Source organism: Oncorhynchus mykiss, chromosome 28, assembly GCF_013265735.2.
Source record: "Oncorhynchus mykiss isolate Arlee chromosome 28, USDA_OmykA_1.1, whole genome shotgun sequence".
In the NCBI taxonomy this organism is placed as follows: domain Eukaryota; kingdom Metazoa; phylum Chordata; class Actinopteri; order Salmoniformes; family Salmonidae; genus Oncorhynchus; species Oncorhynchus mykiss.
This window is the reverse complement of record NC_048592.1, coordinates 12,702,633-12,774,721: the sequence shown is the minus strand read 5'-3', so window position 1 is coordinate 12,774,721 and position 72,089 is coordinate 12,702,633. Positions and strand designations below refer to the sequence as shown.

The following is a 72,089-nucleotide window of genomic DNA, read 5'->3' as shown; positions in this document are numbered from 1 at the left end:
AGTCCATCATTACTTTAAGACATGAAGGTCAGTCAATACGGAACATTTCAAGAACGTTGAAGGTTTCTTCAAGGGCAGTCTCAAAAACCATCAAGTGCTATGATGAAACTGGCTCTCATGAGGACTGCCACAGGAAATGAAGACCCCTAGTTACCTCTGCTACAGAGGATAAATTCATAAGAGTTACCAGCCTCAGAAATTGCTGCGCAAATAAATGCTTCACAGAGTTCAAGTAACAGACACATCTCAGCATCAACTGTTCAGAGGAGACTGCGAGAACCAGGCCTTCCTGGTCCAATTGCTGCAAAGAAACCACTGCTAAAGGACACCCATAAGAAAAATAAACTTTCCTGGACCAAGAAACATGAGCAATGGACGTTGGACTGGTGGAAATCTGTCCTTTTGGTCTGAATTTGAGATTTTTGATTCAAACAGCTGTGTCTTTGTGAGATGCGGAGTAGGTGAACGGATGATCTCCGCATTTGTAGTTCCCACCGTGAAGCATGGAGGAGGAGGTGTGATGGCGTGGGAGTGCTTCGCTGGTGACACTGTCAGTGATTTATTTAGAATTCACACATAACCAGCATGGCTAACACAGCATTCTGCAGCGACACGCCATCCCGTCTGGTTTGCTCTTATCATTTGTTTTTCAACAGTCATCAGATTAATGAAAGTAAAGTCACAACACTATAAAAGAACACAAAATACATTTTGATTTGTTTAACACTTTTTTGGTTACTACATGATTCCATATGTGTTATTTCATTGTTTTGATGTCTTCACTATAATTCTACAATGTAGAAAATAGTCAAAATAAAAAAAAACCCTTGAATGAGTAGAGGTGATGAAACGTTTGACTGGTTCTGTATATCAATGGGTCGTTTTCTTCCCCCTCATGCTTTAAACTGTGAAATACCTCAGGGGAGGTGCCCTGGTCCACTTCTTTACTTCATATATACCAACAACCTTCCTTATGCCTAATCTGAAACTCAAGCAACTATATTTGCAGATGATACGTCAATTTATACAATCGGTTCAACAGGTACAGCAAGCTCTGCAAGTAGATCTTGAAAATTTCAGGGAGTGGGTTTGCTGGAACAATCTTGTTTTGAACACCAAGAAAACCAAGGTTATGTTGGTCTGTTCCACCAGGAAAAGGCCAACACAGCATGGGATGCAATGAAGTATGGGGGAGTACAAATTGAGGAAGTGGCAGAAAACCAAACTACCAGGGGTGCGTCTAGATAACTGCTTATAATTGTAGTCTAAAATAACTCATCTATGCAACAACAAAAAAATATTACAACTGCATGCATGATCAGATGGGGAAATGCATCAGCAAAATGAAATTAAGAGGCTGCAGATTGTACAGAACAAAGCAGCAAGGATTGTTTTAAGGTAGAAATAGGATTCTTATGTTTTAGTCATGCACAATGGCCTTGGTTGGTCCCCAATCAACAAGATAATTGAGAAGAACATGCTTATTTTATTTTACAATGTACACTATTTAAAACAGCTAAACTCCACTCACGAAAGTATTCAGATGTTAAGAGACAGGCATTCGGTAAATACGAGGAATAGATTGTCCACCATCTATGTGTCATCCAGACAGAAAAGAGAAATAGGAAATACAACATTTCGATTCAGAGCAATAAATAAATTGAATAATTTATCTGAGCAAACCAGAAACCTTTCAATTTATAAATTCAAACCATACTTTAGAAACATTTAAGTATACAAAAATTGGAAGGTTGTGCAGGACCATGGTAGATAAAGGAATCAATCTTTTCAGACTGTTAAGAGTATTTATCTGGTCAATATGCAGTTTTTTATGTCTGTTTGAAACAGTGTGTTATGTGTAAAAATGTGATTGCAATTATACATTTTGTTTGAATTTTTAATAATTCTTGGAAGATTAGTCCAAATGAGGACTAAAAGAGATTCTAATAAAATGAATCCTATAAAAGGAGAGAAGGACAGAAAGACCTGCGTGGTATATTCAATCTCGGAAATCTTCTGATTTAAACGGAATCCATCTGTGTACCATGTGTTCTGCTATCTCCTTATTGAGCAACTTGGTCAATGGTCACCTTACTGTGTCCTCTGTCACAATGTGTGTTAAAACTTGAAAGTTCTTCACAAAATAAATGGCAAGTTACAGTAATGGGAATATTTTCATCATCTGAGCTTCTAAGAAAACTCTGAAAACCATGGCAAGAAACACTCAGGGAGGGAGGAATAAGGTCAAAAGATTACAACAAGCTCATTTGTAAAAATCTGACGAAGGAAAATGAGTGCCAATAGATTCTGAGCCAAGGCCCAAGTGCAACTAAACAAATCACTCCCACAACTATCTTAGCAGGAGTGTCACTACATTTCCTCAATTAAACCTGTTGTTGGTATAACAGTGATTGGTGTTTATCCGTAGCTTCTTAATGAAGGCTGGCTCTATGCAACCGTTGACACCTCACAGACCTGGGATCAAATAGTATTTGTTTACTTTCAAATACTTTAGCTGCGCTTCATTGGGTTTGCCTGGCACAATGGAGTCAATGGATAAGTCTCCAAAGTGCAAAATCCTCCCCATCTTGCGCTCCAGAAAGGCTCGATCAAATGCTGGCAGTATTTGAATGAAATCAAATACAATTTGAACCCAGGCCTGCACCTCGGAGCCAACAGTGTGAGGCCCAGGCCGGCAGCTTCCTTCTGGAAGTTCTTAAAGGGCCACGTCACAGTCTCTCTGACCTGACCTTGTCGGTCCACACCCTCATTTAATTTGAAACCCCTTTGTCTGGCATGGCTTTACTTTGTCAAACACGCTCCTGTAGTCCCTGCATTCATTATGTTGTGCACAACCTGTAAATTATTCTGTCTCTTTATGTATTATTTGCATTTTGACATTTTGAAGTGCATCTGGACAATGACTTCACAGGTCAGTCGTACTGTCAGGTCTCTGCTTACCATGCTGGCCGGTGGCCAGACATAGCACAGCGGATGGTCGAGCTCCCTTTTCCCAAGTCCCACCCAGATGCTGCGTGCACCGTCATCCAGCTGAAATGTAAACCCCACATTCAGCTGTGTTTGTTATGGTTGCGCCGCCGGCCCTCTCGGTGAAAACACAACGCAGCTATAACAGCGGGGCAATATTTCAACAACAATCTGTTTGGTCAGCTGCAATTAAACTGAACAAAAATATAAACGCAACATGCAACAATTTCATTGTGTGTTAATTCATATTGTTACTTGTGAGCATGAGCTAGAGCATGAGGGCAGTTGGGAACATGGCTACTTAGTATACAGCCACATGTCATTTGTTCATAAATGTGGTAACACATTGAAAAGAACCTACAGATTAAATCAAATCAAATGTATTTATAAAGCCCTTCGTACATCAGCTGATATCTCAAAGTGCTGTACTGAAACCCAGCCTAAAACCCCAAACAGCAAGCAATGCAGGTGTAGAAGCACGGTGGCTAGGAAAAACTCCCTAGAAAGGCCAAAACCTAGGAAGAAACCTAGAGAGGAACCAGGCTATGAGGGGTGGCCAGTCCTCTTCTGGCTGTGCCAGGTGGAGATTATAATAGAACATGGCCAAGATGTTCAAATGTTCATAAATAAAAGTCTCTTCTATTTAGCTATAACCAAGGCCATTACACATTGATTTTACTGCGTTACAGTTCATATGATGAATATGAGGAAATCAGTCAATTGAAATAAATTCATTAGGCCCTAATCTATGGAGTTCACGACTGGGAATACAGATACATTGTATGTATCTGTTGGTCACAGAAACATGGGCCTCACAATGGGCCTCAGGATCTCGTCACGGTATTTTTGTGCATTGAAATTGTCATCGATAAAATGCAATTGTGTTAATTGTCCGTAGCTTATGCCTGCCTGCCCATACCATAACACCACCACCACGACGCCATACACGTGGTCTGTGGTTGAGGCCGGTTGGAGGTAATGCCAAATTCTCTAAAAGGACGTTGGAGGCGTTATATGGTTGAGAAATTAACATTCAATGATCTGGCAATAGCTCTGGTGGACATTACAGAAGTCAGCATGCCAACTACACCCTTCTTCAAAAGTTGAGACATCTGTGGCATTGTGTTGTGTGACAAAACTGCACATTTCAGAGTGGTCTTTTATTGTCCCCAGCACAAGGTGCACATGTGTAATGATCATGCTGTTTAATCAGATCATTGATATGCCACGCCTGTCAGGTGGAAGGATCATCTTGGCAAATGAGAAATTCTCACTAAAAGGGATGTAAACAAATGTGTGCACAAAATTCGAGAGAAATACGCTTTATGTGCATATGGAACATTTCTGGGATCTTTTATTTCAGCTCATGAAACATGGGACCAACACTTTACATGTTGCGTTTATATTTTTGTTCAGTGTACATCCCTAGGTGGTCAAACAAGTTAACACCAGCAGGCATGATAATTACGATTATTTATTTTGGTAGGTGGTCTTAGGCAAAGGCAACACTTATTTGGTAACTATTATTTCCTTTTGCACCTGGACATCTAATACAGCAGTTTAAAGTAAAGTACCTTTAAGTGTGTTGTCATAATGTTTGAACTTGACCCCATCGGAGTCTGGTAAAAAGAGGGTGTGGCATTGGTTGGCTGAAAAAGGGCCACTCAATTTGACAATAGCGTATAGAAGTTTTATCATGTATATTTTAATCATACAAAGCAGATTCAGAATAGTAGTGTCTATACTGAATTGCAGTACTTTGGAGAGTTATGGGTATTGCCCTAGAGCAGGGATATTCAACTCTTACCCTTTGAGCTCCGGAGCCTGCTGATTTTCTGTTCTACCTGAAAAGTAATTGCACCCACCTAGTGTCGCAGGTCTAAATCAGTCATAGATTAGAGGAAAACAATGGACAAACACAGTGGGACTGGCTTCGAGGTCCAGAGTTGTGTTTTGAGAACCCTAGAGTAGTGACCTCCACCAACACTAATGGTTGTTTGTCTATTTTCCTCCAGAAAATCAAGAGCCAAACACTCAACTTTATCCTGACACGAACCCAATCTCAACCCAGGGGGGAAGCCAGAGAGAGCACTATGTTATCTCTTGCCTTTATCACACTTCACCAGAGGACACTACACCCTAGTACAACAACCCCATTCTCATGTTGCATTTGAAAACTCATTTGCAAATGTACTGTACTCTAGTATCACAGTTACCATTACACTCTGTCCATCTCTGCCTCTGAGAAGACCTAATGTTGCACATCATCATTCCATCACCCATGATGATTGCTTTGCGCAATCCAAACACTGCTGCTATGTGTACGTGTCTCTCTGACCGGGCAGAGTGGCAGGGCTGGGGGCCTGTGCAGTGTGGCATCACCATCATTGGCTGCAGGGTAATTTATTGTAAGAGCTAAGTGTTTCCATTTGCAGCAAGCGCCACTAAAAACAGTCTCGCTGAAGGTTTCTGGGGGGCCCACTCGTAAAAGTACTGATGCGGTGTAAACTGGCTCCCAGCCTGACAACTTGTTTGGGGAGCAGTATAGATGTGATTTTAATGAATACATAATCCAGTCATCACAAAAAGACCCTGTCCCTAGCTTCTCAAACTGTGCCAAAGGTAGGCTACACTCCCAAGCATTGTGTTTTCCTTCAGCAGTCACAAGGAAAAGTATGAGGCGTTCCCTTTCAGTCAGACAACTTCGGTACAACATATTATTGGGAGTCGCACTCTCACGATTTCGGTTAAAGGATCTACAATCACGCCTGACAAGGCCAATGAATTCCGCACCTCGCTGTAAGCCCCGCCTTCCACAGGTGATGAGCGCGAGGCTCGGATTAATTCCTTCAATTATTCCGCTCTTCACCTCGATTCACCCTACTAAAACAAACAATTGGGAATTGAGAAGTCGCGCCATCTAAACCATCCCATAGTGGTAGAGCATGCTCATGTCCTGGACTTTGTGTGCTGAAGGCCCCATGCAGGCTATGCAGTCTCACGGAAGCACAGTGTATGTTGGAAGCTTGTCCATGTTTAATGCTGACCGCTATGTTACCCACGTTCCACGTAGCTCAAGGGGTACATCAATCTCCCCAGGGTGAGAGTGAAAAGTTGGGTCACTGACCACAAGGGAGTGCCCCTTCCCCATTGGTGGCTAATTGCTGGTATCATTCCCGATTCCTGCTTGTAGCTCATTAGTCCCTATGAGGTGTCTAGTGATACAGGTTATGGGCTCTACAGGCGATTAGTTGTTGGTAGCGGAGTCGCAGGAACGAGCAGGGTTGGACATGACCACAAATAGTCTCTGTGATTCATATGAGCCCCCAAACCATTTTCATTAATGGGAATCAAATTAGAACAGAAGGGGTCTGTTTTTCAGAGCTGTCTGTCCCGTTTCCAGCCAGGTTACAAGGCACTTTGTCACCAGTACCCATGACTGGTCGGTAGAGTAATAAAGTGATACAGTTTTTTCCCTGGGTCTATTTTTAATCCGTGCGGTCCAGAGCTGGGTGCCAGCCGGTTACCGAAATGTATTTTCCAATCTAAACCAATGAAAGCTCGCTGTGATAACAGTACTCCCAAGTCGCACGGCCAATCGGGGTACATCACTGTGTGTTAAAAGTGATGTCTCCCATATGTGAGTTTGATTAAAAGTGTTCCTTCTCCATGTTCAGACACGGTTATCAAGAGTGGTGTAAATGGAAGAAGAACCAACCTCTTCCAGTCCACAAGGTGGCATCCTGCCCCTTCAGATGGCATTTCACCGGAGTCTCTCTGTCTGCTCCGATCAATGGCGCAGATGCGCAGTGTCACCCTGGATCATATGAACAGTGACAACAGTGTACTACAATTTGTTGTGAGTGCCCTAGGCTTCTGTAGCGTTATCAAGTTGACTGTTTCCGAGGCCTCAGTGGTCATTTTGAGGGCGGAAATATCCTCCTGTCTCAAGAAGCTGGCAATCCGAGTGGCTCCTATGTCGAAGAGACTGCTGGAGCAAACGGTATTCCTGGTTACGAAAAGGGCGGGACTTTGGGTCCCATTCTAGACCTACATGCCCTCAGCAAGCACCTCATATTTGACAAAATCAGAACACTGCCGGCTATTACAGCGATTGGCTGGTGGCGGGTGAGTTGAGGGGGCAAGCAGTGTTACACACATCCATGCTACTGTCCCATTTTAGTCTTTAGGCTTCATAAGAAACCAGAAACTCCATCTCGGCACATTCCATACCCGGGTCTCGAGCTAGACTCACTCACGTATCACGCTTTTCAATCCCCACGGAGGGTGTCCGGGTTCTGGCTCTGCTTAGCCAAATTTAGTCTGGTTCACACAGTGCGTTTTCGCCAGTGCCTATGCCTATTAGGGATGAAGGCTTCTGTGATGGAAATCATTCCCGTGGGGCTATTGTTGATATGGCCCTTCCGGCGCTGAGTGCTAGCCACTCACTTGGATGCATCTCGCAGTCTAGGATGGTCTCTTCAGGTTCCAGGTTAGGCCTACTGGCCATGGACCAGTGGTGGGACCCTTTGCTATTGTCAGGGGGCTCCCATGGGCTGAGTTGAATCCCGCAAAGGTGATCATGACAGACACATCCCCCCGATGGTGGGGTGCGCTGCGCGAAGGTGTACGTAGTCTCAGACCGGTCTCTAACTTATTGCGCCCACATGGGACTTGGCGCTGGTTTTGGAGGCACTGTGTGCTGCCCCCACTGAAGATCTGAAGATCCTCTCCTACAAAACCTGCCTGCTCATGGTATTGGCCTCGGCTAAACGTGTTGGGGACCTCAATGTGTTATCAGTACACCCTTCCTGTACTCAGTTCGCCTCGGACGACTCTAATGTCACGTTGAGTCCCAATGCGGCCTTCGCCCCGAAAGTCAAGGCGATGTCCTACAGGTCCTTAGCTTTTTTTTTTGTTGCTATTTACCTTTTCCTCCCATTTTGCTTCTGAAGAGCAACAAAGGTTACATGCCCTGTGTCCGGTGCCAGCTTTATGTACATGCAGTACATTGAACGGACAATGCTTGCGACAGTTCTCTCTCCCACTGGATTGTGGAGGCATACAGCAGCAAGGGTTACCTGGGGCAAGGGTTACCCAGCGGGGGACACGCCCACTTTTTTAAAGGGTTACTATAGGAGATATTTGTGCTGCGGCGAGTTGGGCATCACCACACACTTTTGTGAAGTTTTAATGCTTGGATGTCACTGCTCCCAGTATAGTACATAGTGTGCTTATGGCTGGGACAGGGTAAAGTTACTATCCAGCACGTTGTGTGTGCAATACCCAGACTGCCCCATATGGCAGGGTCAGGTCTGGTCTGCCATGGGCTGTTTCATTTAGTATCCATGGGGTCGGCTTGGGGCGTGATTATATTTCCCCACATAGTATGTTGTACTATGACTGAAAGGGAACGTAACGTTATGACTATAACTACTGCTCCCTGGAGGAGGGAAACGAGGTACAACACCTGCTTGGCCCCGCACCGCCCATTCCTGCGCTCGATAAAGAGCGGTATTACATTGAAGGAATGAATCCGGGCCACAGCATATCACCTGTGGTATGCGTGGCTTCCAGTGAAGAGGGGAGTTCATTGGCCTTGTCAGGTGTGATTGTAGATCCTTCAACCAAAGTCACGAGAGTGTGACTCCCCAAAGTACTGCATGTGGTACCTCGTTTCCCTCCTTCAGGGAACAGTTGTTATAGTCATAACGTTACATTTTAAGGTTCAGAAAGAAAACAAGACCGGTTTAGATATTTTTTGGGGGGGGGAATGGTTTCCAATTTCCATTACCCTGTTCACTGTAAATGTTTCATAATATGAAAGAGTAGAATTTATAGAAAGAACAGTGACTGGGCCGTGCTTCTGCATTGCTTGCTGTTTGGGGTTTTAGGTTTGGTTTCAGTCTAGCGGCTGATGTAAAAAGGGCTTTATAAATACATTTGATTGATTGACTGTCCAATTGGTAGTAGATTGTTTATCTTACAATAGAAGTGACCGACCACATCGAATCGGTCTTATGTTGTAAAATTTGAAAGTGTTTTTTTTTACATTGGATAAAAATAGAGACTCAGAGCTACAAAATGGTATGTAATACACTGCAGTAGAGGAACAATTGGAAAGGATTTCTGCTTTGAAAGTTAATAAACTTATAACACCTCTTTTGAGAAAATGGCCCTTGAATTTTTGGCACACCTACTGGAGAGCTCTTCTATTTCTACACCTATTAAGCATCGTTCACACCCTCTTAAGCCTAAACCCTACCTATCTCTTTAAGGATTCACAAGTGAGGCCATGTGCTAAACAGAGTGAGTAAGGTAGTGTAGTAAACAACCAAAGATTTCAAGACTAAAAGTGGTGAAAGTAGTAGCCTCCAATAAGGAAAAACTCCAGGTAAAAATACACTTGATCTGTCTACCACAGTATATTGGAGTTGAAATTAAATAATGAATATGAGCTGAAAGTGCAGACTTTCAGATTTAATTTGAGGGTATTTACATCAAAATCAGGTGAACGGTATAGGAATTACAGCACTTTTTGTATGTGGTCCCCCCATTTTTAAGGGAACAAAAGTAATTGGACAATTGGCTGCTCAACTATTCCATGGCCAGGTGTGTGTGTTATTCCCTCATTAGTTAATTTACAAGTAAGCATATAAAAGGTCTAGACTTGATTTCAAGTGTGGCATTTGCATTTGGAATCTGTTGCTGTTCACCCTCAATATGAAGTCCAAAGGGCTGTCCAGCAAATCAAGCCATCATTAGGCTGAAAAATCCAAACAAACCCATCAGAGAGACAGCAAAAACATTAGGTGTCGCCAAATCAACTATTTGGTACATTCTTAAAAAGAAAGAAAGCACTGGTGAGCTCAGGAACACCAAAGGTCCAAGAAGACCACGGAAAACAACTGTGATGGATGACAGAAGAATTCTTTCCCTGGTGAAGAAAAACCCCAGTCACAACAGTTGGCCAGATCAAGAACACCCTCTAGGAGGTAGGCGTGTCTGTGTCAAAGTCAACAATTAAGAGAAGACTTCACCAGAGTAAATACAGAGGGTTTACCACAAGATGTAAACCATTCGTAAGCCTCAAAAACAGGAAGACCAGATTCGAGTTTGCCAAAAAAACATGTAAAAAAGCCTGTACAGTTCTGGAACAACATCCTATTGACAGATGAGACAAAGGTCAACTTGTACCAGAATGATGGGAAGAGAAGAGTATGGAGAAGGGAAGGAACTGCTCATGATCCCGAAGCATACCACCTCATCTGTGAAGCATGGTGGAGGTGGTGTTATGGCGTGGGCATGTATGGGTGCTAATGGAACTGGTTCACTTGCATTTATTGATGATGTGACTGCTGACAAAAGTAGCAGGATGAATTCTGAAGTGTTTCGGACTATATTATCTGCTCAGATTCAAGCAAATGCTTCAAAACTCATTGGACGGCGCTTCACAGTGCAGATAGACAATCAAATCAAATCAAATGTATTTATATAGCCCTTCGTACATCAGCTGATATCTCAAAGTGCTGTACAGAAACCCAGCCTAAAACCCCAAACAGCAAGCAATGCAGGTGTAGAAGCACGGTGGCTAGGAAAAACTTCCTAGAAAGGCCAAAACCTAGGAAGAAACCTAGAGAGGAACCAGACTATGTGGGGTGGCCATTCCTCTTCTGGCTGTGCCGGGTGGAGATTATAACAGAACATGGCCAAGATGTTCAAATGTTCATAAATGACCAGCATGGTCGAATAATAATAAGGCAGAACAGTTGAAACTGGAGCAGCAGCACGGTGAGGTGGACTGGGGACAGCAAGGAGTCATCATGTCAGGTAGTCCTGGGGCATGGTCCTAGGGCTCAGGTCAGTTGAAACAATGACCCGACACATACTGCAAAAGCAACTCAATACTTTTTTTAAGGCAAAGTGGAATGTTCTGCAATGGCCAAGTCAATCACCTGCTCTGAATCCAATTGAGCATGCATTTCATTTGCGGAAGGCAAAACTAAGGGCAAAACACCCTAAGAACAAGCAGAAACTGAAGATAGCTGCAGTAACGGCCTGGCAGAGCATCACCAGGGAAGAAACACGGCATCTGGTGATGTCTATGGGATCCAGACTTCAGGCAGTCATTGACTGCAAAGGATTTGCAACCAAGTATTAAAACTCACAATTTAATTTATGATTACAGTGGGACAAAAAAGTATTTAGTCAGCCACCAATTGAGCAAGTTCTCCCACTTAAAAAGATGAGAGAGGCCTGTAATTTTCATCGTAGGTACACATCAACTATGACAGACAGAATGGGGAAAAAAAATCCAGAAAATCACATTGTAGGATTTTTTATGAATTTATTTGCAAATGATGGTGGAAAATAAGTATTTGGTCAATAACAAAAGTTTATCTCAATACTTTGTTATATACCCTTTGTTGGCAATGACAGAGGTCAAAGGTTTTCTGTAAGTCTTCACAAGGTTTTCACATGTTGTTCTTCTCATTACCGTCACTGGAAAACCTACACCACATCAAATAAAATAAAAATATTCAAAAATACAGAAGGTGTAAAAGGTACAGTGAAATGGTAACTTGCATATTTGCATAGTAGTAATATTAAAATTGTGTCCAGATAAAAAAATGTGCATAAATATTTTAGAATTATTAGATAATGCTTAGACAGACACGCTTGTCTAAATTGATGGGTCTTGTGAAATAAATACTTTAACCACCCCCCTGCCACATCTAGCTAAGTGGATGGGTCAGTATTGTCTAGACATGTACACATGTTCATTAAATACAATAGATGGCTGTAATCCCCCCCAGACACACCTAGCTAACTTGATGGGTCATGTAACAATCTGGCAAATTGGAGTCTTTTGTTTAGACATGTAGCTAGCGTGGTAAAAAAATGAACCATAATCCCAACCATGCATGAAATGCTGTAGTATGAATCTGTAGGTAGCTAAAGCTAACCAACTACACTGAAAAAATATATAAATGCAACATGTAAAGTGTTGGTCCCATGTTTCACGAGCTGAAATAAAATATCCCAGAAATGTTCCACATGCACAAATGTGTTTACATCCCTGTTATTGCAATTTGCATGCTGACTTCAGTAATTTCCACCAGAGATGTTGCCAGATAATTTAATGTTAATTCCTCTACCATGAGCCACCTCCAACGTCGGTTTAGAGAATTTGGCAGTACGTCCAACCAGCCTCACAACCGCAGAACACATGCATGGCGTCGTGTGGGCAAGTGGTTTGCTTATGTTAACGTTGTGAACAGTGCCCCATGGTGGCGGTGGGTTATGGTACAGGCCGGCATAAGCTTTGGACAACAAACACAATTGCATTCTAACTATGGCAATTTGAATGCACAGAGATACCGTGATGAGATCCTGAGGCCCATTGTCGTGCCATTCATCTGCTGCCTCACCTCATGTTTCAGCATATCGAAAGGATCTGTACACAATTCCTAGAAGCTGAAAATGTCTCAGCTCCCCCATGGCCCGCATACCCACCAGACATGTCACCCATTGGGCATGTTTGGGATGCTCTGGATTGACATGAACGACAGCGTGTTCCAGTTCCTACCAATATCCAGCAACTTTGCACAGCCATCGAAGAGGAGTGGGACAACATTACACAGGCCACAATCAACAGCCTGATCAACTCGTTGCGAAGGAGATGTCACGCTGCATGAGGCAAATGGTGTTCTCACCAGATACTGACTGGTTTTTCTGATCCACGCCCCTACCATTTTTTAAGGTATAAGTTGACTATGCCTTTAAACAGCATGGAAAATTCCAGAAAATGTCACAGCTTTAGAAGCTTCTGTTAGGCTAATTGACATAATTTGAGTCAATTGGAGGTGTACCTGTGGATGTATTTCAAGACCTACCTTCAAACTCAGTGCCTCTTTGCTTGACATCATGGGAAAATCTAAATAAATCAGCCAAGACCTCAGAAAAAGAATTGTAGACCTCCACAAGTCTGGTTCACCCTTGGGAGCAATTTCCAAATGCGTGAAGGTTGTAAGCAAGTATAAACACCATGGGACCACTCAGCCGTCATACCGCTCAGGAAGGAGGCACGTTTTGTCTCCTAGAGATGAACATACTTTGGTGCGAAAAGTGCAAATCAATCCCAGAACAACAGCAAAGGACCTTGTGAAGATGCTGGAGGAAACAGGTACAAACGTATCTGTATACACAGTAAAACAAGTCCTATATCGACATAACCTGAAAGGCCGCTCAGCAAGGAAGATGCCATTGCTCCAAAACCGCCATAAAAAAGCCAGACTACGGTTTGCAACTGCACATGGGGACAAAGATCGTACTTTTTGAAGAAATGTCCTCTGGTCTGATGAAACAAAAAAAAGATATGTTTGGTCATTATGACCATCGTTATGTTTGGAGGGAAAAGGGGGAGGCTTGCAAGCCGAAGAACACCATCCCAACTGGGAAACACGGGGGTGGCAGCATCATGTTGTGGGGGTGCTTTGCTGCAGAAGGAACTGGTGCACTTCACAAAATAGATGGCATCACGAGGTAGGACAATTATGTGGATATATTGAAGCAACATATCAAGACATCAGTCAGGAAGTTAAAGCTTGGTCGCAAATGAGTTTTCCAAATGGACAATTACCCCAAGCACTTCCAAAATTGTGGCAAAATGTCTTAAGGGCAACAAAGTCAAGGTATTGGAGTGGCCATCACAAAGCCCTAACCTCAATCCTATAGATTGTGTGGGCATAACTGAAAAAGTGTGTGCGAGCAAGAAGGCCTACAAACCTGACTTAGTTACACCAGCTTTTTTAAACAATTTAAAGGCAATGCTACCAAATAATAATTGAGTGTATGTAAACTTCTGACCCACTGGGAGTGTGATGAAAGAAATAAAAAGCTGAAATAAATCATTCTCTCTACTATTTTTCTGACATTTCACATTCTTAAAATAAAGTGTTGATCCTAACTGACCTAAGACAGGGCATTTTTTTTACTAGGATTAAATGTCAGGAGTTTAAATGTATTTGGTTAAGGTGTATGCAAACTTCCGGTTTCAACTGTAGCTAGACCCTTACCCGTATCCATGGATGAATGCTTCACAGCAGACTGGAACGCCTGTTTAACTAAGTAAGACATCCTGTATCGTTTCTGTTTTATTTGTACCTACAGCTTGGTTGGCCCGTTGTGTCAAGTCACTCCGGTTCACACTGACCGTGTGCAGAAAGTAGTCCATCACAACTTTTCCCACTGATCTTTGTCGATAGCGCCTGTTAAATTCAGGGCAGCAATGTTGTTGAGAGCAGTAGCAACACTTTTGCAGTTCTCCATGGCTAACATTATATCTTTCATATAGCTGTGGTAGCAAGGATTATCTACACATACTGAGCAGCTCATGTTATAGACAGAAGCATGCTACATGGCAGACGAACCCGAACTCATCTTCGAGAAGTCCTGACCATCTATTATCTCAGCTAATCATGGATAGCGGTAAGATTCCTGCCATTTTCCGGGGCTAAACCACCTATGCTCATAACTTCACAATTTTATTCATATTTACAGATGGCATACAAGTTATTTATTGAGGCACATGTTAGAGAAGACACTACTGCCCCCCAAAAAACGCATTTTGCTAAATATGTATAAAATGACGTTCAAATGCCTCTCCTGTGAAGTAGTGACGCCTAGCTTCCTGAAACAGGTCAAATAAGGGTATCTCAATGAGAGGCCAATTGAAAAATCGAGTTCAGAGTGAAGTTGGGGTTTTATGATATATACTCTGTGAGGTTACAAAAATCTATCACAACTTCATCATGAGGACTTCAGATACAGCAAAACACAATATAAACGTTTATTAAAATAGTTTGGGGAATGGCCTCGTCTCTGAGGGAAGATCCTCGGAGCCAGATGCTTTAATGGCAGGTATCCCTATGCGGGGCAGCTGGCATCGAACATTCAGACTGATATAAACTACATTAGAACACCAGGCCCAAATACTGAAACTTCGGTAGGTCTAATAATTGTCTATCAATTAACAATTTCAGCCCAATATGACCTTGAATAATAAACTCACTGCTGCCCTCTACTGAATATCAGAGGGCATGCCCTCCTTTCACAGCCAACAAGTGTCATGATCACATATAACGGAGACCCACTAGGGGAAAAACTGGTTGAATCAACATTGTTTCCACGTAATTTCAACAACCAAAATCAATGTGATGATGTTGAATCAACGTGGAAAACTGATTGGATTAACTAAATGTAATCAACGTAAAGGAATTTTGTCTTTGAACCTAAATCCAATGATTTTACCTTGAATTCACGTTAGTTGACAACTCAACCAAATGTAAATCAAAACTAGACTTTGAAATGGCGTCTGTGCCCAGTGGGGAGAGTCATTGGGATCCTATCTCAAATGAAATCTACCCGTTATCAGACTTCAAAAAGAATGATTAACTGTCCTTATTTTAATTCATGAACATTGGCACAGGTCCTTGAGAACAAATCAGAATCATGTACACTGTAAGATGTTTACTGTGTAAATATTTAAACATGGTTTACCAATCCCAGACCGGATTTCACTTTTTAGCTAAAAAAACACTGACACTAAATTCAGTGCAAGTCTGCTTTATAATTATTTGTTACTTTTATTTCTTCTTTTTTTTAGGTATTTTTCTTAAAACTGCATTGTTGGTTAAGGGCTTGTAATTAAGCATTTCACTGTAAGGTCTACTACACCTGTAGTATTCGGCGCATGTGACAAATACAATTTGATTTGAAGTCAATGAGATTAATATTCATCTCAAAAATAGTGAGCTACACGAAAGACAGAGGACACACAACTTTTTCAGCTGCTCAATACAGTAGACATGTGCTGTTCACACCCATGCTTATGGAGTAATAGACTTGACCCCTCATCTGAGTTGATCTGGAGTTTACTTTGGCCGAGGCGACTCGCAGTTAACTCCCTCCAGCAGAGATGAGAGGAGTTGCTCTCTGAATAAAGAGAAACAGAAATCCAACAGAGTGCATCTCTGTCCGAAGACCAAAGAAAAGACAACAATAACATATGCAAGTGGCGTGTGATATCATTCTGTCTCTCAGGATCTGGGAAAGTACCACAATAACAGTCAAACGGAGGGCATCTTCCAATGGGAAGAGAAATTCATTCCGAGCCAAATCCTCAACAACATGTACACAAAAAGAGCAACGCTCTAGCCAATGCTTATCACATTAACAATCAAAGTAAAATTGGTTATAGAGGGATATTATAATAATGGATTGAAAACACATAAAACGTCATTTATGTATTGTACACCAGTGTTCGTATCAATCCCAGTAGACCTATTAATTTATTTATGTTTATTAAAAAATTTAAAAAAAATTAAAACACCAGAATCCACTTTCAACCAAAGCGTTCTATAAGAAGCAAGTGTTATATCTTTTCTCTTATAGAAAGTGAAATCATTCCGCCCCCCAGTTGGACTCAACCACCTTCCAGTAACTTTTCCTCCCAGTTCCAAGATTAACCAACAGGCCTGATTTCCTGAAACTGAAACCTCCCTCTGCATGTGGAAACGAACACAGCAGCAGCAGCAACACCTGCACCAGCAAGAGGTCAGCCAGGAAGTGAGTCAAGAGTCCAACCGTTACAGACAGACACACAGACATGCTCTAATAGTGTATTGCTACACAGGAATAAAATAATAGTGTATTTCTCTCATTTCCAATTAGAGAACGTGGAATCCATTCCCATGAATTACATAAATGAAGATCAACATAAAAAACCTTTACCAATATTGACAGAGTTTTATGTGCGTGATAAACTGAAAACGTGTCAGTTGAATATTATTCATTGTTATTACGTTGTGAAATTAAGGGGTAAATTTGCCCACACATTACAATGCTCATGATGTCATGAGATGTCTTATGCATTTCTGAATTGAAATAGACGTTTTCCAAAAAGTAAAAACATCCACCTCAAAGCCGAAGGGGAAATGACAACTCTGACTTTGTATAACAATCACATGGCTCCTTATTTTAACAGTTGGAGAGCATGGAACAACCCACATGTGCCCTGACAGAATCCCATAGCCTTTGTGCAGCTCTTTCCCAGACAAACTTGATTGATTGGCCATCAAGTGAGACACGCTCCTTGTTGGAAAGAACAACCTCACCACAGGGACTATCTAGTAAACAGACAGTGGATGTCAAGGCCTGCATGGCGTCTCCACTCTCCATTACCATCCGCTAGAAAGGCAAAGCCGGATCTCATGTATCTGTGGTCAAACGAGACCAATGCCACTTCCTTTTTATTGCAAGGCTGCTTCAAAACCGCGGCAGAATGTATTCCCTCTCCCTTCCTCACATTTTCTTTTTCAGAGGCTAGAAATTCACATAACCATGTGGTATGCTTCTGGTATTCGGGACACCAGGACTCCGAAATGAATGTAACGGTTTATCGCTCAAATCATCAAAGAAATAAACAATCTCCAGTTTACCATCTTTGATCAGACTTGAAGAAGTATTTGGTATAACCCTCCTTTTCTCTGGCAACATTTTCCTTGTCATGTACCGCTTATGACAAGTGTTCATTCTAAATCTATTACACCTTTACTGTAGGATCAAGTCCCAGTGACTGACCCGGGCCAAGACATTTGAGAGGTCGTCAGTCTTCTTTTAAAAAAAAAACAGTTTAGCAGTTCAACTTCGTCCGGAGTCATAATTGAGAGCTCTGCCACCCCATCGCCTGCAGCCAAATCAAATGAATCTGGGCTCTTGGCTCCTGGTGGTCCCCCTCTCTCGTGAAAGCTAGCGGCCCCTGCCCGCAGCCCCCACAGGAGTGGTGAGCAGATGCCAAACCAACTCCTGTTGCCAACAGGATGTTATAATAACAGGCCTGTTTACAAAGGGACTCTGCACTCACTTTCATTCAACGGGCCAGGGACCCACTCGCATGCAGCACTACTTTCAATAGTAAATAGCTTCCGCTTCCATTTCACTCACTAGTGTTTTGACGTTCTCCATGTCAATTTGTCACATGTGAACCTTGTTATTATTGGGTGTTGCCTTGCTTTGCACTTCTCCGAGTGTTGAGACATGTCTGTTGTCTGTTTTTGTTTTCTATTCATTATTATTCTTTAATTAATAAAGGAAACTACATAGCCTTTTATGACCTGGGCGGGTTGTAGTGTACTATTTAAGCCAGGCATCTGTCTTCTATGTAAAAAAAAGTGTTTTATTGGATAATTAGGCACCACTCAAATACTTACTCTACTGTCTACAGTACATTGGCATGGGGAACTTGAGGCATGAAACGTATGAAGAAACACATGATTTACCAGATATTTTGGGTTTAAATCAGTTTATCAACGATAAATAGACGATAAATAAATTACAGTACAACATAGAGTACAGCATAGAAGTCAATGCAAGTCATTCATACAAATATGATTATACAGATATCCCCAAATCCAGTGTCACTGTTAGCAAGATTGTGAGTTGCCGTCTGCTTTTTCTTGTACTGTACATTATAGAATAGGTGGTGACCGAATAGTATTCTGTGAATTTCAAGGGACACAGTTTCAAGGGACTTCGTTTCAGACCCACTGCAAACTGGGTTATAATTCAGCGATCCCACTCGATGCATCACTTACTCTGCAGCAACATGCAACACTTGGAGCTGGAGGGAAACCATGTGCAGGGAGGGAGGGGAATGGCTTTACTGACACCTGCAACTGAAAAAGAAGGGAAAAAAAACACACATTTAGCAGCAGTGTGACAATCGTTCCTCACAGTGATTTAGGTACAACATCAGAAACCACTCTATACTTATGGTGACAGACCCAGGGATTCAATCATCCGTCAACAACAACAACCAGGTATGGATCTATTCATGGTTCTTCACAGTGCTACGAGGACAATATCTCCACAAAGTGCTGATGGGAGTGAACACTTCCTTACCTTGGTGTAAATGCCATCTAGTGGACTGGTTGGTAATTACCACATTGAGAGGGACATTGATTTCTATATTTTACACATTACAATGACGTAAGGGTGTATGACTACCCCGGAGACTCAGACATTTGCTACAAATGTAGAGGTTCAGAACAAAAATGTTCTTAGAGCACGCATTTGTCGTCAGGGAACAGCAACTCACAGCGCATTTCTGGATTGCGCTGTGGTGAGCCGGTTGGCTGGTGTGTGAACTACAGCAGCCTCTTCATGCGGCAGGTGTGTTTGTCTATGTGCATAGTGGCCCGGTCCGTAGAGCTGGTCAGAATATCCAGGGCCTCGTCTTGCCTCTCCAGCTCAGTCTCAGCCTCCAGAGCCAGGTTTTTCAGCTGCATCAGCATCTGAGAGAGTAGGCCGAGAGCCATATAGGCGCACACACACACACACATGCTTGGATTAACTTGTGGTTGGCCCTTTTGAATCTATTTCCTCTGATCCATTGTACAGGGCAAAGTAAATCAAGCTCAGCTCAAATATTTGACATATATATTTGACCCAGGTCTGTGGGAGTAAATCTCTTGATTCTCGTAGTGGTGGGGAAAAGTGTCTTGTCTAGGGTTATGTCCCGAGAGGACATGGAGTGAGTGAGTCAGTCAGTGGAAAAGACAGGGGAGATGAGCAGAGAGGAGGAATAACACTTTTTTTTCTCAGCCATAATTATTCTTCCACTGCTTGTCGGAGCCACGAAGACCGAATGGCTGTTAGCTGTAAAATGAAAACCAATGAAGGGACTGCCGACAAAAACCAAAACGATCTGTAATAACTGTACTTCCATCGTTAGGTCATGACACAATTGCCGTGTGACCCAATATTCACGTGACTAGTATACATTACTCAAGCACATGGTGGCTATACAGAGGTCTCTGGTCTCCTGAGGTCATCGATAACAGACAAGTCAATGACATTTTGTTATTTCAACTTTCTGTGTGTTCAGGGAATTCTGCAACTCCATCTCCACGCTCCAACACCTGTGTACGTTATGGTCAATGGAACAACTTAAATCAACCTTGTTGTGCCAAGCAAAACTTAATAGACACTCACTCCACACCCCAACACGTGGTTTCTAAACTAATATTATGTTATCCTACACATGCTCACACACACACACACCCAATTGACGTTATGTCAGTTTTCAGAGGCCAGTAATCGCAGACACAGCAACAGTGCACGGGAACGGCTTCAGACAGCAACGAGCAGACAAATAGTATTTCAACGTACTCCTTAACGACAATTGCATGCATTCACTTTCTAAGGTTTCTTCAGTTTGGGAGGAAAATGTGATAAATAGACTGATATCGATACTTCAAAAAATACTTCAGTGTAATTTATGTGATTCTGGTGCCATATTCTGTAAAATTGACCTTTAACTAAATTCTACTGTTGAAGGTACATTTTATCACACCACTTCTGAACTTTTGGTTCGTTTTTGTCCTCTTCCCTTCAACATACACAGTCAGACATGTAGGTAAAATACAAATCAAGTTAAAAATAAATTTAAAAAAAGTAGGCTAATAACATAATTGAACTGATGAAAGGTGAGGTGAGTTGTAGGAAATGTGTTTAAGACATTAAAAAAAACTGTAAATATTCAACTGATTTGAACAAATAACCGACGTGATAATCTGCAGGTATCAAATATCTTTTGACCAAAGGGGCTATTTGCTGTACACTTCGGTAGGAAATCAGGTTAAAAGTGATTCTCAACGAGGGACTCTCACTAATCATTACATGAATTAGCTGCATCATAAAGTGTACCACTTTACCACTTCAGAAAGCGGTAGGCTTTGTGGTTTAAAACAACCATTATGACTTATCGGCACAAAATAACAAGCCATTGATAGAGAAACAAAACACATGTCCCTGAATTGTAAACAGACTAATTGCGAAAAAATGTCACTAACACGATCGATTTGTTTGAAAATGATTATATATACGATTATATTGAGATACAATCGTATTGATACCATTCTGAAGTAGTCAATACTTAACTTGTAATATCTAACTAACTGTGCCGTTGTGAACGCAATTTCCACAAAAGCCTCATTCAACCTCAGCTTCAATCAGCTTTACAGAACTGCTTATGGGACTGTAAGAAACACCCAAGCCTCGAGAGACTGTAGCCTGTGTTTCAGGAGGATTCTGAAAATGACAACATACCTGTAACGGATTACCATTACATAGACAAAATGTTGTGTTTTGAAGAGGTTTAACATGGAAAACACCATTCTGAGCCACCCATAATAATGTGTTAAACGAAAACGCATTGGCGTCACTGTTTATGTCTTGCAACCATCGACCATGCATGGAGCTCACTGTTCAACATTATGAGACTTTGAATGGAAATACTTTATACACTGTCTGACCAGAGAAGTCTAACCAAATAACTGGCCATGTCTCTTTCCCTCTCTCCTCTCTCTTGTAACCCAATGGGAGTTTGGTTTGTGGTCTTACCGACTAATATATAAAATACATAGTATGTAAAATAAAAATCATCACAGTGAATCTCTGGTTTGGACTGGAAACACAGCATTTATCTTCCCATGATTTTCATAGAACATAAGAAAAGTTACACTTGTTCTTTAAAACCTGCTATTGAAATGGCATACATTTAATGCATCATAACATGGAAATTCAATCATGCATTTCTTCTGAATTCAAAACAGATATAAAGACAGGTATAAACATTATCTGAACGCAAAATAGAGAAAATGTTAGGGCAGTGTAACTTCAGACTGTTATAAAGCATGTGATACATAGGATAAAATGCTTGAGGAAACAGGAAGAGGCATTAGAAGCCAGATTCCGATATTGTATCTCACCTGTCGGATTTCCTGAGCCTCAGCCTGAGTGACCTCTGGCTTAAGGACATGCACCTGCACCTGGGACAGCTCTCCTGCTGGGACTGTCATGGGGACCTCTGTCTCCTGGTTCTGCAGCAGGCCTGCTGCCATGGGAGGGGGCAGAGATATAGTGATAGGCCCCTCAAACAAACACATTAGCTTCTTATGAGCGTAACAGTAACCCTATGATAATGTAATGGGGAAAGCTCGTAACAACAACAAAACACAGCATGCATCAGAATTGTGTAACAAATCAATAAGCTATGTAATAAATCAATAATCTAGAGTGTATAATGAGATTTCAGCCTCAAGAGAGCCTAAAGTAATTTCAAAGATGTGTATTGAACAATATGCCATGCTAACACCCACAGATCTTTACTGCCACTTGGTGGCCAAACACAAACCATTGTGCAGAGCAAAATAAACAAAGAACCCCCGACTAGGACCACAGAGGATAATCTAAACTTCTTACCTGCATTCCATATTGAACCTTGATCCTGGTCACATGGGGTCGTAGCTGGGGTCGTCAGGAAGGCAGAGTACTCACTTGTGTACTCCACCTTCTTCTTATACTGTATCTCTAGCACTGACATGGCCTCCGGCATCTTAGCCGACAGGAGTCGGAAGCATATGTCTGGCTTCCCTATGAACCTCTGCCTCACACTGATCTCATACGGATTGTGCACCCGGATGTCATCCACCTCATCCCTCTGAAAGCGGTGGAGCAGCACATAGTTTGTGTCTCGGACTTCTAATGAGGAGACCATCACCATCAAGCAACCAGGCTTCAGGTCTGAGTCTCCACCTCTGGAGACGATGGCTGGTACGCTGGTGATCACTCTGTGCTTGCCTGTTCCTGTTAACTTACAAGCAGCCTCTCTGGCAGCATGCTCAGCCTTGACATCCTGCTGACTCTTCCAGGGTAGTTTGCCAAAAGGCCACCAAGGGGGAGACTCCAGTTCAGAAAGTAGCCTGCAGAGATAATGGTGACAGAAGTTAGAGGAATGCATCCAATTCAGTGACGGTTCATACAAATTAAGAAGGGTAAACATGTTCTGGATAATAGCTATCCAATCTCAAATAATTAACCACTACTATATATTAGTGTATATTTAATCATCATGTGGATAGAAAGGCATCAAAACTTCGGAAATGTTAGCTACAATATTTGAAAATAATAAAACAATTGACTGACAGGGCCCAGAGGTAGAATTCAATATCCACCTTACCTGTCTGCCACGCCCAGATCTGAGTCGATCTTGCCTAGGCCATGCATGACATTATCAAACTGTTCTCCCTGGTGGTGGAGGACATTCCCTGTGTCCTCTAGCCGTCTCTGAGCCCCCGCAACCAGGTTAATCAGCTCCCTCCCCTTGGTCGGCTGTGCCTCAGCCCCCTGAACCTCTGCAGATGGGGACAACAACCTCTCCCTCCAGAAATGCTCCAGGACATTGTAGACCACCACCCGGTTGGGCCTCAGCGAGCCGAACCAGTGCTTGATATTCCCATGCTCCAACACAGTCAGAGTGCTGAAGATGAAGCTGGACGACTCCATCTTGATCTCCATGATCCTTGAGAGGCGGAAACCAACCAGGTTCTCTTTGCTCTGGTCTGAGGTGAAGCGCAGCATGGTGCGGGTCAGGGACAGGGTGCCGGCATCCCAGCGCTTCTCACTGTTGATGTAGTAGGAGCCTGGCCAGCTGTGGATGGGGATGTCTCGGGTTGGGCATGTCATTTTGGCTTGGCTTCAGATGCTCACCTAGGAAGAGAGGGGTGAACATGTTAAAATGTTGTATTGTAAATAATATTTTAATCAAGGTCAATATGTTACTCGAGATAAAGGATTAGAGACTAAAACGTTGGAGCTGCTAGCTAGGAATTTCAATCAACCCGGCAGTAAAGCTATGTTATGTAAGTAGCTAGCTGTCATGGTAATCAAGGTATTTTGGACTAGCTATTTAGACCTACTATATGAACAGTACAGCTAGCTAGATACATATGTTACTGTGTACTAGCTACCTTATTAGAGTACCACTGTCTATGCTAAGCTTGCTAACGTTAGCTGACTAGCAAAACATTCAAAATCATAACATGTCAGGAAGCTAGCTAGCTAGCAGACCTTTTCATAAGCGTTCCTCTCAAATAAAAGATAAGAAAATGTGTATTTCGAGTAAATTGCATTCGTGTTCAAACAAACAAAATAGGTAACTAGCGATCATTCAACATTGTTTGATGATTTTGTTTACTTTTTAAACAAACCTGGCACCTGAGCTCCTGCAGGGTTATGACTATTCCAGGAATTCAGAAGCTACAGTTTTGTAATGTTGCGTAAGACGATAATAGTATCGATTGTGCATTATTTGAGTACAGCTGCTCTGCGTGGAAACTGTTAATAGATATTTTAAGGGGCCACTTTAATAATTGTACAAAAAAATAAAATATGTAAGAAAAATATATTTTCGCAGATTGGTTCCCAAGCGAGTGATTTGTTTGGACGTGAAGAGACGTCACTTCCTCAGTACAGACATGTTTACAGTCCGTCTAGAAACAATGATCCTGCTATTTGAAATGTGTAGAATGTGCATTATTAATGTCTAATTTCAAAGTGTATATTTACTAAAGACATTCAACGTTGAATTAGCAAACATTACGGAAACAATCGTGTACAAAAAAAACCGAACAAATTAAAGCAAATATTGGGCGTGTGCATCTATAAATGTGGTCCCCTAAAATGCAAAATAGCATAGCCATAGGAAGCTATTTTTAGGCTCGAATGAACGAACCTTTTTCTCCACATGTTTGATTTATCTTTGCAATGTAAATCCAATAATAATGGTGGAAAAGCAATTAATATGACATATAATGTCACTATAGTTTAGGTACGTCGCTTGTTTCGATTGCTTGCTAATTAGTTAGCTAGTTAACGTTACACCCAGGACTTGTTTACATCATCCAGTATCATGGACAGGGAGTCTTATCATAACTGCTGCAGCCTCGTTAAAATATCAAGGCAATCCTATGAACAATTTTGTTCTTCGCACTTTGTGGATTACATAGAGAAGGATTTGAGCTATTCCAAATTCTTTAAAAAGTACTTACTTCCTAACCACCCATGCATGTTCTCGAGGAAATTTACTGAAGACTGGAAATGTAGGAAACAGTGGGTCACTGAAGAGGGGAAGCCAAACTTCCAGAAACTGCTGCAGCAATTTGGTGAGTAAATGTTGTTAGCTACATATCTATTACAATGTCCAGTAACTTTGATGTCAAATGAATGAGTTTGATTAGCCTATGGATGGGTTGTTCTGATCTGTGATTTGACAATCATTTCTCGTGCTTTGTGTAATTATCTGATGTATATATTTGGTAATAAAACATGTGTTGCAGTTATGATGAACCAATAACCTATTTTGTAAATTGTGATTTCAAAGTATTTCTCTTTTTTTCCTCTTGCAGATGAGACTCCGGTTCCAGTTGCAAACTGCAATGCGAAAGAATACAATGCAAACCCCAAACAAATTATTCCTTTCAAGGAATTTATTCACTACTGGAGAGAGTACATACAGAATGGACACTCATCACCAAAAGGATGTCTCTATCTGAAAGATTGGCACATGTCAAGGTATTGAATTCACCTGTATGTTGCCATCTGAAGTAAGAGCACACTGTATATAGACTTTTTTTCTATTGTGTTATTGACTGTATGTTTGTTTATTCCATGTGTAACTCTGTTGTTTGTGTCGCACTGCTTTGCTTTATCTTGGCCAGGTTGCAGTTGTAAATGAGAACTTGTTCTCAACTAGCCTACCTGGTTAAATAAAGGTGAAATAAATTAAATAAAAAATGATTGGAACGTTTTTTACAGTATGTAAATAATGTAGATACTGAAAGTAGCTGTATCAATAATAAGCTGCACATGGCTCAATGGTTCCGTCCTCTGTCTTTCACAGGGATTTTCCTGAACACAATGTTTACACTACCCCAGTCTTCTTTTCCTCTGACTGGCTTAATGAGTATTGGGATACTTTGGAGGTGGATGACTACCGGTTCGTCTACATGGGACCCAAAGGCTCATGGTATAACAAAACATTTCATTATAGAGTCTATAATGGATATTCTCTTAAATCTCTGTCTCCTCTAACAACATGTGATTGCTTTTTCCTCTTTTTGCTATAGGACGCCATTCCACGCTGATGTGTTCCGCTCCTACAGCTGGTCAGCGAACATCTGTGGCAGGAAGAAATGGCTCCTGTATCCCCCAGGCCAAGAAGAGTTTCTACGAGACAGCCATGGCAACCTTGCTTATGACGTCACTGCCCCTGAGATTCGAGACAAGGTGCAATTCCCACACTGTGATGAGGCCTGTCAACCACTAGAGATCATTCAGGAAGCAGGGGAGATCATATTTGTGCCCAGTGGTTGGCACCATCAGGTTTATAATTTGGTAAGTACTGCAGTTTGGATGTGGGACAAATTTAAGTGGTACACTTGATCAAGAGGTTTTTTTTACAAATCATTATCAGTTAAGCACCTGTATGGTTCACATGGCTAATTTTGAACTAAGTAACCTGACTTCTGTCTCATTATCCTGCAGGAAGACACCATCTCCATCAACCATAACTGGCTGAATGGCTGCAATGTGGACATTATGTGGCAGTTCCTTCAGAATGAGCTGTCTGCTGTCCAGAGGGAAATAGAGGAATGGAGGAACACTATGGATTCATGGCATCAGCACTGCCAGGTATATAAGACACCTGGAGATAGACATACAGTGCCTTCGGAAAGTATTCAGACCCCTTGACTTTTTCCACATTTTATTACGATACAGCCTTGTTCTAAAATGAGTTTCTCCCCCCCCCCTCATTAATCTACACACAATACCCCATAATGACAAAGCAAAAACAGTTTTTTGACAAATGTATTAAAATATCACATTACATAAGTATTCAGACCATTTACTCTGTACTTTGTTGAAGCACCTTTGGCAGTGATTACTGCATCAAGTATTTTTGGGTATGAAGCTACAAGCTTGGCACACCTGTATTTGGGGAGTTTCTTCCATTCTGCTCTGCAGATCCTCAAGCTCTGTCAGGTTGGATGGGGCGCGTCGCTTCACAGCTATTTTCAGGTGTTCGATTGGGTTCAAGTCCGGGTTCTGGCTGGGTCACTTAAGGACATTCAGAGACTTATCCCGAAGCCACTCCTGCGTTGTCTTGACTGTGCTTAGGGTCATTGTCCTCTTGGAAGCTGAACCTTTGCCACAGTCTGAGGACCTGAGCGCTCTGGAGCAGGTTTTCATCAAGGGTCTCTCAGTACTTTGCTCCCTTCATCTTTGCCTCGATCCTGACTAGTCTCCCAGTCTCTGCTGCTGAAAAACCTCCCCACAGCATGATGCTGCCACCAAGCTTCACAGTAGGGATGGTGCCAGGTTTCCTCCAGATGTGATGCTTGGCATTCTGGCCAAAGAGTTCATTCATGGTTTCATCAGACCAGAGAATCGTGTTTCTCATGGTCTGAGAGTCTTTAGGTGTCTTTTGGCAAACTCCAAGTGGGCTGTTATGTGCCTTTTACTGAGGAGTGACTCCTGTCTGGCCACTACCATAAATGCCTGATTGGTGGAGTGCTGCAGAGATGTTTGTCCTTCCGGAAGTTTCTCCCATCTCCAGAGGAACTCTAGAGCTGTCAGAGTGACCATCGGGTTCTTGGTCACCTCCCTGACCAAGGCCCTTCTCACCTGATTGCTCAATTTGGCCGGGCTGCCAGTGTTCTACTGGCTACTGTGTTCTTGGGGACCTTCAATGCTGCAGACATTTTTTGTTACCCTTCCTCAGACCTGTGCCTTGACACAATCCTGTCTCTGAGCTCTACGGACAATTCCTTCGACCTCATGGCTTGGTTTTTGCTCTGACGTGCACTGTCAACTGTGGGACCTTTTATATAGACAGGTGTGTGCCTTTCCAAATCATGTCCAATCAATTGAATTTACCACAGGTGGACTCCAATCAAGATGTAGAAGCATCTCAAGGATGAGCAATGGAAACATAATGCTCCTTATCTCAATTCTGAGTCTCATAACAAAGGGTCTGAATACTAATGTAAATAAGGTATCGGTTTTATTTTTAATACATTTTAAAACATGAAGAAAAGCCTGTTTTCACTGTCATTATGGGGTATTGTGTGTAGATTGCTGAGGATTTTATTTGATCCACTTTAGAATAAGGCTGTAATATAACAAAATGTGGTGAAGTCAAGGGGTCTGAATACTTTCCAAAGGCACTGTCTGACAAAGCAGATGTATTTTAAAAAGCTGTGTAATCTGAGTTGGTATTTTGTTTTACAGGTTATCATGAAGTCCTGCTCTGGGATTGATTATGGGGAGTTTGCCACTTTCCTGAAGATTATCGCTGACAACCGCATGTCCTTCTTGAGTTCTTGCTCCGAGAACAACTCCTCAAATTACCCACGTCATCTTTCAGAGACCCTGGCCACATTGGGGCTTCACCATGCTGCCTTTGACCTACAGAGGGTGGCTCACATTCTAGAATGCATGCTCTGCAATGAAGACTTCAAGAGACTTGATCATTCAACTCTGAGCTCACAACCTGAAAGTTTGCTGCAGCAGATTCGAGAGACCATGCTCTCCACTAGAGGGCAGCACTCCCTTTACCAGGAATAGGCCAACCAGTATCCTTTATGAGCAGCTTTATCAATACATTTAGTTGATAAGGCTTTGGTTTCAGAGGTAGCCTGATGTTATCTTGACCCCCCCCCCCCTCCAAAAAAAAAAAGTCATCCTGTGTGAGCTTTTGGGTGTTTTTTTATGTTGTGAATGAGATGTTGATAAAATGACAAATGTCCATACTTTGTGTCCTCGTATGTTTATTACGCCAGAGATACATAAAGTAATATTTAAGATAATAGCTAGCAACTGGCAAGCAGTGCACAACTGGCAAACAGCATAGTGTCAAGGAACTCAATATTTGAAGCAATCGCAATACTACAAACAAGGAAACTATTCATAGACGTCATAGACATGGTTGGTAGTGCTACCAGTGAAATACTGTACTAAGTGATTTGGAATAAGAACATTTTAACTTTATGTACCCTATCCATGTAAATATGATCTGGCTCATTTCAACATGTGTGCGTTTCATATTGTTGGGGTCAAATACCTCTATTTTCATTTGGCTTTAAGAGTCTTTGGGCCACCAGTATCGCACGGATTCCTCCAGAGACTGTGTCCTCAGAACCCTTGAGTGTTAATGGCTCTTTGGCATGAGCCAGGTGAATGCCCAGATCTCCAACTCTGTGCTTCCCGGCTGACTTGCCAGACTGGGTCTGAGGTGCCAATCCTTCGGGTAGTGCCGACATGCGTACGGCATCAGATGTTTCCGTACCACCCCATTGTGATGAGTCCTGGCCGATGGAACAGCCCTTACTAAAGCTGATGCCCTGCATGTAGACCAGGTTGACCTCCAGAGAAAGAGCCACCCCGGGAGGAAGGTCCTTCACTCCCTCGGGAAGTCCTATGAGATACCACTATAGAAATATTATAGGGTTATTACAGGAATAACTTGAATTCAACAGCCATGCTAGCCATATCCCATACCGTATCCTGCAGCCTTCTCATCCATATTGTATATGGCATGACAACAACCCAGTAGTTGACAATAAGCTACAGCACACGGTATGAGACGAGGTAAGCAAACCATTTCCACCATTTATCTATTGCATAGTGGTGCCTGGGGTAGTCCACTGTGTTGCCATGCTGACACCAGTGGTGACCTGTCATTCAGGGCAGGTTGCCTGTTTGGCATGTTATTTTGGCATTAGTACATGTTACATATCAGTTTGCAAACAATGTAAAAAATATATATATACATCTATTTTTTGCTTTATTGAGTAAGGCAGCTCCAAAATGCAGGTGTTTCAGACTAGTTCAGTGGTTTCTGTGGTGGGGCAGCCAGAGGAAAATACAGACCGTAGGAGTTGGTAATATTCTATAGTTGTACTGTGATTGGCTCAGTGTTCTGTCACTCATGGGGACACGACGTCACCATAAAATATACGGGGAGAGCTCAAAAATTCAAGCCCGTTGGGTGCTGCCATAGAGTTACATAGGAAGTGCCCATCCAAGAAAGGTGAAGGTCATTGGCCACATATAAAATTACGTCAAATCACGTTATATCTACAGTAGCTTTGATTGATCATGTCAACATCATACTTTCAAAATCTTAGCTAGCAAGCTAGCAGTCATCATCATGAATCAAGTCGACAATCTACTGGCAAATATTTTTCAATCCTTGTGATATGAAGAGAAATTATGAAGAGAAATTATCGATAAAACGTATCGGTGCTCATCGGCCATTGGACATAAACACTACACAACAGGTTGGCAATCACTAATTCAACAATGAGTGGTTTGAAAGGAATCAGTGGCTAACTGCAAGCATTGCAAAGCAATCACTAGCCTGCTATTCAATGGAGTGGGTGTGTTGTCCAAGTCTGGGTTTAAGGGTCTCTTTTCTAAGCTTAAAAGGATAAACATTCAACATTGGCCTTGCTGTCAATCCAGCATGACTTCTGCCACATTCAAAACAACTGGAAACTCGGAAATCTCAGACAAGAAGCTTCACTGCAGTACCTGGTTCGAATCCTGGTTCGAATCCAGGCTGTATCACATCCAGCCGTCATTGGGAGTCCCATAGGGCGGCTCACAATTGGCCAAGTGTCGTCCTGGTTTGGCCGGGGTAGGCCGTCATTGTAAATAAGAATTTGTTCTCAACTGACTTGCCTAGTTAAATAAAGGTTAAATGAAAAAAAAGCCAGACTTTGATGAAAAAGTTTGATGACAAAATTTGCCCAAGAAGGACTGCCTTGCCACCTTCCTGTTCAAGTGAGAACAGGTACGGCAACTGCACAGCCCTCAACTGCAAGGCTCTCCAGAGGGTGGTGCGGTCTGCACAACGCATCACCAGGGGCAAACTACCTGCACTCCAGGACACCTACAGCACCCGATGTCACAGGAAGGCCAAAAAGATTATCAAGGACAACAACCATCCGAGCCACTTCCTGTTCACCCCACAACCATCCAGAAGGCGAGGTCAGTACTTGTACATCAAAGCTGGGACCGAGAGACTGAAAAACAGCTTCTATCTCAAGAGCATCAGACTGTTAAACAGCAATTACTAACACAGAGAGGCTGCTGCCTACATGCATACTCAAATCATTGGCCACTTTAATAAATGGATTACTAGTCACTTTAAAAAATGCCACTTTAATAATGTTTACATATATTTCATTACATCTCATATGTGTATATACTATATTTTATACCATATATTGAATCTTGCCTATGCCGCTCAGTCATCGTTCATCCATAAATGTATATGTACATATTATTTTTCCATCCATTTAGATTTGTGTGTATTAGGCAGTTGTTGTGGAATTGTTAGATTACATGTTAGATACTGCTGCACTGTCGGAACTGGAAGTACAAGCATTTCTCTACACTCGCATTAACATCGCTAACCATGTGTACAGTTGAAGTCGGAAGTTTACATACACTTAGATTGGAGTCCTTTATTAAAACTTGTTTTTCAACCACTGCACAAATTTCTTGTTAACAAACTATAGTTTTGGCAAGTCAGTTAGGACATCTACTTTGGGCATGACACAAGTAATTTTTCCAACAATTGTTTACAGACAGATTATTTCACTTATAATTCACTGGCATCATTTGAGTCAATTGGAGGTGTACCTGTGGATGTATTTCAAGGCCTACCTTCAAACTCAGTGCCTCTTTGCTTGACATCATGGGAAAATCTAAAGAAATCAGCAAGACCTCAGAAAAACAATTGTGGACCTCCACAAGTCTGGTTCACCCTTGGGAGCAATTTCTAAATAATGGGCGGTAGTACGCAAGTATAAACACCATGGGACCACGCAGCCGTCATACCGCTAAGGAAGGAGATGTGGGTTTTTTTCTCCTAGAGATGAACGTACTTTGGTGCAAAAAGTGCAAATCAATCCCAGAACAACAGCAAAGGACCTTGTGAAGATGCTGGAGGAAACAGGTACAAAAGTATCTATATACACAGTAAAACAAGTCCTATATCGACATAACCTGAAAGACAGCTCAGCAAGGAAGACGCCATTGCTCCAAAACCGCCATAAAAAAAGCCAGACTACGGTTTGCAACTGCACATGGGGACAAAGATTGTACTTTTTGGAGAAATGCCTTCTGGTCTGATGAAACAAACATAACATAGAACTGTTTGGCCATAATGACAATCGTTATGTTTGGAGGAAAAAGGCCTGCAAGCCGAAGAACACCCTCCCAACCGTGAAGCACGGGGGTGGCAGCATCATGTTGTGGGGGTGCTTTGCTGCAGGGTGTACTGGTGCACTTCACAAAATAGATGGCATCATGAGGCTGGAAAATCATGTGGATAATTGAAGCAACATCTCAAGACATCAGTCAGGAAGTTAAAACTTGGTCGCAAATGGGTCTTCCAAATGGACAACAATCCCAAGCATACTTCCAGAGTTTGACAAAATGACTTAAGGACAACGAAGTCAAGGTATTGGAGTGGCCATCATAAAGCCCTGACCTCAGTCCTATAGAAAATTTGTGGGCAGAACTGAAAAAGTGTGTGTGAGCAAGGTGGCCTACAAACCTGATTCAATTACACCAGCTTTGTCAGGAGGAATGGGCCTAAATTCACCCAAGTTATTGTGGGAAACTTGTGGAAGGCTACCGAAACGTTTGACACAAGTTAAACATTTTAAATAGTTGTATTGACGATGTCCGTCCTAGCTCGCTCATTAAAGTCTTAATCGAAATTACAGATTGCCTTTTAGAGATTGTACATCTCAATTGTCAGTAGAAACCACATTTGTTAAAGCAAGTCAGCCATATCAGCTATGTTTTTTTTAAAGGCAGTAAATGAGGCTGAATGAACTATTTCGCTGCCAGACAAGGCTCTGCTGATAGCCAGGTGTAGTAGTGGTAAGGATTCAGTCCATGGTGCCGAATTTTTAAAAATTATTATTCTGTTGGGACAGTTTTTTGTATGCCCTAACAGTTTGTGGGCAACGTTTGTCACCGTTATAGTGCATAAAGAGTTTGCCCCACCAAAATATACATACTAAAATAGCCACTGGCTGACACAATGGAATAATTTCCAGAGTTCTCGGATCTTCCTCCCACATCAGAGCTTTTTCTGAGCATTTTCTGAGGAAGTGAGATCTGGCTTGGGCCTCCCCTGGCTTGGGGCTGTTCCCTGCAAGGATGCAAACTGGTGAGGGCCCAAAAAGGTGATACTTTTTATTTTTGATACTGAAACATGCAAAAAAAATCCCTGTGAGGGGGAAATGCAGGTTTGAACTAATAAAACAAAGAATATGATCTTCATGATCAGTCTCTGTGTGTAAAATATAAAGTGGTTAATGTGAACCTAACACAACTTAAAACTGTAAGGAAAGCAATCCAATGTCATTTGTTGCCTAGACTTTACTGCAAATGACACTCAAGTCTTGAAAAAAAACAATACACTAATATTGCAGTTGGCCATGACAGCTTTTATAATAGAATGCCTGTGACCACACACATCTAAATATTGCATTTGGGAAAAAAACATCTCAACCCTAGGATGCATATGCCGTGTCAAAATGTATGTGTGTTATATTAAACATAGAGGAAGGGGTAAAATGTAGGCAAGCAACTACTAGTCAAATAAGACATGGGAGAGATGACGTATTTTGGCAAAGAGATTTATTTATAGACTAATACACTTAAAACAAATAACCAAACTGAAAACTGCAGACATTACTAGTGCCTCCCCCGCGATCAAACTGACATAATAAATCGTCATTGGATCTACACCATTCATGTAGGTCACCTATTTTAGAATCAAAACGGCGAATTTCGCCATAAGGTGACTAGTTTGCATCACTGTCCCTGAGGCAACACAGCCCATAGAAAAAGCTCTGTGCGGGCTGATCTTCACTGCAGATTTTATAAACCTTCAAATGTTCAAAATGTTTGTCTTTTATGGTGTTGTCACACTCAACCAGAACACCAAAACCCACATCCCACTTCTGCTTCTTTCAATCTAAATAACAATAAGAGAAAGAACATATTAACCATCATATGGGGGTGCTTCAAATGAATATCATGCCTGGGTTTCTCATAGCTAACTTTAATTGAAACATTATCTAACTGCTGCACACCAGTGGAGGCTGGTGACTTGAAAAATTGAGGAGAATTGGAGACCCACGGTATAGGCGTGGAACGCACGGAGACCACAAAGCGTGTTTCAAAAATCGCCAAACACAAATTATTTTAACCTAAAGCATTTAATAAAGACATTTATAGTACAATATTATGGGGAGTGGGAATGAGAGGGCTACTTACACAGTGTTGGAAAGGGATCACAGCAGTGATTGATTGCCTGAGGGTATGAGGCATGAGTTGAGGTGTTCAGAGGCTTGACCAGTGCAGTAACACAAGACACTACACAGTTAGACAAAAGAGCTAAGAATGAGTTAGTCCAAGCAAGGGGTAAAATCATTTATGTGTAGTAATGTGATTGTGCATGTGATTGACTCTACATACAGTAATGAGAGAAAATTGGATGAGTGGATGAGCAGGCACATGAGACGTCATGGGTTCAGTTCATGTCAGGAGAATGTTGACAATGGTAGTGGAATGGAGTAGACATCCCCTCTTAATCAGGGAACATGAGGGGACTTCCATTACAGCTGCGCCATCGTAGGTTTGGACAACGAGTTTCTCTGAAGTTAAACTCAGACATCTCCAAATTCACAAAGTCAAACACAGACTGCGCATCTCGCCCACTTGACATATCAAAGTACCCCAAGAAATGTTCCTGAATAAAGCCCTGATCATCTACATACCTGACGATAACTGACACCTGCAAGCAGACTGGTGGCACCATAGGTCCCAGAGCAGTGGGGCAATTTTTACCCCCTGGGGCCTGGAGTTTTTCCTTATACGTTAACCTAACTAGGAACATTCTGGAACCTATAAAAGGTATGACAGTGATTAATCAGTTGTAAAAAGCTTTGATATGGGCTATGATGGGACCATTTCTTCCTAATTAAGTCACATGGTTTTACAAAACTCCTGGACCTGGGGTGGATGAAAACCCTGTCAAACTCCAGCTACCTTATATTTGTTCATTTAAATGATGTTTAGACTAGATTGGGAGGGAGATTTCCTCTACCCAGACACATAGACATCAACTGAAGGACAATAGAACTCACATGGATGAGCTTGCTTTATGCATGTTTAGGCCTGTCGACACTATTATGTTGATTGATTAATTCCAGTTAATCATTTTGGATTAAAACTGTATAGGCATTTTAGCCAGCCCAATTTTGAATGTAATCTAGATTTGATCACATTCACATTTCTCCTGACAAACAAATGGACTATAAATACATGATCAATTAGTTGGTCCTATACAGATGGACAGGGCGCGTAGGCTGTTATGCAGCTTCTCATATTAGTAGACCTACAGTTGATAAGACAGAAAAAAGCTATTGTTTTCATCCCATACAGCATGTCAGATTTCTAATGTTTAGGTGTAGCCTAGGCTGCAGCAACATTTGTCATTTGTTTTTGCTTGTGTCTGTCTGGAGTGATTCTTTCCATCTTTGCTAAATAAATACAAGAGGAAAGTGCAAAGCCTACTTGAGCTCACGTGAAAAAAAATCTCAGAAAAGATGTTCAGTGTGTAAAGCATCGTGAAGTGCAGTTACAGGCGGCTTGATGAAAGGCTCCCTGTTAGTTAACCAGCTATACATTTGATTCCAGTTGGTATTGAACGCCCTAACCTTTTCATCCTTCTTCATGAAATCAATCTCAGGCAGAGATCGACCCTCGCTTTAACACACAGAACCCCCATAATGCTCTGTGGCACAATCCCAATGCAACACACTAGTTTCATTCTCTGATCCTACTTCTATGATTGGATGGACATGTCATGACGTGGCCCTCTTCTGGTATAGCGAGTACCCTCCCTCTTTCTCTTACCACCTCTCTCCCTCCTACACCGAGGCTCTGTTAACTCAGGTCGTAGATTCCATGAGGAGACTCTCTTCCCCCCCGGACATGCGGTATGGAGAGAGGGTTCACAGTAGAACAAACAAACTTCTTCTACCTCACAGAACTTGAGAACTGAACAATATCTCTATTTTGGAGAATGTGTAAACGGTCGGTGGAGAATTCAGCTACGACCGGTCCATTTGGTTTAATGTTTGTGACCTCATGAGAGATAATACAGCCACATTACCATAACTCTGTTTATACAAGAGTCTCCGTTATGAGATTTGCATCTAATTATTATATAAAATGAATGAATAAAGATAAAACTATTTGTGAAATTATGTAATGTGATTTTAAACTGTTTCATGAAAGATAATTCCCTTTAAAGTTTAACTAAGTCATTGGCCCGCCCCATGAGCACAGACATTGATCTGGCGTCATTGGACAGCCTTTTATGCTGTTTCGAAGATAACCTTCACCTGGAGAAGCCCACTTCAGACCATGGGTACCTCGATTACTGATAGGACTAAGGTTTGAGTAGAGACCGTGCATTCCTCGGTCATCTGAGGGAGCTAAGGTTGTAACGGTTGTTGAATTCCTGACCAAACCACGTGGAGCATTGGCTATATTGGTGGAAATGGTTAAACTCTGAGACTATCGATACCGATAGAATAAGAGCAAATCTTCAATACTAATTACTAGTCTGCAGCTATAATTTATGTCAACCTGGAATGCGAAGACCAACAACCACCGAAACATCTATCTACAAGAACATTTCTGAATGGGACTCTGAAGTATCCATTCTAACCACGAAAGACTCCAGGGACGCAAAGAGAAGTTAAGACGTTAACTTTTCAACAGAAAGACTGATGATTCCAACAGAGATCACGACAACACACTGAGCGTAAATATACATATTGATTGCAATTATTCCCGAATGAGTGAGTGTTCATGTGCAACGGATTAGCATTTAAATTAATATAATTAGCAACTGTGTAGTGTCTTTTGTCTTTTGCGCCCTTCTCAGTCCCTTTGGTTCCAACTAGGAAACATCCCCTATCATTTACTTGTAACCATATCTACTTTGTTTGTTTATGCATTCCTGTGATTATTTAGTTAGTTAGTAAATAAATGATTAAGACAATTGATGTATGGATGATTCATAGTGAAGGCTGGGTTCGTGCAGATAACCAACAATTTACGACGTTTGGAATGAGACTAACGTGAGATAAAGAATAATTCATTAATTAGAAGACTAATTGATCAAATATTAAAATATCTGAAGAGTTATATTAGGAAAATTATAACTTTGTAATCTGAAGATTTTCCTTGGTGCCCCGACTTCCTTGTCAATTACATTTACATGATTAGTTTAATCACGTAATAAACGTAATTATAATTACAGAGAATTGATTTGATAAAATAACAGTCTTCACTTTAATGATGCCAAAGACATGACAGGCAACTTGTCAATTCATACTGCAAAAGCTTTGACTGGTTGGAGGACGTCCTTCAGACTACCAGCCTCCTAGGTTTTGTATTGAAGCCAATGTAGCCAGAGGAGAACGGAAGCTAGCTGACCTCCGGCTACACCACGTCCTCCGGCTACACCATGCTGCTAGCCTCGACAGTGCTGTTGAAGTTAATGTAGACCTTCATTGCAAAACAGTATATTTTAACCAATTATTTGGTGACATATGAACATATTTAGTATAGTTTAATCTAAACTTTTTAAATGTTTCACTATTTTATTTTTATGAAATTTCACTGAAGAGGATGGTCCTCCCCTTCCTCCTCTGAGGAGCGTCCACTGCTGCACCCTAACTTTAGTGTGTAATTCAATGGCTAGATAAGCAAGCTACGCCCATAAATGAGGTTCTGGTGTAAACATGTCAGTAACAGCATGTAATAAAAAGGCATTAGTTGAGTGCATTTCCATGTAATCTTATCTTTACACTACCGTTCAAAAGTTTGGGGTTACTTAGAAATCTCCTTGTTTTTGAAAGAAAATGAAATACAGTGTAGACATTGATAATGTTGTAAATTACTATTGTAGCTGGAAACGGCTACATAGGCCCATTATCAGCAACCATCACTCCTGTGTTCCAATGGCACGTTGTGTTAGCTAAGTTTATCATTTTAAAAGGCTGATTGATCATTAGAAAACCCTTTGCAATTATGATACCTACTAAAATTGGTCAAGTAAGCGAAAAATGTGATTGCAGTTATTGGACATGATGTTATTCTGTACTCCGTACTTACGTACTTATGTGTGTGCGTGTGGTTATTTCTATGCAATGACATGTAATTAGAGAAACACCAAACATTTTCATCTAGGTTTATTATTTTTGTTTAAATAAAACACAGGAACAATCTTAACCATTTGAGGCACTTTGGAGTCTCATAATGCTAAAGGCAGAATTATGTATCTACAAGAAACGCAGAAAACAACTTCATTCATTTACACTAGCTATGTTTCCATCAACTTGGCCAGAGATTTTTTGGGGTCGACATTTAGAAAGTTTGCATTGAAAATAAATGCAACAATTGTCTGAAAACCAGCAGGCTCCGGACCTCGTAGGGTAAGAGTTGAGTACCCCTTACCGAGTGTCAAACACAAATTAAATGGTTGAAGTGTTTCCATTATCCATTTGGGCAAATTGCGCATTAATAAATTGCCTGTATGCCCTCCCACCTATCTGTTTCATGTCTCAGGTAGCCCGCAAAACCCAGCATGGATAGTATGCAAGAATTGATTAATATTTGCCATTTCTAATCATTCTGATTTGCCAACGTATCGCCACAGTCGTTGCAATGGTAGAACTTGCAATCTTGTAGAAAAAAAATTGGATGGTGATACTTGGGTAACACTTTACTTAACAGCCAGTGTCATAACACATTATGACACGTCATAACCATGTCATAATATGTCATAACAGCGTATAACCTGGCGTAATATGGTCATAACACTGTCATGACCAATATATTTACGCCTGTTGAGATAAATATATTGCATAATTTTATGGCTGGTTAACACCCCTAATCTTATGATAAGAGAGTCATGACACCCATTTAAAAATCCACTCTTGTCGAACAGATAAAAATGTTGTTGATCTTTCCAACATTTCTCCCATGGCTGCCGTTTCCATTAAATGTGTTGCAATGTTTGTGTTGTTGTTGCAACATTGCTTTTGTCTAATAAATCTGGGTAAATGGAAACCTGCCTTCTGAAAGTTTTAAAGGCCCAGTGCAGTCAAAATTCCGTATTTCCTGTGTTTTATATCATATTGTACAACACAGCTGATGAAACTTAAGACCATAAAAGTGGGACTTAACTTGACTCATCGCGCTCTAGCGACTCCTTTCGGCGGGCCAGGCGCTTGCAGACTCACTTCTGTTGTCAGTTTAAAAGTGTTTCCTGCGACACATTGATGCAGCTGGCTTCCGGGTTAAGTGAGTAAGTGTTGAGGCGCGGCTTGGCAGGTCATGTTTCGGAGGACGCATCAGTTGACCTTTGCCTCTCCCAAGCCCGTTGGGGAGTTGCAGCAATGAGACAAGATCGAAACCAAACAAGAGGGTTCTATTGTGATAGGTGGAATGGGGCTGAGGGGTGGGATTAAATCATTTATGTTTGGTAATGTATTATTGTTATGTGATTGCTTTATATAAAAGTACCATGTATGTAAAATGTGTATGCAAAATGTATGTATATGTAGCAGAAAAGTAGTAAAAATAGAAAAAGATATGTGTCCTCCGAAGGTGGGTTAATAATAAAATGTATATAAAAAAATTTTAAATCATGAAATTGGGGAAAAGGGGGGAATTGTTTTTATAAAATGCTTTCTTTTTTCAAGACAGATTCCTAAATATAAGAAAATATGTAAACTTAAACGTATGAGGTTATACACTGAGTGTACAAAACATTAAGGACACCTGCTCTTTCCATGACATAGACTGACTAGGTGAAACCAGGGGAAAGATATGATCCCTTATTGATGTCACTTGTTAAATCCACTTCAATCAGTGTACAGCGCCTTGCAAAAATATTCATCCCCTTTGGCGTATTTCTTATTTTGTTGCATTACAACCTGTAATTTAACTGGATTTTTATTTGGATGTCATGTAATTGACATACACAAATAGTCCAAATTGGTGAAGTGAAGTGAAAAAAAATGCTTGTTTCTAAAATACTAATTTAAATGGAAAAGTGGTATGCGCATATGTATTCACCCCCTTTGCTATGAAGCCCCTGAATAAGATCTGGTGCAACCAATTACCTTCAGAAGTCACATGATTACTTAAATAAAGTCCACCTGTGTGCAGTATAAGTGTCACATGATCTGTCACATGATCTCAGTATATATAAAAAAAATTGAAAGAATATGGCACCACAACAAACCTGCCAAGAGAGGGCTGCCCACCAAAACTCACAGACCAGGCAAGGAGGGCATTAATCAGAGAGGCAACAAAGAGACTAAATAAAACCCAGAAGGAGCTGCAAAGCACCACAGCAGAGATTGGCGTATCTGTTCATAGGACCACTTTAAGCCATACACTCCACAGAGCTTTACAGAAGAGTGTCCAGAAAAAAGTAATTGCTTAAAAGAGAAAAATAAGCAAACGCATTTGGTGTTTGCCAAAAGGCATGTGGGAGACTCCCCAAACATATGGAAAAAAGTACTGTGGTCAGATGAAACTAAAAGTGAGCTTTTTGGCCATCAAGAAAAACGCTATGTCTTGCACAAACCCAACACCTCTCATCACCCCGAGATCACCATCCCTGTGGGGATGTTTTTCATCGGCAGGGACTGGGAAACTGGTCAGAATTGAAGGAATGATGGATGGCGCTAAATACAGGGAAATACTTGAGGGAAACCTGTTTCAGTCTTCCAGAGATTTGACATTTGGACGGAGGTTCACTTTCCAGCAGGACAATGACCCTAGGCATTCTGATTGAGCAACACTTGAGTGGTTTAAGGGAAATATTTAAATGTCTTGGAATGGCCTAATCAAAGCCCAGACCTCAATCCAATTGAGAATCTGTGGTATGACTTAAATATTGCTGTATACCAGCGGAACCCATCCAACTTGAAGGAGCTTGAGTAGTTTTGCCTTGAAGAATGGGCAAAAATCCCAGTGGCTAGATGTGCCAAGCTTATAGAGACATACCCCAAGAGACTTGCATCTGTAATTGCTGCAAAAGGTGGCTCTACAAAGTATTGACATTGGGGGGGGGGGGGGGGTGAATAGTTATGCACGCTCAAGTTCTGTTTTTTTGTCTTATTTCTTGTTTGATTCACAATAAAACCTATTTTGCATCTTCAAAGTGGTAGGCCTGTTGTGTAAATCAAATGATACAAACCCCCATAAAATCAATTTTCTTTCCAGATTGTAAGGCACAAAATAGGAAAATGCCAAGGGGTGAATACTTTCACAAGCCACTGTAGATGAAGGGGAGGAAAAGGATTTTTAAGTCTTGAGACAATTGCGACATTATTGTGTATGTGTCTCAGACAAAAGATTTAAGTGCCTTCGAATGGGGTGCTGTAGTAGGGGCCAGGCGCACCGGTTTGTGGCAAGAACTGCAACGCTGCTGTATTTTTCATGCTCAACAGTTTCCTGTGTGTATAAAGAATGGTCCACCACCCAAAGACCAACTTGATATGACTGTGGGAAGCATAGGGGTCAACATGGGCCAGCATCCCTGTGAAACACTTTCGACACATTTACATTTATACATTTTAGTCATTTAGCAAATGGGTGCAACTCAATATTAGGAAAGTGTCCTTAATGTCTTGTTCACTCAGTGTACATCTTCTACTATGTGCATTGTACTGTATATGTACAATGTGTTAAAATGTAGCAAAGTCAATCCATTCATTATCTGCCCCACAAAAACAGCAGAAAATATCAGAAATTGGTCGTTCAAATTTTCAAAACAACCACCTACTTACCTTTTTCTGTCACTGCAGAATGCTAAATAAAAATGTAATCTTACAACAACGCTTTGAAAACTAGAGTGAAATAAAATCTATGGAGAACAGTGTTGCTCAAACCTCTGCTGATGAAACACCATTTGTCCTATAACATTTCACATCTTATCTTTCAACATAACCCATACACATCCAGCATTTCTTCCTCAAATAAATTATGAATGCATCTTTTTTTAAATGTCTTAATTACAACTCAAAATTAGTTAAAAGGTTCCAAGTGCAAATCTGAACAGTTAGGAATTTCTAGATTACTTTTCACATTTGGTTCACCGTCCTTTTCTTAAACATCATCAGGATTCAATTATAGTGCCATTAAAATGTGCTTACCACGGTATTGCTTTTAACTAGACCACAATTTAAAAAAGACACACTTGCATATTGTTATAGTTTTAAAGACATTCTAAACGTATTCTGTCAAATTAATCCAGTTCAAAAGCAAGGTTAAATTAATAATCCCAGTAAAAATAATTCTAAATATATTGCCATCATGGTTCATTTTATATCTCCCTATATTCGTAAGTAGCTAAAATAAGAAATGTTTGAATAAGCAACATATGCATATATTAATTATGTTCAAGCTATGTTATTTAAAGCACAAAAAGACACCCTAATAATAGGATACACTACTACTGTATTTAGTGATATCTTCATGTTTGTTTTTCCTTTTTTTGTTTACAATTGTTTTGATATCACCTGTAAATAGTGCATATTTTGTGTGCTCCTGATCTGACATGTCACACTGCTGGTTTCTCCTTCTGACAAAGCGAAATCTATTCAGGCAGTGCAATTGATTCACGCTCCGAAGCTTTTACCTATCTTGTCTCATTTCACATCTTCCACTATCCACAGAATATGGACCTGGAGATTGAAAATTACTTTTCACTAAGATTACTGTACCACATGAAGTTAATAATTCCTAAATCCATACAGAACTCTTTCCATTTTTTACAACGGTCCCAGCTTTCTCTGTAGTGGCTGATTTCGGCCTGGCTCCTTGTTTCTCCTGGGTTGTGTTGACCCTGATTTGCTCTGCCAAGGTGCTTCCAGGACTACTTGTCCTCGAGGTGGGCTGGTTCTTGTTGGTGTTGTAGGTCTGGAAGGCCATTTCGAGCTGCTCCTGGGCCACCCGTAGGTGGCGGTGCAGGCTGGCTAGGTCCGAAGGGATGTTGTCATCTGGACTGGTGCACTCTTGGTTATGTTCCTGGACATCGTTGGCCATGTTCTGCTCATGGTGCATAATTAGACTGTTGGGGATAATCCGGTTGGGCCTGTCTGACTTCATGACCAGGTTGTACCCAGGGGGAGAGGCGGGGATGTTATGGGAGTATGGGTAGCTGTACGAGGGCCGTCGACCCTCCTGATTCCTCCTCTTGCGGAGAGTGTCTCGGAATGTTCCAATGCTCAAGTGGAACATCTCACACACGTTGAGGAGCAGGCAGAGGCAGCTGACGACATACATGATGAGCAGGAAGATGGTCTTCTCCGTCGGCCGAGATATAAAGCAGTCTACATTGTGGGGACAGGGCACCTTATTGCACACATATGATGAATTAACACGGAAGCCGTAGAGAAGATACTGGCCCGCCAGGAAGCCGATCTCAAACACGGCCCGGGACAGTAGCTGAAGGACATAGATTCTCATCAGGCCCTCTTGCATGATCCGCCGGCGGCCGTCATGTTTCTGCGGCTTGGCCGGCTCAGGCTTGACTTCTTGGGCTTCCACCACCTCCTCCTGGTAGATCATAGGCTCTGCATCGTTGTCCTCATCCTCCTCCCGCACCTCCTCAAGCGGGTGGCTATCCGTCCACCTTTGAGCATGAATGAGCTTCTTCCGGCGGTGGAACTTCCGGCGCTCCAACTCGGAGGTGCGGGCTATCTTGTGGATGGCGTAGCCCAGGTACATTACTGAGGGGGTGGAGATCATGATGATCTGGAAAACCCAGAAGCGGACATGTGAGAGTGGGGCGAAGGCATCGTAGCACACGTTGTCACAACCGGGCTGCTTGGTGTTACAGGTGAACTTGGTCTGCTCGTCAGAATAGATGGACTCGCCACCCACGGCGGTCAGCACAATGCGGAATATGATGAGCACCGTGAGCCACACTTTCCCCACAAAGGTGGAATGGTTGTGGATCTCTTCCAGAAGACGCGTGAGAAAGCTCCAGCTCATGGTGGTCATAGAGGCTTTTCAACTAGAATCTGGAAACACATAAAAAGTATAATTAAGGGTTTAGTTGAATAAAAGAGAGACAAGAACTAACAGAACTAGACACAACTCATACACAACACCAACAGAACTAGTCACAGCTCATACACAACATCAACAGAACTAGTCACAGCTCATACACAACACCAAATCAAAATTTATTGGTCACATACACATACAGTTGAAGTTGGAAGTTTACATACACCTTAGCCAAAAACATTTAAACTCAGTTTTTCACAATTCCTGACATTTAATACTAGTAAGAAGTCCCTATCTTAGGTCAGTTAGGATCACCACTTTATTTTAAGAATGTGAAATGTCAGAATAATAGTAGAGAGAATGATTCATTTCAGATTTTATTTCGTGCATCACATTCCCAGTGGCTCAGAAAATTACATACACTCTTAGTATTTAGTAGCATTGCCTTTAAATTGTTTAACTTGGATCAAACATAAAAACAGTTTAAGGCTAGCGGGACAGCTAGCCCTAAGGAGGTTCATGAAATCAATAACTTGCTAACATCAGATAACATTCTTATATTAGCCATTTCTGAGACTCACTTAGATAATTAATTTGATGATACAGTAGTAGCAATACAAGGATATAGCATCTATAGAAGAGACAGAAATGCTTATGTGGGAGGTTTTTCTGTATATATTCAAAGCAATATCCCTGAAATGCTTAGAGAAGATCTTGTGTTTTGAAGTGTTGTGGTTGCAGGTTCACTTGGCACATCTAAACCTTTTCTTTTGGGTTGTTGCTATAGGCTACCAAATGCAAACAGTCAGTATCTAAATAATATGTGTGAAATGCTTGATTGTGTATGTGATGTAAACAGAGGTCTACTTTCTTGGGGACCTGTATATTGACTGGTTTTCATCAAGCTGTCCACTCAAGAGGAAGCTTCTCACTGTAACCTGTGCCTGTAATCTGGTTCAGGTTATTAATCAACCTACCAGGGTGTTTCCAAACACTACAGGAACAAGATCATCCAGATGTATCAATCACATTTTTACTAATACTGTAGAGCTTTGTTCTAAAGCTGTATCCGTACACATTGGATGCAGTGATCACAATATTAGGGCAAAAATAGGGCCTAAAATAGGGCCTAAAATAGTCTATAAGAGATCACACAGAATATTTTACTGTGACTCTTATGTGGATGATGTAAAAACTATGTGTGGGTATGATGTGATTAAAAAAGAGGATCCAGCCACTGCACTTGATACATTTATGAAATTGCTACTTATTGAAAACATGCACCTGTTAAGAAACTGACTCTTAGAACTGTTGACCTCTACAGGATCGGTGTCCCTAAACCAGGATTGTTGTTGCTAATGTGCGCTAATGTGACTAGAATGAAGTTGTATACAACAGCCAACCTTCCGGGACATAGACATGTCTTATATGAGCAGAAAGCTTATATTCTTGTTAATCTAACTGCAGTGTCCAATTAGCAGTAGCTATTACAGGGGGAAAAAAGACAATGTTATTGTTTGAGGGGAGTGCACAAAAAATATAAAAATATATCACGGCAACTGGTGTGATATATTCACCTCTGAAGGTAAATTACATACTTACATTCAGTAACCTTGCTCTGATTTGTCATCCTGAGGGTCCCAGAGGTAAAATGAAGCATAGTTTTGTTTGATTAAATTCATTTTTATGTTCAAATGTAGGATTTGGGGTCTACAGTTTGACCCCACTTCTGTCTCTGGCTCCACTCCCACTCTGCCCAGACATCTAGATATGTGAAAGTTAGTGTATAAGCTAATGGTGCATCATGTATGACATTCCTGGGAGTGTGTAAGCTTAAATTTTGTATTACCATAGAATTTGTGTATGTTCTCTATAGTTATGTACTTGAAATGTATCAATTGACCAATTCGGCACATTTGGGCAAACCTCTGGCAGACTTGATACAAAATATTTGGAACTAATGTAATTCTCCACTGCATCAGTCTTAAACTTTGTAAACACACCGCTGCCTTCTGGTGGCCAAAATCTAAATTACACCCAGACTCCTATCTGAAAGTATGGTCTTTCTCTTTTATCTTTTACCAGATCTAATGTGTTATATCCTATCCTATCTCCTACATTAATTTCACATTTCCACAAACTTAAAAGTGTTTCCTTTCAAATGGTATCAAGAATACGCATATCCTTGCTTCAGGACCTGAGCTACAGGAAGTTAGATTTTGGTATGTCATTTTAGGCAAACACATAAAGCATAAAAAAGGGTCAGATCCTTGCTTCATGGATTGATGAGGAATTGAAAAACTATGGTTGAAAGAGATGGGGCAAAAGGAGTAGGTAATGAGTCTGGCTGCACATCTGACTGGCTGACTTACTGCAAATTGAGATATTATGTGACTAAACTCAACAAAAAGAAGAAGAAACTGTACTATGAAGTCAAGATCAATGATATAAGAATGATATATACACACTGTCTATAGTTATGTCTGTCCCACTCAGAGTATATTGTTGACGGAGGACAACCCAAACCAGAGGGTTTTTGCCTTTGCATTTTCATACGACCACCTGAACTCCTAACCTCTGTATTAAAGGTAACTGTCCAGTGAAAATCTCACCTTTAAAAGTTAATATTCTGTTAACTCATTCCCAAATGATGCTGTCCTATTCTCGTATTTGTGGCCAAAGCATAAATTGGAGAAAAATCCACTTAAAAATCCACACCTCAAACAGACCATTTAATTTTTTTGCTATTTCCTCAAATAACATGATCTCATGTTGGCTCATTGGCTGTGCTGTCCAATCAGCAGTCTACTTGAATGAATATTTTGAATGACAAGTGTATGCCCAGTCTCCCTCAACATTCTGTTGTTGGGGTATGCCCACACCATTTCAACACAGAAAAGCTGCTTTTTAACATACTGAATTCCATGTTTTTGGAAGGAAAACTTGTTCACTCATATTGGAAACACTAGACAGTTACTTTAAAACTTTTACTTCGACCAGATCCTAGTAGTCAAGTCTCTTCTTTTACCTTTTTCAAAGTCAACTTGTTACTGCAGATTTACCTAAATCAGTTGATTAAACCTTTTGCTTTCTTTTAATTTACCAAATTACATGATACAGAGCAATTGAGTTATGATCCTCATATTCCTATAAAATATGTTTGTGAACTTTTTGCAAACATTAAAATATTTATTTGAGATGAACAATTCCACTCTAATCCCAACATGTAGGCAAAATATATTTAAATAATATGTTTGCACACAACTTTTGCTATAATAGTACATAATGACAATGCACCACAACAGACTAAAGTTAATTAAAAGCAACAACTATGAACATAATCCCTGGGACCTATTTGAAATTAATAAACAGATTGTTCTCACTCGCTTCCATGTGCAAAAAATGTGGTTCTAAATTAGCATTTCTGGAATCTTTTTTCTTAAACATTATAATTATAAAACACAAATAAAACTATTGCAGTGCATTATTTTTTCAATAATTCTAACAATCAATTCAATTTAGCAAAAGACTTGAAAAAAACTGCTGACATACTGTATCACACACAGTGGTATAGTGGTGTAAATGCAAGTAAACACAGTTTTGTTCCCAACTTTTTTACTTTGTGCAACAGTTTACCCAGCTTTTTGTGGAAAAATGCATTAAAAGTATTGGGAGCGTTACCTTAGACAAGTAACGCATATGCATAAATAGTGAGAGGATATGTACATGACCTTGTGTATAGATTACTCAAAAGCTTCTACTATTCTCATACTGTTTAATGATTAATGATGCAGCTTCTCGATGACTGAATGAAGGGATATTTAGATGAATTCTCTCCAAGCTAAAGGAAGGTAGTGAGTGACACACCTGGGTTATATCAAGATAGGAGGCATATGGGGGAGGAGAGAGAGAACGCAGATGTGGAGGTGTCTCTGTGTGCTATACTCTTATTCGGAGAGAAAATCCCTATACTGTAGGTTCCCCTGAATGTTGAACTGGGACTCTCAGATTGATTTTAAAGGAAGAGAAGTAGGCCATCTATGCTTCTCCCAGGATGTTCTCCCACTAGTGTCCCTACTCCCCTCACACACAGAGCAGACTGCCTGCTTTGTGAGTTGATAGTATCATGACTGTATAGCAGCACTGTCTCCGCTAGCTGCCATCTGAGTGAAAACAGTGAACAGGAGAGGCTTGTTCGTCTGTCTAGCTACCACGAGGCCACGAGGCCTGCCCTCCAGACCCACCAGACCCTGTGCTGCTGCTGTCTCACACCGGGGAGAGAGGGGCAGCTAGCACCACATGGCCAGGCCACAGACGGCAGCTACCACCACATGGCCAGGCCACAGACGGCAGCTACCGTGGGCAATATAAGGCGGGTGAGCCCTCATGTGAAACACGTATCTAGTATTATAAGTTAGTAAACTGTTCATAAAATGAATAAAGGTGGGTAGACTGAGTTTACATTTTACTACAATACATCCCTGCCCAGAACTTGAGGATAGGCAGGTTTGTTTAACGGAAGCCCAGTAAGGATCATGGCTAGGCTTTATAATGAAGGGTGCCCCATGAGAGCATGCTTTGGAAGTGATTGGCTGCTGTGTACATCCATCCAGTGTGGGTAGTTTGCAACATTATTTTATGCAGTTGGTTGAACTGGAACTGGTAAAGAGAAAACGTTTGTGTAACTTGTTAGCGTTCCTCTTTCGCTGTGTGATATTGCCGTGTTTTATTTTAGGATCTCTACATGTTAATTCCGTGCTAGATGTCAGAGGTTACCCATGCAAGATGTTTCATGCTCATACCCTTTGGGGATTAGTAAATATAAATATTTCATTTCTGTTAACAACATGTTTTAACAATAATGTTGGAAAAATTCTGATAGAACAAACTGATTAGAGAATGTTGTATTAATGATTGCACTTACTATATGCGTGTATGAGTTTTAATTCTAGGTATTACTACCAGTTTTTGTTTTTATTCCGTTAATTAGGGTTGCAAAGGGAGGTATATTACTGGACACTTTAGAACTTTAGAAGGATTTTATGTAGTCTATCTCAAGACCCTTTTGGGTACTTCAGATTATCACAGGTGTCCCTCTGTGTGGCCTTCCCACGTGTACAATATTTGAAATAATTCAATTCGAGGGTTTTAAAATAAATAATAGAATGACAAATCTGTAAAACATTACCCTAAATATAAACCATGAACTCAGTCAGTGAATATCATTGGTGTTAAATATGAGGCTTTCAGCATGAAATATACTTCATATATATTTATTTCACTATGTCAATATGTATTTGTTGTCAATGTTTTGGCATCAAACTGGTGGCAGTTGTGAAGAAAAGTCAATAGTTGCAGTTCATTTAAAATAAGGCTTTATTCACTTAAATCATATGGTCTATCTACTTGAAACGCATGGACAATATGGACACAGATATAATAAATGAAAACTATATATGAATACACATTTTTAAAGTTATTGAAGTACAAGCTTTGCAACCCTATTCTTAATATCAATCAACCGTGTAAATATTGATTTCAGTATCCGCACTTAGCTGAGGGGGAAAGAAAATGACTGTGTGATATGACAAAATAAAAGCATTGTTTTTATGTAGGCTATCTTTCCATTTCCGTATTACAACATAAGCTTTGTTCTCCCATTGAAGGTGATCCCACCTGACTTGCCCTCATGATCTTGACCTTTGACCTAATATGAATAAGTAATGTATAGTTATAGTTTATCACTTTTATTCATCATTAAACATAATCTAACCCAATATTTTGAACACATGTCAAATATATTTCAAATGGTACAAATCTGTATAACAAGAAAACAATAATGAGAACTGCATCTCTATATCTTATAGAACAATTATTTATTAGCCTGGTGTAAACAAGTTGCAGTAACACCTTGCCGTAATTGTGTGGAATTCTTCTCTGGATTTTATATATTTTTTTATGACATGTTTTATTTATTTATGGTAACACAGCCAAAACACAACAGTAAGGATGAAAGAAAAAATACAAATACGCCCACCCATCCCCCCTCCCCAACCCACATAGGACCACGTTTATTGATGATATCATAACGGTTCTCTTAATATTAGTCCATAACTCAACATTTTCTCTCTATCCCCACCATACATGGCCAACTGAGATCAACCAATTTGAGAAATTTAACAAATGTTTAGGTTGTAGCGGCCTGAGAGAATATACATGATAAAGAATTACAAATGACCTGGTGTCAGGGGTGTTGGTCAAGATGAACTACTTTTCTTTACCTGCTGCAAAATAATATCCTTCCAGCTTTTCACAGTGGGACTAAAATATGTGTCTGTTTTTGAAATAAAACTGGTGCCTGAGGAGACACATTGGGCTCATCTCAATACATATTTCTGCACCATACTTTTACCCCGTTGATTTAAAAACCATGCTACATTTGGCACACAATTTAAATGTAACATTCTACACCTGAATTCTGCATCAAAGTATTGTAACCTCATTTAAAATGTTCAGTCGACAACACCTACAGTATGACAGGGGAAAGAGCTATGCATCCTAGGGTTTGGGAGAGAACGGACAAAACCCACCTGGAGAAGAAGTTGGACTGCACGCTCTGTTCAGACATAACTTTGTCCACATTTTCACAGCCATCCCGTGCCAAGTCCGTGCCGATGGCATGGAGGGTCCATCCTGATCCTGATCTGACGCTGTGACACACTAGCTAACAACAACATAATCTCCCCCACATAGTAAAAACAACAAACACTGTATAATTAGACTACTTAGCCTTTTCTGTTTATCCTCTCCTGAGTTATCCACACAGTGAGGACGGAACTGAACTTTTTCTCCTGTGAATGCCTCACATTCTGACTCGTGTCTGTTTTCTATTACGCCAGCCTTTTGCCCAAGAAGGAAGTATAAAAAAGAGAAGGAGAAAGACAAGGAAAAAATCTCTCCCTCCCCACCCTGGCAAGTGACCCTGTACCAGAGGGTCAAATTTAAGGACATCTGACTGCAGATTGAAATTAACACCCACCCAGCTGAGGGAGGCTTGTTAGTGGCAACACCTCCAGCCTTCCCCTTCCCACCCACTCCCTGTAGCTCAACACTTCTAAACACTCACCACCCTATAGCTCAACACTGCTCAACATTCAGCCACCTATAGCTCAGCACTGCTCAACACTGCTCAACACCCAACCCCTCTATAGCTCAACACTGCTCAACACTCACTCCCCTGTAGCTCAACATTGCTCAACACCCACCCCTCTATAGCTCAACACTGCTCAACACTCACCCCCTGTAACTCAACACTGCTCAAAACTCACTCCCCTGTAGCTCAACACTGCTCAACACCCCCCCTATAGCGCAACACTGCTCAACACCCCCCATAGCTCAACACTGCTCAACACTCAGCCTCCTATAGCTCAACACTGTTAAACACTCACCACCCTAGAGCTCAACACTGCTCAGCACTCAGCCCCCTGTAGCTCAACACTGCTCAACACTGCTCAACACTCACTCCCCTGTAGCTCGACACTGCTCAACACCCCCCCTCTAGCTCAACACTGATCAACCCCCCCCCCCATAGCTCAACACTCCTCAACACTCAGCCTCCTATAGCTCAACACTGCTCAACACTCCCCCCCCTATAGCTCAACACTGCTCAACACTCACCCCCTCTTTAGCTCAACACTGTTAAACGCTCACCACCCTAGAGCTCAACACTGCTCAACACTCACCCCCTATAGCTCAACACTCACTCCCCTGTAACTCAACACTGCTCAACGCTCACTCCCCTGTAACTCAACACTGCTCCACACTCACTCCTCTGTAGCTCAACACTGCTCAACACTCACCCCCCTGTAGCTCAACACTGCTCAACACTCACTCCCCTGTAGCTCAACACTGCTCAACACTCACTCCTCTGTAGCTTAACACAGATGACAGCTCTTCCTCTCTCTGCCCTCTTCTCTGATCTCAGCAAGACATGGTGCACCACACAACTGCCTCTTCTCACTTCCCCATGCCTAGGGTACCTGTAAAGCTAGTTGTGGATGTGATAGCTCGCCTTGAAAATACACAATGTGGAAAGTAGATGCATCTGCATAGTAGTTGGCACATGGATGGTCGCGCATATAAGTATGAGTGCTCTCTCTCTCTCTCTCTCTCATCTCTCTCACTCTCTTTCTCTCTGTCATTTAAATACACAAACACTCACACAGACCAACACCTACTGGAATTGTATATGTATATACAGTACAACAGATGTCCTTAATTATAACAAACAACAATGGAGAGAGAGAGAGGGTTAGCCTGCTGGGATATCCACTCTCCAAAGTGCCACACAGAGATAAAAAACACATTGCCTTAGAGCAGATCCGCTTCAATGTATCCAACAGGTACACTCAGTCATATCAAGTGTCCAAATATTTAGATGTTCCATCCAGGCGAATGGCCAGAGATGGGACTGGTGGACAGGTCCCACTCCACACTACGCTCCACGTCTTTTCCGACACGGTGTTTACACTCAAGGCTTTTTGTCAGGCCATAGAACTGGAAGCACAATGTTACTTAGCGCATGTGACTGCTTTTTTCATATGACTAAAATGCATCTATGAGTACAGTAGAGGCAAACCATGTACCTCATGCATACCATATGGTTCTTTGCCCATAAATATTTGTCTCCATGAAGAAAACCCGAGCTTAATATACTTAATTTCTAATTGAAAAAATTGTTCCTCAATCACTTTAATTGTGAGCCAGCCATCGTACTACTGTTTAACACTGGAAGTGACCGTCTGTCACGCCCTGACCTTAGAGATCCTTATTATTCTCTATGTTTGGTTAGGTCAGGGTGTGACTTGGGTGGGAAAGTCTATGTTTTCTATTTTTTTGTTTTTGGCCATGTGTGTGGTTCCCAATCAGAGGCAGCTGTCTATCGTTGCCTCTGATTGGGGATCATATATAAGTTGTCATTTTCCGTTTGGATTTTGTGGGATCTTCTTTTCTGTTTCGTGTCTGTACCTGGCAGAACTCTGCGCGTTCGTTTTCACGTTTGTTATTTTTGTTTTGAGTGTTTTTTGAAAAATAGAAAATCGTGAACACTTTCCACGCTGCGCTTTGGTCCACTCCTTTCGATGAGAGCTGTTACACCTTCAGCTAAACTGAAAAGATACTCAGAAGTCAAGAATTATCATTAAATGACATATCTGGATACAATCACTTTCATTAGCAAACTGGGGAGTGTGGGTAACAAATGTAACTTTTATCACCTGTATTTTGGATGATTCCCTTGCTAATACCTCACAGACTTGGCCAATTGATCAACATTTTATTTCTGCTCAGACATCACTGGAATCCTCTGACACGGAATAAGGTTTACTGGTCATACTTATCATTCTTTCACCTAAAGACCAGTATTTTCCAAAAAGAGTCCGTATTTAACACTTCTTCGTGAAATATAGACTTCTCTAAACAGTTCAACCCATGAGAGTGTGATATGAGAGTCGCGTGAAAACTGAGCGGGCTGAAGAGAGTGTGGAGAGCTCTGTGAGAGTGTGCAAGATGAGCATCTTGGCCATTTTAGTGATGAGACGGGAGGGTGTGTGAGTGAGCGGACTGAGTGGGTGAAACCAAGCCAGCTGGACCTGAAGGACCCACCCATCCTCCAGAGGCTTTGCCTCCAAACATCCCCTCCTCCTTGCATCCCTTTCTTCCCCCATCCCTGCATCTGACTGAGGAGTTCTGGCATTGCATGCACCCCTGCTGGGGTCAAGGGAAGAAGGAGATGGGATGCTGCTGGAATCACTGGAGCATTTGGGGTTCATCTAGACAGCCATGTGCTGTGCTGTCCCTAGGGGGGAGCAACACAGTCAGACCATCACGTGGCTTCTTCTCTTAGTCGGATCACATACACAGCTCTAAAATCTTGCTGCCACCCAAAAGACACAGATAGTCAAGTAACTAGCCTAATCTATTTGTTATTTTCTGGTTATAATAAGTTAGTCATTATATAATAAATTATGTTCATTCATTTAATATTTATTCAATGATCTGTTGAGTTGATAAACCACCTGCAGATTCCTTTTATAGTCATCTGTTGCTGCACAAAATGGCACATTCTGTTCAAACGACAGCTCCACAAGCATTTGCTCGTGGTCGGTCAGTTGTCACCTCGTAGAGGTCAGTGAGAGTTGTGCTGTCTGTCTGCAGTGGAGTTGGAATGGTGCAACAACAAGGACACATGGACAGAAGAGAAGTGAACACCTCGACAGCTCTCCTCTCCTCAGCCCCTTGCCAATGTCACTTTCCCGTAGAGTTTTTCCCTCTCTGCAGAACTAAGTTGACGGGAGCCGACTAGAGGCCACGGAGGTCTGTGTTTATGTAACAGATCAAGCAAAGCCATGTGACTTGAACGTGGCCCCCCCCAGAGAAAAGAGTGACACAAGACACCAGAGCAAAGCATGCGACTCGGCCGGTGCTTTCCCCCGTTCTCCTGTCCCCCACATCATCCAACTTGCCCTTACCAGGCAGTGCAGAGCAGAGTAGGGTGTATCCTGTAGGCTGCCTGAGAGTGGTGGCAGTCCTCTTTCATTTGTTCACTTTTCTCTCTGTTTTTCAGCCAAGCCTATCCTATCCTACCCCTTGGGTCTGTGCATCCCGTGCCAGTTTGACAGAGGCTCAAGTCCACCGAAGCGACTGTGGTGAAGAGCCTAGAGGTGGATGCCAACATTATCCAAGAAAAACTTCCTTCAGCTGAGCTTGGATGTCTACTGTTAGTCAACAAGGCATTGCAGTATAGCTGTGAAGGACGTGGACATGGTCCAACTATAAAAAACAGGTGGACTCAAATATTTATACAACTTAAAAGAATGTACATCTGATGTAGATCGTAAATTGCCTGTAACGTTTGACTGCCCTAAACCATTTCAGAATGCAGTGGAAACCCTTGCTAATCCTTACGTAGGGACTATGCATACACTGTAACAACATTTCCTCTAACAAAAATGAACAAAGACTGCATTTCTACATACAGCCAAAAAAAATATGTTCCATGAGAACACTAGGCCTGCTAACTATCTAACTGGAGGTTTTGGTTTTACTGTGTTCAGATAGTATAAACACACAGAATGAAGTCTTCTCTACGCAGCTAATCTGTACTACAGTATACTGAGACAGAACTGTTCGCCTCAAGACTGACATTGCCTTTAGGTAGAACGTGATGAGCAGACATTAATGTCACATTCATTTTTATGTAAGTTGAGAGAAATAGCAGCAATGTAGTGAAAAGCATATATTGCCTTGTCTATTCTGTTGTCAGTAGGAAGTTATGTATCAGTACTCTGGCTTTCAGGCAGATGTTGCACTTGGCGTGAGCTGGATGTAAGGATAAGGACTCTGGTTTAAATGTTGTTGATGCAGATTAAGTGTTATTTGTTTGTTCATTAAATGGATGATGCCAAAAATGGGATAAGTCTTACTTGAGCTCCATCAATCCTCTGGTATAGCTTTGTTTCTACAGGTTTGGTATATCCCAGTAAACCAAATTTGGTTCTGTGAAAGTTCCCAGAACATTTGTTAGGTTGCAGCTAATGTTCTCATAACAAAAAGGGTCCAGTTGTGCTGATGATTACACAATATTTGTATAAAACATTCGCTTAACGTTGCAAGAACGTTCCCAGAACACATTTAGTCTGTTCTTTAAAGGTTCAAAGAATGTTTCATTAGTTGGTGGGGACATCACAAAAGATATGTTCCCAAAACACAAAAACTGTCCTGTTGTGCGCATGATTATATGTTTCATTTAGGGTGAAAAAAACATTCACCTGATGTTACAAGAATGTTCCCAGATTTTTTGTTTGTTTGTATTGTCTTTAAAGGTTCCCAGAACATTTAATTAGGTTGTGTTATTCCTATGTTCCCAGAATGATGTTCCCAGAATGATACAATTAAATTTTGAACAGTCCACAGAGGTTTGTTTGATCTTATTGTTGAGGAAGTTAGTTCTACAATAATCCATGTAAATCAAATCAAATTTGTCACATAATTCATAAGGTGTAGACTAACAGTGAAGTTGAAACACATATGGCATTTATTTGCAATCACATGATTCACATATTGTACAAACATAGTTTTGACCTATTTTATATATAGTCCAAAGCTGAGATCGAACCTGGGAGCGTTATCCCTGAAATTCATCCATTGTGCCACTGGAATAGGCCTAGCATAAATATAAAGCTGTTTTCACCTTTACTCTGACTTCCAGGTTGTGGTTTTTGTCTTTGCAAAAGATAGGATAACTAAATCTAGAAAAATGTATATCCTCTATTGTTTCTTACTCTACCAATCCTGCTTACGGTATATATAGTAAAGTTGGGAAGTTTTGACTATTATTTTCCAGACAAACTTGATTTCAGAAATCATGTTAAATTATTGCCTGACAGATTGTTGTGAGGTGTACACAGATGTGCATATATGTACGTATACAGTAGCCATAGTTTGGATCGGATCATCATTTAAGGATTTCAGTACAAATGGAATACCAATAGAAACATCAGGATCCTTGTTGTGCAGCAGACTAAGTATCCTACAGGGCTTGAAAATGGTAGATCGCAGGTTCAAATCTACTTGATCATCATTCTTTAAAAAAGCTATAGCGATGTATGTACTATACCCTTGTAAAATTTAATGAAGTAAGTGCCCTTTTTAAAAAAAAGTTTGGTAACTTCATATAATAATGTTATATTACACATCAATATTAGCAGAACATTGCAGCAATGTTTTCAGAACTACTTCCATCATTGAAGTATGTTTTTAGAACAATTCTGGATCATCATGCCATAACCTTACAGAATAAAATTTACAAGAGACTCGCAGGAATGTGTCTTGTTTACTGTTAAAGGTGTTACAAGTAATTATCTCCATCAACATTAGCTGAATACTCCAGGAATGTTTTTTTTAACCAATTCCATTACTCCAACCTTTTATTGTGGAAGTACAGTGGCTTGCGAAAGTATTAAGACAAGAAACAGAAAACTTGAGCGTGCATAACTATTCACCCCCCAAAGTCAATACTTTGTTAGAGCCACCTTTTGCAGCAATTACAGCTGCAAGTCTCTTGGGGTATGCCTCTATAAGCTTGGCACATCTAGCCACTGGGATTTTTTCCCATTCTTCAAGGCAAAAAACTGCTCCAGCTCCTTCAAGTTGGATGGGTTCCGCTGGTGTAAATCAATCCTTAAGTCATGTCACCGATTCTGAATTGGATTGCGGTCTGGGCTTTGACTAGGCCATTCCAAGACATTCTAATTTTTCAAGTTTCCCTTAAACCACTCAAGTGTTGCTTTAGCAGTGTGCTTAGGGTCATTGTCCTGCTGGAAGGTGAACCTCTGTCCCAGTCTCAAATCTCTGAAACAGGTTTCCCTCAAGAATTTCCCTGTATTTAGCACCATCCATTTTCCTTGATGGCCAAAAGGCTCAATTTTAGTCTCATCTGACCAGAGTACCTTCTTCCATATGGTTGGGGAGTCTCCCACATGCCTTTTGGCGAACACCAAATATGTTTGCTTATTTTTTTCTTTAAGCATTGGCTTTTTTTCTGGCCACTCTTTCATAAAACCCAACTCTGTGGAGCGTACGGCTTAAATTGGTCCTATGGACAGATACTCCAATCTCCGCTGTGGAGCTTTGCAGCTCCTTCAGGGCTATCTTTGGTCTCTTTGTTGCCTCTCTGATTAATGCCCTCTTTGCCTGGTCCATGAGTTTTGGTGGGCTGCCCTCTCTTGGCAGGTTTGTTGTGGTGCCATATTCTTAAAAAAATAAAAATAATAATGGATTTAATGGTACTCCGTGGGATGTTTCATATACTGTATATATTTTTTAACCCGAACCTGATCTATACTTCTCCATAACTTTGTCCCTGACGTGTTTGTAGAGCTTCTTGGTCTTCATGGTGCCGCTTGCTTTGGTGGTGACTCTTGCTTACTGGTGTTGCAGACTCTGGAGCCTTTCAGAACAGGTGTATATATACACTGAGATCATGTGACACATAAATAAAGTGAACCACTGTGCAAATCTAACTAATTATGTGACTTCTGAAGGTAATTGGTTGCACCAGATCTTCGTTAGGGGCTTCATAACAAAGGGGGTGAATACATATGCAAGCACCACTTTTTTTCAAGTAATATTTTTAATTTCACTTCAACAATTTGGACTATTTTGTGTATGTCCATTACATGAAATCCAAATAAAATGTCATTTAAATGACAAGTTGTAATGCAGCAAAATAGGAAAAAGGGGGATGAATACTTTTGCAAGGCGCTGTATGTTCAGGAAACTTTATTAGAACCATCATGTCACTATAACTTTATGAGACCATTTTAGGAATATTCCCTGATTGTTGTTATGGGGGTTTTGAATAACATATCAATCAACATTGGCAGAACGTTCCTGCAATGTTTCCTCAGAACAACTTTTATTGCTCCCACATTTTGTTGCGGCAGTATGTTCTAAGAACATTACCGGAACATTGTGTTATTACATTCCTTGGAAACCTAATGAGAACCTTAGGGGAATGTTGTTTTGTAGTAATTTTTACAGATTTTGTGAACAACATTTTAATGAATGTTAGGAGAACATTTCCTTTAAAACATTTTCTTTAAAAAATGTATATTGGTGATCAAAAACATTCTTTGAATGTTGGCGGGATGTTATCATCCTAATGTTAGCTCAATCCCTAACTGGAACTTAATTGGAATGTTAGCTAATGTTCTGGGAATGTTCCCGGATTGCTGGGCTGTTTGTTGTTATCAATATCCATCATTGGTTGTTCGGCCTATACAGTCATGGCCAAAAGTTTTGAGAATGACACAAATATTAATTTTCATAAAGTCTGCTGCTTCAGTGTCTTTAGATATTTTTGACAGATGTTACTATGGAATACTGAAGTATAATTACAAGCATTTCATAAGTGTCAAAGGCTTTTATTGACAATTACATGAAGTTGATGCAAAGAGTCAATATTTGCAGTGTTGACCCTTCTTTTTCAAGACCTCTGTAATCCTCCCTGGTATGCTGTCAATTAACTTATGGGCCACATCCTGACTAATGGCAGCCCATTCTTGCATAATCAATGCTTGGAGTTTGTCAGAATTTGTAGGGTTTTGTTTGTCCACCCGCCTCTTGACGATTGACCACAAATTCTCAATGGGATTATTAAGGTCTGGGGAGTTTCCTGGCCATGTACCCAAAATATCGATGTTTTGTTCCCCGAGCCACTTAGTTATCACTTTTGCCTTATGGCAAGGTGCTGGAAAAGGCATTGTTCATCACCAAACTGTTCCTGGATGGTTGGGAGAAGTTGCTCTCGGAGGATGTGTTAATCAGGCCATCCTCCAAAAGTCTTTGCCTCACTGTGCGTGCAGGTGCACTCACACCTGCCTGCTGCCATTCCTGAGCAAGCTCTGTACTGGTGGTGCCCCTATCCCACAGCTGAATCAACTTTAGGAGACAGTCCTGGCACTTGCTGGACTTTCTTGGGCGCCCTGAAGCCTTCTTCACAACAATTGACCCGCTCTCCTTGAAGTTCTTGATGATCCGATAAATGGTTGATTTAGGTGCAATCTTACTGGCAGCAATATCCTTGCCTGTGAAGCCCTTTTTTGCAAAGCAATGATGACGACACGTGTTTCCTTGCAGGTAACCATGATTGACAGAGGAAGCACAATGATTCCAAGCATCACCCTCCTTTTGAAGCTTCCAGTCTGTTATTCGAACTCAACCAGCATGACAGAGTGATCTCCAGCCTTGTCCTCGTCAACACTCACACCTGTGTTAACGAAAGAATCACTGACATGATGTCAGCTGGCCCTTTTGTGGCAGGGCTGAAAAGCAGTGGAAATGTTTTTGAGGGAATCAGTTCAAGAGGGACTTTGCAATTAATTGCAATTCATCTGGTCACTCTTCATAACATTCTGGAGTATATGCAAATTGCCATCATACAAACTGAGGCAGCAGACTTAGTGAAAATGTATATTTGTGTCATTCCAATATGTTTGGCCACCACTGTACAGGATCTTAATTAGACCACCCTGTTGCAGGACACATTTTCCTGCACCGCAGTAAAAAATAAATGTGTAGTGCATTCAAGGTTTAAAAATGCTTAAAGTTTTTAATTACCACTTTAACATTTCAGACATGATTTGCCCTAACAAAAAATGTATTAACCCATACAAACTTTTCAATTAAATATAATCCACCTAGTAATTCACATCACTAGGATTATTTTCCTGCTGTGAGAAACTGGTCAAATTAAGAGCCTATACATGTGTAGGTGTCTCGGATGACATCTCCATTAATGTTAGCGGAATGTTCCAGTAATGTTTTCTCAGAACCAATTGAATTGAATCCCGAAATGATTGCTGAAGAATGTTTAGGGAACGTTATTGGAACAATCATAACACAACGTCACGCTATAACTTTTTTAGAGCAGGGTGGTTGTTGTTATGGGTGTTTTTAATAGAATCTCCATCAACATTAGCAAAACATTCCCGTAATGTTTTCTCAGAAACATTTCTATTGCTCTCACATTTTGTTGCGACAGTATGTCTAAAAACATCACTGGTATATTCTGTTATTACGTTACCTGGAAACGTAATGAGAACGTTTGGGGAATGTTTTGTGGTGGTTATTACAGCTGTTGTGCACAACATTTTAGTTCATTTTAGTAGAACATTCCAAGGATATTTAATTTAAAACGTTTTCTGAAAATCTTATTACATTAATTTTTTTTTTATCAATCTTTGAATGTTTTTGGGTTATCCTCCTAATGTTAGGTAAAACCCTAACTTATATCTTCATGGGAAGCTTAGCTAATGTTGTGGGAATGTTTCGGGAATATCTAAAAAGCATTTACATACAGTATCTTTCCTCACCCATATATGCTCTAAAGAGTGCCGAGTACTGTCTACTTGGCATGGACCATGTCTTTCGCTCATATCAAAGACACTCTAAGCCGCTTCATGTAAAAATGCATGAAAATTGCCAGAAGAGCACCACATTTTCCATTCACCTGGGTTCTGAGGTGAAAGCACCAGGCATTGTTATAAACTTTCAATAAGGCAGCAAGCAAGAAAAAGGCATTGCTAATATCTAAGTTGATTCTTAAGAGAACAAAAATGGATTTGAAAGTGTTATATTCTACAGCTCGCAATTACGATGTTGTCTGTCAAGATGATTAGATGTTTGGGAAGTTACTAGCTGACTTCATGTTATCCTTATGCGACTCACATCACAACCTTTGGTCACTTCACACTCCCCTGCTCTTCTAACACACATTTCTCACACATCCCATTATTATATTCTACATTGCCTATCATAGACATAAAACTCAATTTCAAATGTCTTCAAGCACCTGCTTTACCCTAATTTCAGAAGATTACCAATTAAGTACTCTCTGTTATAAATGTGCAATAATCACATTCTGGATTATATAATGATGCCCTCCATGCAGAATTTAAAAAACATCCAAACATGATTCTGCCATGCGATCCAAATATTTAAAAAAATATTACATTCATATTTATACAGCAAAATACTGTAATGTTCTAATATCGATGTGCTCTCAAATACATTGCATGAATATATGGTCAAGAGAAGAATCCCTCCACACAACTTCCCCTTAAAACAAACCAAGCAACAAACAACAAAGCTTGCTTGGAGTGCTGGAGGTCCTTAAACTTTGACATTATCTTGTCATAACTGACCATGTCATGAGGTGGACCCAGGCCTGGCCCGAAGAGCAGCAGAACTATTCAGGGTCATTTGGATTTCAGTAGCAGAGAAATACTTAGTAAAGCACCACCCCCAGAGCTCTTAGTAAGCTAGCCTTTTACTGCAGTGTAAGAGACAGAACCACCAACTCAGTGAACTTCAGCCACTGGCAGCGCTCCCACAGGCCTAATATGATAGCATCAGCTAGCTCGTCCATGTCATGTTGTCTTACACAACAATAGCTGACAGCAGAATCGTATATCTATGACTCTTGCTCCTGGCACCGTCTAAGTTATATTACATGACTAGTACAGTAACGAGATCAAGGTGTTGCTGTCAGCTCGTTAGGGCCTGTTTATGGTTTTATGTGGAGTATGTTTGATAGTTAGATAATGCTAAAGTATAAAAAGATGATGCTGATTTCATAAAAAAAATACTTTGATACAGATAAGAGGCCAGAAAATACATGACAATACCATATTTATAAGAATTGATGTGGTGTATAACCTCATTAAAATCCACTTACTAATGCATTGTTGCATGTTTTACATTATTATTATTTTTTTTATTGGTCAAACAATCAAATATATTGTATTCACAGGTAGGGAGAGAATACACCACGTGCTATATGCAAATAATATAATCGTATTCTTAACTGCAAGAGGTCATATTCATTGTTAATGGTACAGTATGTAATTTCCCCCATCACATCTGTTTTCGCCACTGGAGGTTTTAAAACACTAGGTGGCATCCATGTATCTGAATGGTCATGCATGCATTGCTGTCTCAGGCTAGTAGTCTACTGCACCAATATGACAAAAGGCTATCTTGTATCATTACACAACCCTTAGCCTAGCCTGTAACAAATGCTACAGCAAATGTTTGGTCAGAATTAGGCAGTCCGATCATATCAAGCCTACTTAGCAAGAGAATGAACAAGCTTTTATTCTGCTTGGACTGTAGCTACACCGTAGAGTTTCAAACGTGCGTGTTGTTAAGATTCATGGGACGCTATTCAAATCTGGTCACTAATTACACATCTACATCAGATATTTATGCAAATGCATATAGAAACACATTCGCTATGCTTAAATAATGTGTTGAATCTGATAGCTTAGTCTATAGTGCATCTTTCACACGGTCAGAGCCTTGACACTGGGCACATGACGTCACTTCAATGTTGATAATTGGGTAATTTTTGGTTGAAACAGGGATCAATGAGATTACAACCTATATTCACCCAATCAAAAAGAGAGCCAAAAGTGTGTTGAATTTCCAATGCGTTATCACTATGCAGTGTCTGATTTTTGGTTTAGTTGTCACTGAAATGTCTATCACTGCTCTTTCAACCATTTAAAAACATATCAAAGTTCAAATGGGAATACAATGTCATATATTTTGTTTATTTATACAACATACAGTATTAATGTGTTATCACTATGCTTCTATCTAATAGCACAGCCAAATGACCTGGATTGCAGTGTGCAGTGTGCAAGTAATCAATGCCGTTCGTGATTCTGCACAGTTTATTACAGCAATTGTGAAGATCTCACAGACCTGCGAGGGCCTATGAATTATATCTTGAACATGCACACTTCATATATAGAAATGATGACCATGGATGTGTTACTCCTTCTCTGTGGCGGACGTAAGTAAGACATTTAAGCGTGTTAACCCTCGCAAGGCTGCCGGCCCAGACGGCATCCCTAGCCGCGTCCTCAGAGCATGTGCAAACCAGCTGGCTGGAGTGTTTGCGGAGATATTCAATCTCTCCCTATCCCAGTCTGCAGTTCCCACGTGCTTCAAGATGTCCATCATTGTTCCTGTAGCCAAGAAAGCAAAGGTCACTGAACTAAATGACTAAACACCCTGTAGCACACACTTCTGTCATCATGAAGTGTTTGAGAGGCTAGTTAAGGATCATACAGTGCCTTGCGAAAGTATTCGGCCCCCTTGAACTTTGCGACCTTTTGCCACATTTCAGGCTTCAAACATAAAGATATAAAACTGTATTTTTTTGTGAAGAATCAACAACAAGTGGGACACAATCATGAAGTGGAACGACATTGATTGGATATTTCAAACTTTTTTAACAAATCAAAAACTGAAAAATTGGGCGTGCAAAATTATTCAGCCCCTTCACTTTCAGTGCAGCAAACTCTCTCCAGAAGTTCAGTGAGGATCTCTGAATGATCCAATGTTGACCTAAATGACTAATGATGATAAATACAATCCACCTGTGTGTAATCAAGTCTCCGTATAAATGCACCTGCACTGTGATAGTCTCAGAGGTCCGTTAAAAGCGCAGAGAGCATCATGAAGAACAAGGAACACACCAGGCAGGTCTGAGATACTGTTGTGAAGAAGTTTAAAGCCGGATTTGGATACAAAAAGATTTCCCAAGCTTTAAACATCCCAAGGAGCACTGTGCAAGCGATAATACTGAAATGGAAGGAGTATCAGACCACTGCAAATCTACCAAGACCTGGCCGTCCCTCTAAACTTTCAGCTCATACAAGGAGAAGACTGATCAGAGATGCAGCCAAGAGGCCCATGATCACTCTGGATGAACTGCAGAGATCTACAGCTGAGGTGCGTGACTCTGTCCATAGGACAACAATCAGTCGTATATTGCACAAATCTGGCCTTTATGGAAGAGTGGCAAGAAGAAAGCCATTTCTTAAAGATATCCATAAAAAGTGTTGTTTAAAGTTTGCCACAAGCCACCTGGGAGACACACCAAACATGTGGAAGAAGGTGCTCTGGTCAGATGAAACCAAAATTGAACTTTTTGGCAACAATGCAAAACGTTATGTTTGGCGTAAAAGCAACACAGCTGAACACACCATCCCCACTGTCAAACATGGTGGTGGGAGCATCATGGTTTGGGCCTGCTTTTCTTCAGTAGGGACAGGGAAGATTTTTAAAATTGATGGGAAGATGGATGGAGCCAAATACAGGACCATTCTGGAAAAGAACCTGATGGAGTCTGCAAAAGACCTGAGACTGGGACGGAGATTTGTCTTCCAACAAGACAATGATCCAAAACATAAAGCAACATCTACAATGGAATGGTTCAAAAATAAACATATCCAGGTGTTAGAATGGCCAAGTCAAAGTCCAGACCTGAATCCAATCGAGAATCTGTGGAAAGAACTGAAAACTGCTGTTCACAAATGCTCTCCATCCAACCTCACTGAGCTCGAGCTGTTTTGCAAGGAGGAATGGGAAAAAAATTCAGTCTCTCGATGTGCAAAACTGATAGACATACCCCAAGTGACTTACAGCTGTAATCGCAGCAAAAGGTGGCGCTACAAAGTATTAACTTAAGGGGGCTGAATCATTTTGCACGCCCAATTTTTCAGTTTTTGATTTGAAGTATCCAATAAATGTCGTTCCACTTCATTATTGTGTCCCACTTGTTGTTGATTCTTCACAAAAAAATACAGTTTTATATCTTTATGTTTGAAGCCTGAAATGTGGCAAAAGGTCGCAAAGTTCAAGGGGGCCGAATACTTTCGCAAGACACTGTATCACCTCCACCTTACCTGACACCCTAAACGCAATTCAATTTGCTTACCGCCCAAATAGATCCACAGACGATGCAATCGCCATCGCACTGCACACTGCCCTATCCCATCTGGACAAGAGGAATAGCTATGTAAGAATGCAGTTCACTGACTATAGCTCAGCATTCAACACCATAGTACCCTCCAAGCTCATCAGACGTTACACTCCCTGTTCACCCATGACTGCGTGGCCACGCACACCCCCATCATAATCATCAAGTTTACAGACTACATAGCAGTATTAGGCCTCAACACAAGCATTTCGCTACAGACACAATAACATCTGCTAAATATGTTTGTGACCAATACAATTTCATTTGATTTTGATTTGAATGTTACATTAGTGTGTAAGATGGCCTTAACTTTAGGCTATTTATTGTAAAGGTCATATTGTGTTTGGTTGACAATGCAACAAAATATCAACATTTAAAAGGAGCCTGCTTGGATAGTTCCATCTGAGGCACTGGCCCCATTCTTCAACTTTTATTTTTGGTTGAGTTGGTGACGTGAGTCCAACATATAATTTGATAACTTATCGACAATAGGCTATTTATTGTATTTCAAAAGTGATATTGAATTGTGTTTGGTTGTCAATGCAAGGAAATGTGTCTACTGCTTGGATCGTTCCATTTGTGCCACTGACTTAGTCTGGCTTTAATTTCAGTTTGTCTAGAAATTAATAATTGATAGGTTGGAATAATGTCTCCATCTCAAACAAAAAGTCTAAGTTAAAGAATAGGACTACATCAAATCAAACTTTAAATGCACTTTAAATAACGTTTGATTTGATTCAGTCCTATTCTTTAACTTAGATATTTGGTTGAGATGCAGAGACGTGCATCTTCATTGAAAGTTGGTTACTATGGTGACATAATCCTGTGGTTGAAGTTTCACCCGGAAAAAGCAATAATTTACGTTGATTACCTTTTTCAAATCCAATGTATTTTCGACGTAGATTCCACGTCAATACATTGACAAAGGATGTTGATTTTTTTTTATTCAACCAGTTTGTGCCCAGTGGGTTTGTTCCTGTATAGCAAAAGCCCAATTATTTTCCCATTTGTAGACTGAGAATATAGAAGATATTGTTTATTTTACGCATAATCATTCTTAAGATAAGGGATCAGTATTTTCTGACTTGTTGGTTCAGACTCACAGGAAGCATCAGGTGGTTGGCCTGAAGTGAGCCTACACTGAGCATATTCAGCTGTACAGTAGGACACTGCATGCAATACTATGAGATAGGAAGGCCTAGTGACATGCAATCGCCAGTGTAGAAATGCCAGCAGAATAATAGATATGAATCTCAATAGGTTTTATTGCCATTGAGTAACTATTACTTTTTCAACACACAGCACATGTCTAGAGGTTTACCATACTGAGAATGTTGATTTAAATACAGACTACCAATGAAGTCATTGAACATGTGCATAATAATACTGAAATGCCCTAATACTGTATTGCAGCAATGTCCGGCAATACATGTGTTTTCAGAGAAGATAACATTTTTTGGGAACTTTCTGTCTGATTTAAAATGTGCTTCAGTGTCAGGTTAATAACCCAGAGTGTCAGGTCAATGACCTTGTTGCTTGGCTAATATACAGCATGTACTTTGAATTGTGCCAAAAGGTAACTGGAGGATAACCTGAGGTACCATTTAACTGGCTGATGACCCAAGGCACTCTTTAATAATGTAAGTGACCTGGTCTGGTCTATGAGAACCCAGTTTTATTGGAAACATGTTTTTCCATGTTATTCACATGTTTTTTCATGTAGAGGGTGTCTGCCTTATCATCCTGGTGCCTTTTCTGGAATAACAGCCTGGAGAGTAAATAATATTGTATTTTTCATATATTTCAATATATATTCAATAATTTTTATATCACATAAAATATCTATAATGATAAAGGAAATATATGAAATATTCTGTAATGAAATAAATAAAAGTAAAAAGTATTATTATTGTGCACACTGTCAGCCAAGAAAGTTTGACTATAAAACTATATGATTATTATAATCTACATTGCCATACAAGTACTACATGCAATGATCGACTGAAGGGACAATACAAAACTATTCTCCACAAGGAGATAGATATGAGTCCACTAAAGCGTATGGGAGGAGAATCAAACTACAGTACATAGCATTACATTAAAAGAAATACATCACAAGAGCCCCCTGAGGTAAAACAAGAGCATCGCAAATGGATAATGGAAAAAAGCACCTACCTCTCCATGGGGCCGGCTAGGTTAGACCAGACTAGTATTCTTCACAGTGGAGCATTCTGGGATGGCTTCCAGAGACATTGCTTAGCTTCCCCGAGGCTCGGAAACAGGATGACAGAGAGACAATGGCTCATTTTTCTTTAAAACTCCTCACCACCAAGTACAGGCAGGACACTCAGGACTCCTACCAATGGCTCCATTGTTCCCTGGCTTGGTCAGTCAGTCGCCTTCATGACTGGTGCTCTAGCTCTACTACTGTAGCTCTACTATTTGTTTATTTCATCCAGGATGACTTCTGTTCTGTCACAGCCATTCATTCACCCAGAAAGGTTTTACTGATGCTACTCTGAACCTCGAGTACAGAGCCTTGTGACTTAACAGCGTGTGTATGTGTGTCTCACAGAAGCAACTCAGACGGAAAGAATAACCTCTACAGTTCTCTAAATATGTACAGTAAAATAGACAACCTTTACGTATTAATGTGGAGAAACGTAAAAGGTGAATAGTCATCTGTCATATGCAAATTAGGTTCTATTTCAATTGTATTCAAATGAATACTGTGGTATTTTCACCTCTCTCTCCAAGGTATAGTTTCTAGAATGTATACATTTCATACATAAGATACATAAATGTTTGGCCATAAGACAATCCATTAAAATCAAATGTATGAAATGTATGCCCTATCCAAGAAAAAGTACCAACCAACAGAACCTTTTTCTCTTATGGTTTAGACAGGGCTGTCAGAAAGATCAGAAAATCAGTGTGGATTTATCCAGAACAAAGGGCATCAAAACTGGAATAAATGGCAGTGTCTTTCAAATGGCACAACATGCATCCAAGATTGTTATGCTGTTCATTATTATTGCTAGTGTAAATCAAATCCAAGCTGTTCACTGTTGTAAACATGTCTTCTACAGTACCTGGCCTAGTTGCCAGTGCTCAGTTGTAAGGTACCAATGGAAAATGGGAGTAAATATTCCACGTTGGAACAGATGATAATCTTTCCCCAGGCATCACAGCACAATCACACTGTATGTGCTGTTTTCAGTAACCATGGCCCATATTGTTGAACACAATGCAGGCCGCACTATGGAAGCTGAAGTGTTGTATATTTCCCTGTCATCTTGGGCTGCCCAGCATTAAGAAGAAGCCTAATGCAAGGTGACTGCTCAGTCTAACCCTATTACTGGCCAGTTGTGGGCTAATTTTGTATTTCTTTCCCCAAATGATGTATCACAGGAAATCCCATATAAGAAAAAAATACAATTAATTCATTAAAGTAATACAAACAGACCATAATGATAAATCACAAATAATTCTCAATATACAATTGAGAATGTAACCTCTTCATTGGGTATAGCCAAATAGTGTGTGCAAGTAATTTTAAGACATTTAATTGCATAATTGCATATTTATATATTCACCAAATACAAATATGAATTTGAGCCTTGAATGACAGGCTATAATGTTGAACTAAAGCAAGGATATACCATGCCACCTTCTCAACCAAAAATATTCATATTCTACAAATAATTTGTTGATGTATCAGACTGTGAGACAGAGACCCATATACTTTTGGTTGCCGTTCACAAGTTCTCTATGTATGATGTGAAGTATGATGTGAACTTGCAAGTTCAGATTTAATCACATAGCTTTGCCACTGAGCAGATGTCATTTCAACATCTAGTTTTGATTTACATTTGGTTGAGTTGTCAACCAACGTGAATTCAACGTGAAATCAACAAAACATTTCACCAGGTCATTGAATTTAGGTAAAAAGTTGTGGGAAGAAAAGAACAAATGCCCTTCTGTTGACTTTTTGCAAATCCAATCAGTTTTACACGTTGATTCACAGCCTGGACCCATAGACTAGAGGTAACATAGTTGGTGTGAAATCCAAGACACTCAAATTAGTATGATATGTTACGTTTGGTACGGTTAAATAAGACAGATTGTTACTTAAGGCAAACACATAAGTAGGGTGGTTGGTTGGGTTGGCATAGAATGAGAACATCTAGCAACCCAAAGGTTGCAAGTTTGAATCTCATCACAGACAACTTTAGTATTTGAGCTAATTAGCAACTTTTCAACTACTTTTTAGCTGCTTTGCAACTACTTAGCATGTTAGCTAACCCTTCCCCTAACCTTAACCCGAGACTTAAACCTAACTCCTAAACTTAACCCTAACCTTAACCCCTAGTCTAGCTAACGTTAGCCACCTAGCTAGAATTCATAACATGTCATACGTTTTCAAAATCCGTAACATATATGTTTTCAAAATTCGTAACATATAATATGAAATGGGTGTTGAACATCCACAAATTAATATATACTATATGAAACGTAACCTATCATACTAAATGGAGTGTTTCAGTTTTACATACAGGTGTTGTAGAGACAAATCTCCAATTTGCCTTTGCTCTTAAAAAGCCACTGAACACGCCAATTCATCTCCCAGTGTCTGGTGGAAAGCAGAATGAACCATATTTTCTCGGGGACTTTGCCTGTGCTTAGCTCCATTCTGCTTATTTATTACCCTGTATAACTCACCAGTCCTTAATGATTACAATATTTCAGTATTCGTGGTGTGTTCCCTGACCGATTCCATGTTTGGTTAGTGATGTGTGTCCACCATGAGAAACTGTAGACGCGCGTGGAAGCCTATTTCACTTCCTCAAAATCCCCTGAATGAATCTAAGATAACTCAAGAAATCTGTATTTATGTAAAATATACACGGAGTCATGATGCAGTAAGTGAGTTTAATAAGGGCACGATGTTGATGAGCAGCGTACAGAAAGAGAGAGAACAATATTACCTAATGACTGATGTCAACTGAGGGATAAATAAAGCGGGAGTAATCACAGTGTAAATGATGACCAGGTGTGCTTAATGATTGGGAGCAGGTGTGTATAATAATTGTTGCCAGGGCTGATGGTTAGTAGAACTGCGACTTCGAGCGCCTGCGGGAGGGAGCATGAGTCGGCGTGACAATTTATTTTGACATTTTTGCCGAGGATGTTTTAGTTGAGCAATTTTACATCTAACTAAGGTGTTTGGTGCAGTATTTCTCAAGTAAAAAAAATGCACAACGTGTTATCTTATGTAAACAAAGTCGTAGCTGCTTGGCAGGACTGTAAATGCTATTGGATAGAGCGCAATCACCGCAGCTGTTCACCGCATGTTAGTGGACAAATCAAAACCCAACGGTCATTTACCCGTTGTGACGCATAGGATGTTCCAAATTCCATTTTTAGAAGAGACTGACTTTATGACCAAAAGTATCCTATTTACACTGTGTAGTCAATTTTGACACTAGAATAACTGCTTCTGACTAATATGGATGCCACATAGACATTGTTCAAAAGTTTATTTTTAAAGGCAGTCTCTTTAAGGGCACAAATGGGTACAAGTCTCACTGAATAGGCCTAGTAGCTTTTTATGTGGTTCAGGGTGGATTAAACTGATTGCCCCCACATTATATAATTCTAGCTACTTTTTCTGAGTAGTCCATGTAGAGTGTGGATTTGGGAAAACTTTAGTAACATGAGACTGATTTAGACATCTGCCTTTTGTGTCCACACTGTGGCCTAGGACATACGTTGCCTTCAGAAAGTATTCATACCCCAAGACTTATTCCACATTTTGTTGTGTAACAGCCTGAATTAAATATATTAAGTATGTATTTTTCTCCCCCCATCTACACACTATACCACATTATCATAAAGTGAAACTATGATTTTTAGAAATGTTTATTAATTTATTGAAAATGAAATACTGAAATATCTCATTTATATAAGTATTCATACCCCTGAGTCAATACTTTGAATAAGCACCTTTGGCAGCGATTAGAGCTGTGAGTCTTTCTTGGTAAGTCTCCAAGAGCTTTCTACACCTGGATTGAGCAACATTTTCCCAATATTATTTTCAAAATTCTTCAAGCTCTGTCAAATTGGTTATTGATCATTGCTAGACAACCATTTTCAGGTCCTGCCATGTATTTTCAATTAGATTTACGTCAAAACTGTAACTCAGCCACTCAGGAACATTCACTTTCTTCTTGGTAAGCAACTCAAGTGTAGATTTAGCCTTGTGGTTTAGGTTATTGTCCTGCTGAAAGGTGAATTCATCTCCCAGTGTCTGGTGGAAAGAAAAATTAACCATATATTCCTCGGGGAAAATTGCCTGTGCTTAGCTCCATTCTGTTTATTTATTATCCTGTATAACTCCCCAGTCCTTAACGATTACAAGCATTACAAGCATAGCCATAACATAACATGATGCAGCCACCACTATGCTTGAAAATATGGTGAGTGGTACTCAGGGATGTGTTGAATTGGATTTGCCCCAAACATAACATTTTGTATTCAGGACAAAAAGTGAATTGCTTTGCCACATTTTTTGCAGTATTACTTTAGAGCCTTGTTGAAA

The 72,089-nt window shown here is 40.7% G+C and overlaps 3 protein-coding genes across 8 annotated transcripts; 1 reads left to right on the top strand and 2 right to left on the bottom strand.

Moving 5' to 3' along the window:
- Window positions 1–18,335: 18,335 nt before the first annotated feature.
- Window positions 18,336–25,036, bottom strand: LOC110508574 (synaptosomal-associated protein 47). Of its 5 annotated transcripts, none has more exons than XM_021589173.2 (6): window positions 24,942–25,036; window positions 23,072–23,601; window positions 22,315–22,814; window positions 21,822–21,946; window positions 19,148–19,343; window positions 18,336–18,725 (listed from the first exon to the last, which is right to left on the bottom strand). In XM_021589173.2, exons 2-5 carry the CDS (start codon window positions 23,575–23,577, stop codon window positions 19,197–19,199), a joined length of 1,278 nt encoding a protein of 425 aa, XP_021444848.2. In that variant the 5' UTR covers window positions 23,578–23,601; window positions 24,942–25,036; the 3' UTR covers window positions 18,336–18,725; window positions 19,148–19,196. The 5 variants fall into 5 exon arrangements, with proteins under 5 accessions (XP_021444848.2, XP_021444849.2, XP_021444850.2 ...); XM_021589174.2 differs by lacking the exon at window positions 24,942–25,036 and adding an exon at window positions 24,109–24,368; XM_021589175.2 differs by lacking the exon at window positions 24,942–25,036 and adding an exon at window positions 24,089–24,360 and having other exon boundaries at window positions 21,822–21,943.
- LOC110508576 (2-oxoglutarate and iron-dependent oxygenase JMJD4) lies at window positions 24,430–28,703 on the top strand. The gene is made up of 6 exons (XM_036966387.1): window positions 24,430–25,055; window positions 25,299–25,464; window positions 25,793–25,918; window positions 26,019–26,286; window positions 26,437–26,583; window positions 28,183–28,703. Exons 1-6 carry the CDS (start codon window positions 24,803–24,805, stop codon window positions 28,516–28,518), a joined length of 1,296 nt encoding a protein of 431 aa, XP_036822282.1. The 5' UTR covers window positions 24,430–24,802; the 3' UTR covers window positions 28,519–28,703.
- Window positions 28,704–41,181: 12,478 nt separating this feature from the next.
- On the bottom strand, window positions 41,182–67,764 carry LOC110508573 (gap junction gamma-1 protein-like). Of its 2 annotated transcripts, none has more exons than XM_021589169.2 (2): window positions 67,664–67,764; window positions 41,182–44,108 (listed from the first exon to the last, which is right to left on the bottom strand). In XM_021589169.2, exon 2 carries the CDS (start codon window positions 44,086–44,088, stop codon window positions 42,826–42,828), a length of 1,263 nt encoding a protein of 420 aa, XP_021444844.1. In that variant the 5' UTR covers window positions 44,089–44,108; window positions 67,664–67,764; the 3' UTR covers window positions 41,182–42,825. The 2 variants fall into 2 exon arrangements, with proteins under 2 accessions (XP_021444844.1, XP_021444845.1); XM_021589170.2 differs by lacking the exon at window positions 67,664–67,764 and adding an exon at window positions 50,685–51,573.
- Window positions 67,765–72,089: the final 4,325 nt, after the last annotated feature.

Excerpts from the sequence above, each read along its gene's own strand:
- LOC110508576 (XM_036966387.1), top strand. The coding sequence starts at position 24,803 with ATGGACAGGGAGTCTTATCATAACTGCTGCAGCCTCGTTAAAATATCA. Across the intron at positions 25,919-26,018 it reads ATGGGACCCAAAGGCTCATG|GACGCCATTCCACGCTGATG; the intron begins GTATAACAAAAC and ends TTTTTGCTATAG. Across the intron at positions 26,584-28,182 it reads CATGGCATCAGCACTGCCAG|GTTATCATGAAGTCCTGCTC; the intron begins GTATATAAGACA and ends TTTGTTTTACAG.
- LOC110508574 (XM_021589173.2), bottom strand. The coding sequence starts at position 23,577 with ATGACATGCCCAACCCGAGACATCCCCATCCACAGCTGGCCAGGCTCC. Across the intron at positions 22,815-23,071 it reads GATCTGGGCGTGGCAGACAG|GCTACTTTCTGAACTGGAGT; the intron begins GTAAGGTGGATA and ends TTATCTCTGCAG. Across the intron at positions 19,344-21,821 it reads AGGCTCAGGAAATCCGACAG|ATGCTGATGCAGCTGAAAAA; the intron begins GTGAGATACAAT and ends CTACTCTCTCAG.
- LOC110508573 (XM_021589169.2), bottom strand. The coding sequence starts at position 44,088 with ATGACCACCATGAGCTGGAGCTTTCTCACGCGTCTTCTGGAAGAGATC.